Source organism: Taudactylus pleione, unplaced genomic scaffold (genome assembly GCF_031769625.1).
Source record: "Taudactylus pleione unplaced genomic scaffold, aTauple2 ptg000333l, whole genome shotgun sequence".
Taxonomy (NCBI): Eukaryota; Metazoa; Chordata; class Amphibia; order Anura; family Myobatrachidae; genus Taudactylus; species Taudactylus pleione.
In genome coordinates this window covers 4,176,421-4,248,509 of record NW_028284734.1, presented here as the reverse complement: position 1 = coordinate 4,248,509, position 72,089 = coordinate 4,176,421, and positions in this window count along the sequence as shown.

Genomic DNA, 72,089 nt, shown 5'->3' with positions numbered 1-72,089 from the left:
GCGATGCCCCCCTGTCCAGATATATGGAAATGAAAAGCTGGTAACCCTTATATGTGACTGATAAGTTCACTTTTACTCCTTTCTTGCAATTTAAATATTCCTATCCTCTCCCTTTTCTGCATAACTTTTAACCGTAAGTTGACGTGCCCTTTAATATGGTACAATAACTAGTGGTTACATTTGACATAAAGACCTTATATACATTTAACAAAAAAACACACCACAAATTGCAGACTAGATGGACCTCCAGGTTATTTTCTGCTGCCAGATTCCGTGGGGTAAATTTAGAATCGTGTCTGGCCAAGATTGCAGTCCCATGCGAGTTTTCCCTGATTTTGCAACTCGGAGATTTACTAAAGGCAGACACTCACACCAAACACGATTCTGCACTGAAATAGATGGCAAAAAACATAAATAGAAGTCAATAGACAATCGAACCATCATGCAAGTATTGTACTTCACATAGACAACTCACGGATTTACTAAATATCATGTTTTAAAGTTTTAAAAAGTCAATAATACATGGACCAGAATAGAAAAATTCTATAGAAATGCTTGTGAGCTGTGTGTTCTGCCACAAAACTGCACAGCATCAGCATCGGTCACTATAGCAGGGCAGCTGCTTGCTGGGCAGTCATCAAGGCTGTGACTGATCCGGATGACAGCTACACACAGAGGACATGGGATCACTGCAGTCGGCGCTGCATTACTGGGTAATCCGGTGAGTCTCTGCAGAGAAGTCAGAGAAACATGTGCTGAGCTTTGTTTGGAGGAGCCCATCATATACTCCTCTAATGCATGGAGATCAACAGCAGCAGAACCTCATGGGAGTGACTCAATGTGAGGCTGTGACTGTTGCTTTGCCAGCTGCCTCAGGCTTCTTGTGAGTACACTGGTGTAATGTGGGGCAGTACAGTGTGGCATAATGTGTGATCACAACAGTGTGGCATGTGGGTCACTGCAGTGTGGCATAATGTGGGCACTACAATGTGGCATAATATTTGGGTTGCTACAGTGTGGTATAATGTGTGGATACTACAGTGGCATAATGTGTGGGTACTATAGTGTGGCATATTGTGGGGGGCACTACAGTGTGGCATAATGTATAGGCACTACAGTGTGGTATAATGTGAGGGGCACTACATTGTGGTATAATGTGAATGCACTACAGTTTGGTATAATGTGTAGGCACTACAGTGTGGCATAATGTGAATGCCCAACAGTGGTATATTGTGTGGCATAATGTGTGGGCACTACAGAGCGGCATAATGTGGGGGTACTACAGTGTGGTATAATATGGGCACTACAGTGTGGAATAATGTGGGGGCACTATATTGTGGAATAGTGTGGTTGCACTACAGTGAGGCATAATGTGTGGGCACCACAGTGTGGGATAATGTGTGGGACTACAGTGTGGAATAGTGTGGTTGCACTACAGTGAGGCATAATGTGGATGCACTATAGTGTGGTATAATGTGTGAGCACTGCAGTGCTGCAAAATGTGTGGGACTACAGTGTGGAATAATGTGGTTTCACTAATGTTTGGCATTTTGTGAAAGGCACTACAGTGTGGCATAATGTGGATGTGCTACAGAGTGGTATAATGGGGGGGCACTATATTGTGGCATAACGTGAATGCACTACAGTGTGGCATAAAGTGTGGGCCCTACAGTGTGGCATAATGATGGGGGCTGTTTAGCCACCGGTTCAAATCCCAACACTATGAGCCCGACAGAAGAAAATCCAGACAGCATGAGGTAAGTCCCCTAGCCCTCCTATCTCCCCCTTAACCCTCCTTTAGGGGTGCCTAACCTCCCTCCCTAGTGCCTAACCCTAACTCCCCCAGGGGTGCCTAAACCTAACCCCCCCTTCCCCTAGCCTAACTCTAACCCTTCCTGGGGGGTGCCTAACCCTAAATCCCCCCAGGGTGCCCTAACCCCACTCCCACTGCTAAGAGGACTGGCGCATCATACTTACCTTGTTCAGACCTACCTCATCCTGGATTCCAGCATCGGGATTATGACAGGCATCGGTATCTTGACTCCTGTCATAAATTCCTAGCTGGCATTCTAGCATCGGGATTGTGACCAGCGGCCGCAAAACTACATACCGTGTGGGGCACTATATTGTGGCATAATGTGAATGCACTATAGTGTGGCATAATGTGTGGGCACTACAGTGTGGCATAATGTGGATGCACTAGTGTGGCATAATGTGTAAGGCATTATAGTGTGTCATAATGTGTGGGCACTACAGTGTAGCATAATGTGATGGGCACTATATTGTTGCATAATATAAATGCACTACAGTGTGGTATAATGTGGAAGGCACTACAGTGTGGCACAATGTAAATGCACTTCAGTGTGGCATAATGTGTGGGCACTACAGAGTGGCATAATGTGAATGCACTACATTGTTGTATAATGTGTTGGTACTACAGTGCGGCATAATGTGGAAGGCACTACAGTGTGGCATAATGTGGATGCACTACAGTGTGATATAATGTGTGGGCACTACAGTGTGGCATGTGTGGGGCACTACAGTGTGGTATAATGTGAGGAGCACTATATTGTGGCATAATGTGAATGCACTAGTGTGACATAATATGAATGCACTACAGTGTTGTATAATGTGTAGGTACTACAGTGTGGCATAATGTTAGGGGGGGACTACAGTGTAGCATAATGTAGATAGACTACAGTGTGATATAATGTCAGGAGCACTATATTGTGGCATAATGTGAATGCACTACAGTGTGGCATAATGTGAGGGGCACTATATTGTGGCATAATATGAATGCACTACAGTTTGGTATAATTTGTAGACACTACAGTGTGGCATAATGTGGAAAGTACTAAAGTGTGGCATAATATGTGGGCACTACAGTGTGGTATAATGTGGATGCACTACAGTGTGGTATAATGTGTAGTCACTACAGTGTGGCATGTGTGGGCACTACAGAGTGTCATTATGTGAGGAGCTCTACAGTGTGGCATGTGTGGGGCACTACAGTGTGGTATAATGTGAGGAGCACTATATTGTGGCATAATGTTAATGCAGTATAGTGTGGCATAATGTGAGGGCACTATATTGTGGCATAATGTGAATGCACTACAGTGTGGCATAATGTGTGGGCACTACAGTGTGGTATAATGTGGAATGAACTACAGTGTGGCATAATGTGGATGCAATACAGTGTAGTGTAATGTGAGGAGCACTATATTGTGGCATAGTGTGAATGCACTACAGTGTGGCATAATGTGAGGGCCACTATATTATGGCATAAAGTGAAAGCACTAAAGTGTGGTATAATGTGTAGGCACTACAGTGTGGCATAATGTGTAAAGCACTACAGTGTGGCATAATATGTGGGCACTACAGTGTGGTATAATGTGGAAAGCACTACAGTGTGGCATAATATGTGGGCACTACAGTGTGGTATAATGTGTGGGAACTACAGTGTGGCTTAATGTGGAAAGCACTACAGTGTGGCATGTGTGGGCACTACAGTGTAGTATAATGTGTGGGCACTACAGTGTGGCATAATGTGGGGGGCACTACAGTGCAATATAATATGTGGGAACTACAGTGTGGCATAATGTGGATGCACTATAGTGTGGTATAATGTGTGAGCACTACAGAGTGGTAAAATGAGTGAGCACTGCAGTGTGTTATAATTTGAGAAAGAAGTGATGGAGATGTGGGCAATATCGGTGGTGGTGCCGGGGGGGGGGTGTCAGCAGTTTTGCACATTTGTTCATAGCTACTATATGAAGTTCTCCATTTATTATATGTACAGGTTCCATGATCAGTACCTATTTATACTACTTCTCCTGCAAATTTACCTGCCAAAGTATTATGAACTAACCACTAGCCTAGGAAGATCATTTTAAACAGTTGTCTGTGACTTTTCAGGAGTGTATTCACGCAGGACATACACAGTGCAATTAATATGGCTGTGTATAGTAGATGAATATTCAGCTCCCTTTGAAAACTAGAGCAATTTTGTGTGGTGGAAAGATTTACAATAATATATAGTAAAAGGAGGGGTGGGGTAGGGAATATATATGAAGAAATGGCGGAGGAGAGAAATTTTGCACAAAATCAATAGAAAACAAAAATGGGTATATTTTAGGGATGAGAGGGTTCGGATTTCTGAGATCTGAGTCCCCCCGATCCGAGCCGGATCCGAGTCAGGTTCGAGTTTTCCCGCCTGGCTCGGATCTGAAATCGAGGCAAAACGTCATCATCCCGCTGTAGGATTCTTGCGGGTTTTCTATTCTATAAAAGGTCCCCGCAACGGCGCCATTTTTCACTCCTGCTGTGGACAGTGAAGAGGGAGGGTGGGGGTTTGCTGTGCTATTGCTGCTGTTGTCCATAGGGGCTATGGGCCTGATTCAGAGCCGCTCGTAAGCGGCCATTCGTTCCGAGCGATGTTTGCCCAACTGCGCATGCGTACGGATCGTAATACGCATGCGCGAACCAGTCTGTGCGGCCGAAAATCGTTTGTTCGCTAAATAGCGAATGCCTACTAATATGAGTGACAGGAGGAGGCGTATGTGGGTGGTAACAGGGGAAGGTGCTTGAAAACGGGGAGTGGAGATCAGAACGCAGGCGTGCTTAAAGGTCAAAATGGGCGTTTTATGGGTGTGCATAATTAATACAGCAGCGTCACTGACCACGTCACTGGGTTATTTTATAGTCAGAACTGCTCACAAATTTGTGGTAGGAAAAACCAACCACAAGCATAGCGAGCAGTTCATACGCTGGTCGATGTACTCAATTAATCTAATAAATAGCGGACATGACGTAGGATGCGAGTGGCCAGGGGGCGTAGTTTTCAAAAAAACGACCGCAAATTTTGTTCGCTCGTTCAGACCTAGAGGCGTGAACAGACCGCAAAGAGCGAACGGTTCATTTGAATAGCCACCCCTTTTTTCTGAACGAGCGAGCGCAAATAGCGTCCGGCTCTGAATCAGGCCCAATGTCCAAACTCCAAAGTCCATAGGGGCTGGCTGGGCTGTGGGCCTGATTCAGAGCCGCTCGTAAGCGGCCGCTCGTTCGCTCTGAGCGATGTTCGCACATCTGCGCATGGGTCGTAATGCGCATGCGCCAACCAGTCAGTGCGGTCGGAAATCGTGTGTTCGCAAAATTGCGAGTGCCTGCTAATTTGAGTGACAGGATGAGGCGTTTGTGGGTGGTAACAGGGGAAGGTGCTTGAAAACGGGGAGTGGAGATCCGAACGCAGGCGTACCAAACGTTCAAAACGAGCAGCATCATCGACCACGTCACTTAGTTGTCTCTTAGCCTGAACTGTTCGCATGATTGCGGTAGGAAAATCCAACCACAAGCACTGCGAGCAGTTCAGACGCCTTTCGATGTACTCGATTAATCTAATAAATAGCGGAGATGACGTATGATGCGAGCGGCCAGGGGGCGTCTTTACAAAATAGCGAGCGCATGTTTCGTTCGCTCGCTCAGACTTAGAGGCGTCAACAGACCGCAAAGAGCCAGCGCTCAATTTAAATAGCCGGCCCCTTTTTCTGAACGAGCAAGCGCAAATAGCGTCCGGCTCTACCTATCTGCACTACCCCCTGACCCCTCCTTACCAAACACTATCTCTCTACAATACCCCCTGACCCCTCCATACTCACCACTACCTATCTGCACTAAACCCTTACCCCTCCTTACCAAACACTATCTCTCTGTACTACCTTCCTGACCCCTCCATACTACCCACTACCTCTCTGCACTACCCCCTGACCCCTCCTTACCAAACACTATCTCTCTGCACTACCCCCTTACCACTCCATACTCACCTCTTCCTTTCTGTACTACCCCCTGTCTCCTCCTACCAAACAATATCTCTCTGCACTACCTCCCTGACCCCTTCATACTCACCACTACCTATCTGCACTACCCCCCTGACCCCTCCTTACCAAACACTATCTCTCTGCACTACCTCCCTTACCCCTTCATACTCACCACTACCTATCTGCAATACCCCCTGACCCCTCCTTACCAAACACTATCTCTCTGCACTACCTCCCTGACCCCTTCATACTCACCACTACCTATCTGTACTATCCCCTGAACCCTCCTTACCAAACACTATCTCTCTGCACTACCTCCCTGACCCCTTCATACTCACCACTACCTATCTGCAATACCCCCTGACCCCTCCTTACCAAACACTATCTCTCTGCACTACCTCCCTGATCCCTGCATACTCACCACTACCTATCTGCACTACCCCCTGACCGCTCCTTACCAAACACTATTTATCTGCACTACCACCCTGACCTTTCCATACTCACCACTACCTATCTGTACTACCCGCCTGACCCCTTTTTAACAAACGCTATTTCTCTGCACTACCACCCTGACCCCTCCATACTCACCACTACCTATCTGTACTACCCCCTGACCCCTCCTTACCAATCACTATCTCTCTGCACTACCTCCCTCATCCCTGCATACTCACCACTACCTATCTGCACTACCCCCTGACCCCTCCTTACCAAACACTATCTATCTGCACTACCTCCCAGACCCCTTCATACTCACCACTACCTATCTGTACTACCCCCTGACCCCTCCTTACCAAACACTATCTCTCTGCACTACCTCCCTGACCCCTCCATACTCACCACTACCTCTCTGCACTACCCCCTGACCCCTCCTTACCAAACACTATCTCCCTGCACTACCTTCCTGACTCCTCCATACTCACCTCTTCCTATCTGCACTGCCCCCTGACCCCTCCTTACCAAATACTATCTCTCTGCACTACCCCCTGACCCCTTCATACTCACCTCTTCCTTTCAGCACTACCCCCTGACACCTCCTTTACCAAACACTATCTCTCTGCACTACCTCCCTGACCCCTCCAAACTCACCACTACTTCTCTGCACTACCTTCCTAACCCCTCCATACTCACCTCTTCCTATCTGCACTACCCCCTGACCCCTCCTTACCAAATTCTAACTCTTTGCACTACCCCCTGACCCTTCATACTCATCTCTTCCTATGTGCACTACCCCCTGACCCCTCCTTACCAAACACTATCTCTCTGCACTACCAACCTGACCCCTCCATACCCACCACTACCTATCTGCACAACCCCCTGATCCCTCCTTACCAAACACTATCTCTCTACACTACCCCCTGACCCCTCCATACTCACCACTACCAATCTGCAATACCCCCTGACCCCTCCTTACCAAGCACTATCTCTCTGCACTACCCGCTGACCCCTCCATACTCACCACTACCTATCTGCAATACCCCGTCTCCTCCATACCAAACACTATCTCTCTGCACTACCTCCCTGACCCATTCATACTAACCTCTTCCTATCTGCACTAACCCCTGACCCCTCCTTACCAAACACTATTTATCTGCACTACCACTCTGACCCTTCCATACTCACCACTATCTATCTGTACTACCCCCCTGACCCCTTTTTACCAAACACTATTTCTCTGCACTACCACCCTGACCCCTCCATACTCACCACTACCAATCCGCACTACCCCATGACCCCTCCTTACCAAACACTGTCTCTCTGCACTACCTCCCTGATCCCTCCATACTCACCACCACCTATCTGCACTACACCCTAACCCCTCCTTACCAAACACTATCTCTCTGCACTACCCCCCTGACACCTTTTTACCAAACACTATTTCTCTGCACTACCACCTTGACCTCTCCATACTCACCACTACCTATCTGCACTACCCCCTGACCCCTCCTTACCAAACACTATCTCTCTGCACTACCCCCTGACCCCTCCATACTCACCACTACTTCTGTGCACTACCTCCTGACCCCTCCTTACCAAACACTATCTCTCTGCGCTACCTCCCTGACCCCTCCTTATACTCACCACTACCTCCTGACCCCTCCTTACCAAACACTATCTCTCTGCACTACCTTCCTGACCCCTCCATACTCACCACTACCTGTCTGCACTAACCCCTGACCCCTCCTTACCAAACACTATCTCTCTGCTCTACCCCCCTGTCCCATTCATACTCACCACTACCTATCTGTACTACACCCTGACCCCTCCTTACCAAACACTATCTCTCTGCACTACCTACCTGATCCCTCCATACTCACCACTACCTATCTGCACTACCCCCTGATCCCTCCTTACTAAACACTATCTCTCTGCACTACCTCCCTGATCCCTCCATACTCACCAGTACCTATCTGTACTACCCCCTGTCTCCTCCTTACCAAACACTATCTCTCTGCACTACCTCCCTGACCCCTTCATACTCACCACTACCTATCTGTACTACCCCCTGACCCCTCCATACCAAACACTATCTCTCTGCACTACCTTCCTGACTCCTCCATACTCACCACTACCTATTTGTACTACCCCCTGACCCCTCCTTACCAAACACTATCTCTCTGCTCTACCCCCTGACCCCTCCATTCTCACCACTACCTATCTGCACTACGTCCCTGACCGCTCCTTACCAAACACTATCTCTCTGCACTATCTTCCTGACCCTTCCATATACTCACCACTACCTATCTCTACTACCCCCTGATCCCTCCTTACCAAACACTATTTCTCTGCACTACCTTCCAGATCCCTGCATACTCACCACTACCTATCTGCACTACCTCCCTGACCCCTCCTTACTAAACACTATCTCTCTGCACTACCTTCCTGACCCCTCCATATACTCACCACTACCCCTCTGCACTACCCCCTGACCCCTCCTTACCAACCACTATCTCTCTGCACTACCCCGACCCCTACTTATCAAACACTATCTCTCTGCACTACTACCCTGACCCCTCCACACTCACCACTACCTATCTGTACTACCCCCTGACCCCTCCTTCCCAAACACTACCTCTCTGCACTACCTCCCTGATCCCTCCATACTCACCACTACCTAACTACACTACCCCCTGACCCCTCCTTACCAAACACTATCACTCTGCACTATCCCCTGACCCCTCCATACTCACCACTACCTATCTGCACTACTCCCTGACCCCTCCTTTCCAAACACTATCTCTCTGCACTACCCCCTGACCCCTCCTTACCAAACACTATCTCTCTGCACTACTACCCTGACCCCTCCATACTCACCACTACCTATCTGTACTACTCCCTGACCCCTCCTTCCCAAACACTAGGCTCTCTGCACATCCTCCTACCTCCCTGACCCCTCCACACTCTACACTACTGTACTACCCCCTGACCCCTCCTTTCCAAACACTATCTCTCTGCACTACCTTCCTGACCCCTCCATACTCACCACTACCTCTCTGCACTACCCCCTGACCCCTCCTTACCAAACACTATCTCTCTGCACTACCCCCTGACCCCTTCATACTCACCTCTTCCTTCCTGCACTACCCCCTGTCTCCTCCATACCAAACACTATATCTCTGCACTACCTCCCTGACCCCTTCATACTCACCACTACCAATCTCTACTACCCCCCTGACCCCTCCTTACCAAACACTATCTCTCTGCACTACCTCCCTGACCCCTTCATACTCACCACTACCTATCTGCAATACCCCCCTGACGCCTCCTTACCAAACACTATCTCTCTGCACTACCCCCTGACCCCTCCCAACCAAACACTATTTATCTGCACAACCCCCTGACCCCTCCATACTCACCACTACCTATCTGTACTACCCCCTGTTTCCTCTTTACCAAACACTATCTCTCTGCACTACCTCCCTGACTCCTTCATACTCACCACTACATATCTGTACTATCCCCTGACCCCTCCTTACCAAACACTATCTCTCTGCACTACCTCCCTGATCCTTCCATACTCACCACTACCTATCTGCACTACCGCCTGACCCCTCCTTACCAAACACTATCTCTCTGCACTACTACCCTGACCCCTCCTTACCAAACACTATCTCTCTGCACTACCTTCCTGACCCCTCCATACTCACCATTATCTATCTGCACTACCCCCTGACCCCTCCTTACCAAACACTATCTCTCTGCACTATCTACCTGACCCCTCCATATACTCACCCCTACCTCTCTGCACTACCCCCTGACTCCTCCTTACCAAACACTATCTCTCTGCACTACCTTCCTGACCCCTCCATACTCACCATTATCTATCTGCACTACCCCCTGACCCCTCCTTACCAAACACTATCTCTCTGCACTACCTTCCTGACCCCTCCATACTCACCATTATCTATCTGCACTACCCCCTGACCCCTCCTTACCAAACACTATCTCACTGCACTATCTACCTGACCCCTCCTTATACTCACCACTACCTCTCTGCACTACCCCCTGACTCCTCCTTACCAAACACTATCTCTCTGCACTGCCCCCTGACCCCTCCTTACCAAACACTATCTCTCTGCACTACTACCCTGACCCCTCCATACTCACCACTACCTATCTGTACTACCCCCTGACCCCTCCTTACCACACACTATCTCTCTGCACTACCCCCTGACCCCTCCATACTCACCACTACCTATCTGCAATACCCCCTGATCCCTCCTTACCAAACACTATCTCTCTGCACTACCTCCCTGACCCCTCCATACTCACCACTACCTATCTGTACTACACCTGACCCCTCCTTACCAAACACTATCTCTCTGCGCTACCCCCTGACCCCTCCATACTCACCACTACCTATCTGCACTACACCCTGACCCCTCCTTACCAAACACTATCTCTCTGCACTACCTTCCTGACCCCTCCATACTCACCACTACCTCTCTGCACTACCCCGACCCCTCCTTACCAAACACTATCTCCCTGCACTACCTCCCTGATCCCTCCATACTCACCACTACCTATCTGCACTACCCCTGACCCCTCCTTACCAAACACTATCTCTCTGCACTACCTCCCTGATCCCTCCATACTCACCACTACCTCTCTGCACTACCCCCTGACCCCTCCTTACCAAACACTATCTCTCTGCGCTACCTCCCTGACCCTTCCTTATACTCACCACTACCTATCTGCACTACCTCCTGACCCCTCCTTACCAAACACTATCTCTGTGCACTACCTTCCTGACCCCTCCATACTCACCACTACCTATCTGTACTACCCCCTGACCCCTCCTTACCAAACACTATCTCTCTGCACTACCTTCCTGACCCCTCCATACTCACCACTACCTATCTGTCCTACCCCCTGACCCCTCCTTACCAAACACTATCTCTCTGCACTACCTCCCTGACCCCTTCATACTCACCACTACCTATCTGTACTACCCCCTGACCCCTCCATACCAAACACTATCTCTCTGCACTACCTTCCTGACTCCTCCATACTCACCACTACCTATTTGTACTACCCCCTGACCCCTCCTTACCAAACACTATCTCTCTGCTCTACCCCCTGACCCCTCCATTCTCACCACTACCTATCTGCACTACGTCCCTGACCCCTCCTTACCAAACACTATCTCTCTGCACTATCTTCCTGACCCTTCCATATACTCACCACTACCTATCTCTACTACCCCCTGATCCCTCCTTACCAAACACTATTTCTCTGCACTACCTTCCAGATCCCTGCATACTCACCACTACCTATCTGCACTACCTCCCTGACCCCTCCTTACTAAACACTATCTCTCTGCACTACCTTCCTGACCCCTCCATATACTCACCACTACCCCTCTGCACTACCCCCTGACCCCTCCTTACCAACCACTATCTCTCTGCACTACCCCGACCCCTACTTATCAAACACTATCTCTCTGCACTACTACCCTGACCCCTCCACACTCACCACTACCTATCTGTACTACCCCCTGACCCCTCCTTCCCAAACACTACCTCTCTGCACTACCTCCCTGATCCCTCCATACTCACCACTACCTAACTACACTACCCCCTGACCCCTCCTTACCAAACACTATCACTCTGCACTATCCCCTGACCCCTCCATACTCACCACTACCTATCTGCACTACTCCCTGACCCCTCCTTTCCAAACACTATCTCTCTGCACTACCCCCTGACCCCTCCTTACCAAACACTATCTCTCTGCACTACTACCCTGACCCCTCCATACTCACCACTACCTATCTGTACTACTCCCTGACCCCTCCTTCCCAAACACTAGGCTCTCTGCACATCCTCCTACCTCCCTGACCCCTCCACACTCTACACTACTGTACTACCCCCTGACCCCTCCTTCCCAAACACTATCTCTCTGCACTACCTTCCTGACCCCTCCATACTCACCACTACCTCTCTGCACTACCCCCTGACCCCTCCTTACCAAACACTATCTCTCTGCACTACCCCCTGACCCCTTCATACTCACCACTTCCTTCCTGCACTACCCCCTGTCTCCTCCATACCAAACACTATATCTCTGCACTACCTCCCTGACCCCTTCATACTCACCACTACCAATCTCTACTACCCCCCTGACCCCTCCTTACCAAACACTATCTCTCTGCACTACCTCCCTGACCCCTTCATACTCACCACTACCTATCTGCAATACCCCCCTGACGCCTCCTTACCAAACACTATCTCTCTGCACTACCCCCTGACCCCTCCCAACCAAACACTATTTATCTGCACAACCCCCTGACCCCTCCATACTCACCACTACCTATCTGTACTACCCCCTGTTTCCTCCTTACCAAACACTATCTCTCTGCACTACCTCCCTGACTCATTCATACTCACCACTACATATCTGTACTATCCCCTGACCCCTCCTTACCAAACACTATCTCTCTGCACTACCTCCCTGATCCTTCCATACTCACCACTACCTATCTGCACTACCGCCTGACCCCTCCTTACCAAACACTATCTCTCTGCACTACTACCCTGACCCCTCCTTACCAAACACTATCTCTCTGCACTACCTTCCTGACCCCTCCATACTCACCATTATCTATCTGCACTACCCCCTGACCCCTCCTTACCAAACACTATCTCTCTGCACTATCTACCTGACCCCTCCATATACTCACCCCTACCTCTCTGCACTACCCCCTGACTCCTCCTTACCAAACACTATCTCTCTGCACTACCTTCCTGACCCCTCCATACTCACCATTATCTATCTGCACTACCCCCTGACCCCTCCTTACCAAACACTATCTCTCTGCACTACCTTCCTGACCCCTCCATACTCACCATTATCTATCTGCACAACCCCCTGACCCCTCCTTACCAAACACTATCTCACTGCACTATCTACCTGACCCCTCCTTATACTCACCACTACCTCTCTGCACTACCCCCTGACTCCTCCTTACCAAACACTATCTCTCTGCACTGCCCCCTGACCCCTCCTTACCAAACACTATCTCTCTGCACTACTACCCTGACCCCTCCATACTCACCACTACCTATCTGTACTACCCCCTGACCCCTCCTTACCACACACTATCTCTCTGCACTACCCCCTGACCCCTCCATACTCACCACTACCTATCTGCAATACCCCCTGATCCCTCCTTACCAAACACTATCTCTCTGCACTACCTCCCTGACCCCTCCATACTCACCACTACCTATCTGTACTACACCTGACCCCTCCTTACCAAACACTATCTCTCTGCGCTACCCCCTGACCCCTCCATACTCACCACTACCTATCTGCACTACACCCTGACCCCTCCTTACCAAACACTATCTCTCTGCACTACCTTCCTGACCCCTCCATACTCACCACTACCTCTCTGCACTACCCCGACCCCTCCTTACCAAACACTATCTCCCTGCACTACCTCCCTGATCCCTCCATACTCACCACTACCTATCTGCACTACCCCTGACCCCTCCTTACCAAACACTATCTCTCTGCACTACCTCCCTGATCCCTCCATACTCACCACTACCTCTCTGCACTACCCCCTGACCCCTCCTTACCAAACACTATCTATCTGCGCTACCTCCCTGACCCTTCCTTATACTCACCACTACCTATCTGCACTACCTCCTGACCCCTCCTTACCAAACACTATCTCTGTGCACTACCTTCCTGACCCCTCCATACTCACCACTACCTATCTGTACTACCCCCTGACCCCTCCTTACCAAACACTATCTCTCTGCACTACCTTCCTGACCCCTCCATACTCACCACTACCTATCTGTCCTACCCCCTGACCCCTCCTTACCAAACACTATCTCTCTGCACTACCTCCCTGACCCCTTCATACTCACCACTACCTATCTGTACTACCCCCTGACCCCTCCATACCAAACACTATCTCTCTGCACTACCTTCCTGACTCCTCCATACTCACCACTACCTATTTGTACTACCCCCTGACCCCTCCTTACCAAACACTATCTCTCTGCTCTACCCCCTGACCCCTCCATTCTCACCACTACCTATCTGCACTACGTCCCTGACCCCTCCTTACCAAACACTATCTCTCTGCACTATCTTCCTGACCCTTCCATATACTCACCACTACCTATCTCTACTACCCCCTGATCCCTCCTTACCAAACACTATTTCTCTGCACTACCTTCCAGATCCCTGCATACTCACCACTACCTATCTGCACTACCTCCCTGACCCCTCCTTACTAAACACTATCTCTCTGCACTACCTTCCTGACCCCTCCATATACTCACCACTACCCCTCTGCACTACCCCCTGACCCCTCCTTACCAACCACTATCTCTCTGCACTACCCCGACCCCTACTTATCAAACACTATCTCTCTGCACTACTACCCTGACCCCTCCACACTCACCACTACCTATCTGTACTACCCCCTGACCCCTCCTTCCCAAACACTACCTCTCTGCACTACCTCCCTGATCCCTCCATACTCACCACTACCTAACTACACTACCCCCTGACCCCTCCTTACCAAACACTATCACTCTGCACTATCCCCTGACCCCTCCATACTCACCACTACCTATCTGCACTACTCCCTGACCCCTCCTTTCCAAACACTATCTCTCTGCACTACCCCCTGACCCCTCCTTACCAAACACTATCTCTCTGCACTACTACCCTGACCCCTCCATACTCACCACTACCTATCTGTACTACTCCCTGACCCCTCCTTCCCAAACACTAGGCTCTCTGCACATCCTCCTACCTCCCTGACCCCTCCACACTCTACACTACTGTACTACCCCCTGACCCCTTCCCAAACACTATCTCTCTGCACTACCTTCCTGACCCCTCCATACTCACCACTACCTCTCTGCACTACCCCCTGACCCCTCCTTACCAAACACTATCTCTCTGCACTACCCCCTGACCCCTTCATACTCACCTCTTCCTTCCTGCACTACCCCCTGTCTCCTCCATACCAAACACTATATCTCTGCACTACCTCCCTGACCCCTTCATACTCACCACTACCAATCTCTACTACCCCCCTGACCCCTCCTTACCAAACACTATCTCTCTGCACTACCTCCCTGACCCCTTCATACTCACCACTACCTATCTGCAATACCCCCCTGACGCCTCCTTACCAAACACTATCTCTCTGCACTACCCCCTGACCCCTCCCAACCAAACACTATTTATCTGCACAACCCCCTGACCCCTCCATACTCACCACTACCTATCTGTACTACCCCCTGTTTCCTCCTTACCAAACACTATCTCTCTGCACTACCTCCCTGACTCCTTCATACTCACCACTACATATCTGTACTATCCCCTGACCCCTCCTTACCAAACACTATCTCTCTGCACTACCTCCCTGATCCTTCCATACTCACCACTACCTATCTGCACTACCGCCTGACCCCTCCTTACCAAACACTATCTCTCTGCACTACTACCCTGACCCCTCCTTACCAAACACTATCTCTCTGCACTACCTTCCTGACCCCTCCATACTCACCATTATCTATCTGCACTACCCCCTGACCCCTCCTTACCAAACACTATCTCTCTGCACTATCTACCTGACCCCTCCATATACTCACCCCTACCTCTCTGCACTACCCCCTGACTCCTCCTTACCAAACACTATCTCTCTGCACTACCTTCCTGACCCCTCCATACTCACCATTATCTATCTGCACTACTACCCTGACCCCTCCTTACCAAACACTATCTCTCTGCATTACCTTCCTGACCCCTCCATACTCACCATTATCTATCTGCACTACCCCCTGACCCCTCCTTACCAAACACTATCTCACTGCACTATCTACCTGACCCCTCCTTATACTCACCACTACCTCTCTGCACTACCCCCTGACTCCTCCTTACCAAACACTATCTCTCTGCACTGCCCCCTGACCCCTCCTTACCAAACACTATCTCTCTGCACTACTACCCTGACCCCTCCATACTCACCACTACCTATCTGTACTACCCCCTGACCCCTCCTTACCACACACTATCTCTCTGCACTACCCCCTGACCCCTCCATACTCACCACTACCTATCTGCAATACCCCCTGATCCCTCCTTACCAAACACTATCTCTCTGCACTACCTCCCTGACCCCTCCATACTCACCACTACCTATCTGTACTACACCTGACCCCTCATTACCAAACACTATCTCTCTGCGCTACCCCCTGACCCCTCCATACTCACCACTACCTATCTGCACTACACCCTGACCCCTCCTTACCAAACACTATCTCTCTGCACTACCTTCCTGACCCCTCCATACTCACCACTACCTCTCTGCACTACCCCGACCCCTCCTTACCAAACACTATCTCCCTGCACTACCTCCCTGATCCCTCCATACTCACCACTACCTATCTGCACTACCCCTGACCCCTCCTTACCAAACACTATCTCTCTGCACTACCTCCCTGATCCCTCCATACTCACCACTACCTCTCTGCACTACCCCCTGACCCCTCCTTACCAAACACTATCTCTCTGCGCTACCTCCCTGACCCTTCCTTATACTCACCACTATCTCTCTGCACTACCTCCTGACCCCTCCTTACCAAACACTATCTCTGTGCACTACCTTCCTGACCCCTCCATACTCACCACTACCTATCTGTACTACCCCCTGACCCCTCCTTACCAAACACTATCTCTCTGCACTACCTTCCTGACCCCTCCATACTCACCACTACCTATCTGTCCTACCCCCTGACCCCTCCTTACCAAACACTATCTCTCTGCACTACCCCCTGACCCCTTCATGCTCACCTCTTCCTATCTGCACTACCCCCTGACCCCTCCTTACCAAATACTGACCCTCATTCAGAGGCGGTCAGAGGATGGAAGCGGTCGCTCAGAAACTTGGCGGCCGCTTGCATCCTGACCGCCCACCTCTGTTTCGGTCGTTAGGCTGTGGGTTTACACCCACAGCTCTAACAACTGCTAGGGTGATGGTCGCGATGGTCCGCGTCCATCGGGGCTTACGACGAGACCCTATGGTAGGGTCTCACTTGTCGTAAGCCCCGGAGAGCTTCTGGCTCTGTCAGAGCCGGAAGCTCTCCACTGACATCACTAGTGATGTCAGTGGGGCCTCCCCCAAACGGTAGGCGTTCCCATAGGAACGCCTCCGTTTGGGCTTCCACCCCCCCCGGCCCGCCTTCCAAACGGGGCGAGCTGTCAATCAACATCGACAGCTCGCACCCTTTGGAAAGAGACCTGCTACGACCGGCGCTGTCGGACGTAGCAGGTCTCACACATGCGCACGAAGGAGCCGGCTCCCTCGTGCGCATGCGCACCAAACAAACATCGAGGCGACCGTGCGGTCGTAGACCGTATGGCCGTCTCTGAATAAAGCCCACTATCTCTCTGCACAACCTCCCTGATCCCTCCATACTCACCAGTACCTATCTGTACTACCCCCTGTCTCCTCCTTACCAAACACTATCTCTCTGCACTACCTCCCTGACCCCTTCATACTCACCACTAGTTATCTGTACTACCCCCTGTCTCCTCCTTACCAAACACTATCTCTCTGCACTACCTCCCTGATCCCTCCATACTCACCACTACCTATCTGTACTACCCCCCTGACCCCTCCTTACCAAACACTATCTCTGTGCACTACCCCCCTGATCCCTCCATACTCACCACTACCTATCTGCACTACCCCCTGACCCCTCCTTACCAAACACTATCTCTCTGCACTACCTCCCTGACCCCTCCATACTCACCACTATCTCTCTGCACTACCCCCTGACCACTCCTTACCAAACACTATCTCTCTGCACTACCTCCCTGACCCTTCCATACTCACCACTACTTATCTGCACTACCCCCTGACCCCTCCTTACCAAACACTATCTCTCTGTACTACCTCCCTGATCCCTGCATACTCACCACTACCTATCTGCAATACCCCCTGACCCCTCCTTACCAAACACTATCTCTCTGCACCAGTGGCATAACTAGGGCAGGGCGAGCGGGGTACGTGCCCTGGGCGCCGTTGGACCGACGGTGCGGGAGGGCGCCACCGGCCACGGTACCGGCCTACCCGCCCTAGTTAGCCAGTGTAGCGCCGACCGCAATGAGTGCGGTCAGCGCTACACATTTACACAGGACCGGAGCTAGGCTTCCAGCGCCGGTCCTGTGCTGCACGCCTGAGCCCGTTCCCTCCCCCTGAGCGCTTGCCCAATAGCGCCAGGAGGCGGGCTCAGGCTGTGCATAACACACGCATCGCCGCCAGCGCTGGCGGCGATGCGTGTGTTAAACAGCAGCCAATGAGAGTCAGATAGACTCTCATTGACTGCTGCAGCACCCACTGCAAGAGCCGGACTTCCGTCCGGCTCCTGCAGTGGGTAATGGGACTGACGTCATGACGTCATGACGTCTGTCCCATAATGCTGAGCGCGCCAGCCCGGGCAGGAGCGGCGTCGCGACCAGGACCAGGAGTAGAAATTCAGGTAAGTATATTTTTATATACATATTTTTTTTTATTTTTTTTAAACCTATCTGCACAACGGGGGAGGGGGCTGGCTCCTACTGGGGGGACCTCTACTGGTGGGACCTCTACTGGGGGAGGGGTGGCTACTACTGGGGGGACCTCTACTGGGGGAGGGGTGGCTACTACTGGGGGGACCTCTTCTGGGGGAGGGGTGGCTACTACTGGGGGGACCTCTACTGGGGGAGGGGTGGCTACTACTGGGGGCGCCATTGGGAGGACCTACTCTACTGGGGACTACTACTTGGGGGGGGAACTACCACTGGGGGCATTATAAAAGGGGCCTACTACAAGAGGCACTGCTCTCGGGGGACCACTACTGGGGGCAATAATAGGAAGGGCCACTACAGGGGGCACTGGATAGGGGGGATCACTACAGGGTGCCTGCATAAGGGGACCACTACTGGGAAAACTGCATGGGGGGGACTACTGCTGGGGGCACCATATAAAGGGCAATGCATAAGGGGATACCGCTACTGGGCGCACTGCATTGTGGGGACTGCTACTGGGGGCACTGCATAAGGGGGAACACTACGTGGGGCACTGCATTTGAGGGGACCACTACTGGGGGTACTGAGTAAGGGGAACTAATTGGGGGCTGTATAAGGGGGACCACTACTGGGGATACTGTATAAGAGGCACTACTATGGGCCTGCATAAGAGGGACCACAACTGCATACTGGGGGTACTGTATAAGGGGTACTACTGGGGTTAAGGTGCATATGGATAGGAATGTTCAGCGTGAAAATAAAGGGGTGTGTCATGTTGACACGCCCCATTTTTAAGTGAGCACGCCCATTTTTCCGGGCGTGCCTTCGGCGCACGCACAGCTCGGGATGTTGGGGTGGGGGGGGCTCCATTTTCAAATTTGCCCTGGGCTCCAAATACCCTAGTTACACCACTGCTCTGCACTACCCCCCTGTCCCCTCCATACTCACCACTACCTATCTGCACTACCCCCTGACCCCTCCTTACCAAACACTATCTCTCTGCACTACCTCCCTGATCCCTCCTTACCAAACACTATCTCTCTGCACTACCTCCCTGATCCCTCCTTATCAAACACTATCTCTCTGCACTACCTCCCTGATCCCTCCTTACCAAACACTATCTCTCTGCACTACCTCCCTGATCCCTCCTTAACAAACACTATCTCTCTGCACTACCTCCCTGATCCCTCCTTAACAAACACTATCTCTCTGCACTACCTCCCTGATCCCTCCTTACCAAACACTATCTCTCTGCACTACCCTCCTGATCCCTCCATACTCACCACTACCTCTCTGCACTTGAGCTTTATAGTACAGATGGGTCCTCATACATCTAGACTCCTTGCGCGTTAAACAGCCCTTCTACCCATGCCATGTCGTGGCTTAACTCAGTAGCGCCGATTGTCTTTTCGTGCAACTTTTTACGTTCAGATGCATTTTATTCGTACAGGGATGCAAATAGGACGCAAATGCAGCTTCTGTTGCTTAAAATGATATGCGTCATGCCTATATTCTCTGTGTGACTGCGGGTGTATCTGCATACGGAATGCTACATTACAGTGCAGATACACCAGCAGTCGCACACAGAATATAGGCATGCTACATGTTCGTCCTATTTGCATCACTGGGCGAAGAAGAGGCATCTGAAGGTAAATAGTCGCACAGGAATATGCTCGTCGCTACCAAGTCATACAACGCTCACGTATTATGTGTAATGCGACCTGTAGCGCACGGAGATGTATGTGGACACATCTTTATTCTATTTTTAGTATATATAAGGGCAGTGGTTGAAGTGGGAATTTTGAAGTGGGGGTATGGAAAATTTAAGGTTGTAGGGGGTGTGACCACTCAGAGGGGCGTCAATTTTATTCAATATAGTGCACCACACTCTAGTATCCCTTAAACACATTATACCATTCAGTACTCCTTATACATTATGCACATTGAATTCCCCTCATAGGATTCACATAAAAAAAACACACACATTAAAAGAAACAAACACATAGAACATAAAAAAATAAAACACATTGGCCCTCATTCAGACCCACTTGCAAGCGGGCGCACGTACGTTAGGCGTACGTACAAAATTATTTAAATTCAATGGCTCGCTCGTATTTTCGTTCGCATCTAAAATTCCTCCCTAAACTCAGGCGACCCCTCCTCTAACTAACGAGCGTGCGAAATAGCGAGCGTACATCCCCGAAATGGCTTGAAGGGAACGCACGCACAAGTGAAACCGGAAGTGGCCTTGTCAGATGTCGATTACCTGCTCCTTTATTCTGCCTACCTCCCTCAATCGTATCATGCCAATCAATGTATCAATTAGCTTAATTTTTTTGTTTTTTTCAACACAATGCAAGAAACTTTACTCTTGTCCGTGTTTGTGTTTACCCGCAGAATACGTACGGATAGAACATTCGGTTTTATTGTTCAAAAAACATGTGAACCACAATTAAACAATTGTTCTATTGCTGTGGATCCCGCATATTTTCCGGGGTTCATTTCTTTATTTAAATTTGCAAACGCATGTCACTGCATCAAGCCTATCATAACTCTCCAGAGATTTCTGGCCCTGTTGAACACATGACTCATACACTAACCAATAAAATTGCTCCTGTTAATTTCCAAAATACATTAGCCAATCAGAAATTTTTTGCACACTTTATCAAAAATGTTTTGTATGAAAAACTCCATTGCCATCATGAGAGCCTCCGCATTCACCAGGCGCGAGCTGCTGGTGCTTACGGAGGTGATGGATAGGCGGATCACCAGCCAGCCTCCACCCATCACCAACCGTCAGAAGCGCTCCGCATATGCGGAGGCACGGTCCCGCTTGCGGTCGTTGGGTTCACGCCGCAACATCGGGCAGCTGGAGCGCAGGTGGTCAGACCTGCAACGGCGAACGCCCCGCTTGCTGGCATGCTTTCGCATGCAGATCCTTGAAAGTAAGTGTTATGTATTGTGGTTTTCATGTTTGTGTTTGTGGGGCAAACTGCGTGTGCATGTTTTCCTGTCTGTCCTATTAATTATTTGTCCTCATATCTGCGTGTGCATGTTTTCCTGTCTGTCGTATTAATTATTTGTCCTCATATCTGCGTGTGCATGTTTTCCTGTCTGTCCTATTAATTATTTGTCCTCATATCTGCGTGTGCATGTTTTCCTGTCTGTCGTATTAATTATTTGTCCTCATATCTGCGTGTGCATGTTTTCCTGTCTGTCCTATTAATTATTTGTCCTCATATCTGCGTGTGCATGTTTTCCTGTCTGTCCTATTAATTATTTGTCCTCATATCTGCGTGTGCATGTTTTCCTGTCTGTCCTATTAATTATTTGTCCTCATATCTGCGTGTGCATGTTTTCCTGTCTGTCCTATTAATTATTTGTCCTCATATCTGCGTGTGCATGTTTTCCTGTCTGTCCTATTAATTATTTGTCCTCATATCTGCGTGTGCATGTTTTCCTGTCTGTCCTATTAATTATTTGTCCTCATATCAGCGTGTGCTTGTTTTCCCTCTATTTCTGTTTTTTTCATTCTACTCCTATTTGCATGTTTTTTGTTGCTGGTTTTTTTTTTTTTATTTGGGCCCCGGATTTGCCCAGAAACTAACCTCAATTTGTTTGACATATTTTAGGAGGACAGCCAAGACTACGCCGTCACCGTCCGGCCAGACGGCGTTCCCGGCCACTATCCCCAACCCCCAGCCAACACTCCACCCCAAATATTTCCCCTATACCCCACTCCTCCCCAGCCTTCCCAGACCCTCTCCCGGAACTGTCGGGCCTCCTTCCCCTCCGTCCCACTTCCCCCTCTCCTCCACCCACCCCTCTTCCAATTACCCCCTCCCCGGAGTCCATCATTACCCCTCCCCGTTCTTTGGGGAATGAAGGCTCCTCCGAGGAGGAACATGGAGGGACTTCCGGAGCTCCCATTTTGGCTCCCGGTATGTTTTTCTTTCTCATTTTTTTTAACCACAAACTGTTTGTATGTAATCATGTGTCGTGCCTTTATTCGTGCTTGTTTGGTTTACTTTTGGTGATTTAGCAGTTTGCCTTTACCTCTTCCTGCTGATTTCAACATACACATATCACACCTGTGTGAATTTGTACATAGGCCTTGTATTTTTGGCAGCACCCCCTTTTTGTTTTGGTTTTTTTTTTTTTGGTTTAGGAGTGATTTCGTTGTGTTTTTGTTTTTTTAATGTGGATTCCCTATTGTTTTATTAATCCACACACTTTTCTCACCCACAGAGGCGTCGACAAGAGGTGGACGATTGTGTTGGCCAGATGCGCCAACATGTCATTGGCATTCTTGTGGGCCTTGACCGGCTGTCTGGCATCCTTCGCCAGTAGTTTTTTTTGTTTATTTTCGTTTTGTAAATAAATTTTGTAGTTCTAATATATGTTCTGGCTCATTCTTTTTTTCAAAAACAAAAATAGTTTTCCCTGACATAAGTAGACTGTTCCTGCAAGGATTTCCCTTTTTTAAAAGTTAGATTGTATTTTGTATTTGTATGTTAAACAGCCACAAGAAACACATAACAGTAACAATGTCATTTCCCTTTTTGGGTGTAGTGTCAATTAGATATTTCGCCATTTTACAGGTTCCTAGTTGGTGTGCAAGCTGCTTAGGCCAATCTTCCAAATCCAAAGGTTTGGACAGGCTTCCTTTTGGTGTGGGTTGGGAACCTGAAAACATATTTCAGTTTACATCAACTGGTGTCCGTACTGGATTACCCCTTAGTCAAATGTAAGGTGTGTTAACCTGGTTACACTTGCTGTTAACGTCCAAAAAAAGGAAGACCATTTCACTCTCCAAACATTTATTCACAACATAAATGAGAAATCAAAGTGGTCAGTCCCAAAAAAAAAAAACAGTGATAATCTCAAATACAACACATACAAATAAAATATTTAATTAAAAAAAACAATCAAGAACTGGTTGACGAAGGACCATGCCAACATGATTCCACAAACATGGCGTTGCGATATGGGTTCCAGAATATATGGCCAAAATCACCAGATCCAGGTTTGGTAAGGGTAGCAGGAAGTAGTGAGCGTTGGAGTGGCAAAGATTATGTGAACAAACAGAAGATGGTGCAAAAAAAATAAATAAATTAGATGTTCGCAAACAAACACAAACACATTAGGTATAAACACTGTAGTTTGGGTCAAACTTACCTAAAAAATCTGGCCACCACATCATCGCGTATGGCCCCCCCACATACTGACCTCCGACCAACCTCGGGGGGGCCATCCTCAGGTAAGGCATCCTCTGGCTGCATTGGGACACCACTCCTTATGGCGATGTTGTGAAATATCCCACACAGGACCACAATTTTCAACACCATATCCGGCAAATACATGAGCTCGCCACCAGAGCAGTGGAGGCATCTGAATCGGCCTTTTAAAAGGCCGATACAGCGCTCCACCACTTGCCTGGTGGCTGTAAGTGCGGAATTATACTCACTTTGTGGGCCTGGTGTGGGAGCCAAATAAGGAGTGAGCAGCCAGGACATGCAAGGGTATCCACTGTCTCCTGTGAAAAATAAGAGACAACATCAGGAACACTGTGTATCAAGCTTAACATTGTTATGTACTAAAGGTCTCCACTTACCCAGAAGCCACGCATCACCAGCTTGTAGGTTGGTTAATTTCTGCCATATCCCTGATTGCCGGATGACGAAGGAGTCATGTGCACTTCCTGGTAACTTAGCATTCAGGGACAGGATCTGGAGGGAGGCATCACATACCACCATTACATTCAGGGAGTGATAGTGTTTTTCTGTTTCTAAATATTGCCTCCAGCCGTGCTGGAGGCTGAAGTGGTATGTGAGTACCATCCACAACCCCTATGATGTGTGGGAAGCCAGCTATTTGGTAAAAATTGGCCTTGGCCACACTAAGGGCACCCATATCCAAAGGCATTTGAATAAAATGATGGAGGTGCTTGAAAAGTGCCTCCATCACTGCCCTCAGGATCCGGGAAAAGGAGGATTGGGAGATGCCCGCCACTATTCCCACCGTTGTTTGAAACGATCCTGAGGCACAGAAATGTAACACCGCCATAAATTGCGTCAGTGGTGGTATTGCTGTTGGACTGTCAATTTGCCGCTCAAGATCACTTTCTATTAATGAGAGAGTGTCTATGATGATTTTGGGAGGTAGACGGTAGCGTCTTAAAACCTCATCATCGGGCATTCCAAAAAGGGTGACACGTGTTCGAAATATCTGGGGCCTTGCATGCCTACGATGCCTACGCCTGGGATGAGATTGAGGTTGGTCGGCTTCCGGGAGCATGGCCAGAACAATCCGCCCCAGATCAACCTGAAATTCAAAAATTTCAAAGTAAGGCTTTTGACCCACCCCAAAACTATATTAAAACAACTTAGCTTGATGATACCATCCATTGCTGCTTACATGCCGGGGTATTGTCATGATACGTCCAAACTGAAAATAAACAACAAAATTACTTGACACATTTCACTTTGTGCATTTTTGTTGATACATTTTGTGCTAGACCAAAGTTCAAATATGCCAAACACCCATTTAGCAAAACCGCAAAGCGACATTTAACACAGTACATCAAAACGGGTCGAAATGTTGGCTCAAAAAGCGAAAGCTAAACCACCAAAAAGTTAGAATGATTATTAAGCTGTTTAAAATGCGCTAATATGTTCGCTAATACAAGTCACAAGAGTAACTACTACAAATGCGCTAATTAGTTCGCTAATACAAGTCACAAGAGTAACTACTAAAAATGCGCTAATTAGTTCGCTAATACAAGTCACAAGAGTAACTACTAAAAATGTGCTAATTAGTTCGCTAATACAAGTCACAAGAGTAACTACTAAAAATGTGCTAATTAGTTTGCTAATACAAGTCACAAGAGTAACTACTAAAAATGCGCTAATTAGTTCGCTAATACAAGATAAAAAATGGACTTACCAAGAGCAATATCTAAGATGCAAAATCAAAAGGTCTTTGGGGTCGAAAATAAACAAAATCTAAAATAGAAGAAATTAGGTATCCAAAAATTACAAAATATACGAAACACAATGAAACAACAATTGAACAAAAGTTAGACTTCACAAAACTTACCAAATCAACAAACGAGGTCCCAAAAATATAAACCAACAAAGATAACGGAAAAAAAAACGCAAATCTAAACAACAAACGAATCTCCAACCTCCAACTCCTTTCTACGCAATCAATAAACTCCAGCCAAGATAACCTCCAACAATCCAAAAACGCCACCTCGACTTGAGACACACCAAGCCATAAATAGTGTTTCGTTTCCCGCACAAATTAAGGAGGGATCATAGGGCCGCACAATCAATGATGCGGCCGCAAAATAAGGACGCATGTATAAATACGTCACGAAAACACATTCAAATTCTGGTGTATTTCTTGTTTGGACCTCAGACATGGCGACAGACCAGTGAAAAAATGCACAAGAGTCAGGCGGTAAGTCTTTCATGCATTTTCTATCAACGATTAATTTGAAACATAAGATTAGGCAAGTTGTGATTTTGTGAATTCTGTAAATTTACACAAATAGGTGAGGAGGATGACATGGAAGAGGCTGCTGGGCCCAGTATTCCGGCCAAAGCGGGCAAAAAAAAAAGGCAGCCACATTTCACAAGAAAGGAGATGGAGGTTTTGATCCAGAAGTGTGTGGACATCCTGCCACAGGCAGACAGGAATATGAGTCTAAGCCAGAAGTGGAGAATGTGGGAAGAGGTAGCCGTTGCTGTCAATAGAGTGGGTGATTATGTCCGTCTAGCCCGGGATGTCAAACGGCGGTAAGTAAACCCTTGCCCCCCCTAAAAACAAACCCCATTTTAAACCAAAGGATAATGGCTTCCATTTTTCCCCACAGATGGGGCGACTTCAAATATCGCCTAAAGCAAAAACTCGCGGACAGGGCTAGGCATGCAAGGGGGACAGGTGGGGGTCCCACCCCTGTGTCATTGGAGTTGACGGATTTAGAAGAGCTGGCACAGGGGTGTGTGCAGCCTGTGGAGGTGTTTGGCGTGTCCAACATGGATACGGACATGCCAGACTTTGCGGCTCCTCATGTTGGCCCAGGTAAGTATTGTGATGTCACCAACTCTGAAATGCTATTGTGCCAATATGTAGATTCTAATGTGACTCTTTGCTCATTTTTCCAACAGAGACACAGGCGGATGAGTCTGCTCCAGAGGGAAGCCTTGGCCGCAGAATTTCTGCTGGCTCTGCAGGGGAGGAACCAGTACATCCGGCTGAGGACCCTGCAGAAGCCAGTCCAGGGCGTGCCCCCTCGCAGGCAGTGGGCCTCCTCACAGAACTCAATTTCAAATCGGATTTCCATACGGAGATTCTGCAGAGGATGGACGCCAGTCTGATACGGGTGGCTGAGGCCCTGAAGCAAAATGCTGCGGCCAACGTGACCATTGGTCAGGCCCTGGCGGAAAATACCAGGGCCAACATCCGCATCGCCGATGCCCTGGAGCAGCTCGTTTGCCAGCACATGGTGGAGCCGACCTCCCTTCCTGCCGGAACATCAGGATCCTCCACCTCTGGCACAACATCAGCCAATCCTCCAAATGTGCCTAGCCCTGTGCCTAGTCCAGAGGCCACAACATCTGCCTCTGGACAGGCCAGCCCGATGGCATCCCGGACCCGGTCTGGCGCCCACCCTCCCCCATCCAAACGGGCGAAAAAACGGTGACAGCAATGGCGACTTTTCCCACACTCCTTCTGTGCTTGGCTCATATTCCTTTCTGGTCAAAACTTCCCTCTCCTTTCTTGTGAAATGTTTTTAAGTTATTTTTGTACGTTTATGTTATCAGTTATTGATTATTTATTTTTGATAAAAAGTATCTTTGGCAGAAAAAAAAAAAAAAAATATTATGCCAATTGGTTTGTGTTTAAACAATAAATTTATGAAAAAAATCTGACATTGTATTGTGACATTATTGTACAAATGGGTTACATTTAATCCTGGCCCTAAAGGCAAAAAAGGACACAAAAAACCATTTCATTTGTATAAAAAAAAGGCCTCTTGAAGGAACGTTTAAAAAATCACATAACGATGCAAATTCCACATTAAAAAAAAAAAGGGGAGCTAATTAAAACATGATGACATTATTGTCACAATAGGCCATAAACAACAAATTGAGGCCAAAAAAACCCCCCAAAAATGTACGCCAATTGATTGTGTAATCCTGACATTAGCAGGTATGATTTCCACCTGCGTACGGTTTTGTGCTATCCCAATAAACTGCTTTCCAAACACATACCAAGCCGGTTTTCAATACAACACTAATTGCTTTTGTGACCACCCGCGATTAATCACTGCAACATCATGGAGTCCCGGCACGGAGGAGAAGGCCATCGCCAATGTGGTCGAGTAATCCAGACCCTAAACTGTGCGAGCATTTTGAAGGGAAAGAGGATGTTCCAGTGACGTATGTGACGGTCCGAACACATTTGACGTTCGCATCTGCTAATGTATGTACGCCCCAAAAACGCCTCGCCACGCCTGCGTTTTTCCATCTCCACCCCCGTCAACACCCAAAAACGCCCTGTTCTGTCAATCACATTTGACATGTCACTTCCTGTACGCTATTTTAGGAACGAGAGAAAAAAAGCTTGCAATCTGCCGTACGCACATGCGCAGTGTAACACCGACGCATGCGCGGTTAGTCAACATCGGAACGCAACGAGCGTACTGCTGTTTGCGAGTGGCCCTGAATGAGGGCCATTGGCCCTCATTCAGAGCCGTTCGCTATTTGCGTTCGTTCGTTCAAAAACAAGGGGTGGCTATGCAAATGATCCGTTCGCACATTGCAGTCTGTTCACACCTCTAAGTCTGAACGAGCGAGCGAAACATACGCTCGTTTATTTGATAAAAACGCCCCCTGGCCGCTCGCACCATACGTCATGTCCGCTATTTATTAGATTAATCGAGTACATCGAACAGGATATGAATTGCTCGCTATTCTTGTGGTTGGTTTTTTCATCCGCTATTTTGCGAGCAGTTCTGAGTTAAAAAAAACCAAGTGACGTGGTCATTGACGCTGCTGTATTAATTATGCACACCCATAAAACGCCCGTTTTGACCTTTTGGCACGCCTGCGTTCGGATCTCCACTCCCCGTTTTCAAGCACCTTCCCCTGTTACCACCCACATACGCCTCATTCTGTCACTCAAAATAGCAGGCACTCGCTATATTGCGTACAAATGATTTTCGGCCGCACTGACTGGTTCGCGCATGCGTACTAAAAACCGTACGCATGCGCAGATGTGCGAACATCGCTCGGAACGAGCGTACTGCCGCTAGCGAGTGGCTCTGAATGAGGGCCATAGGCTTTACATAAAAAAAACACACACGCACATACACATTGTCATCAACATAGGCCCCCACTGGAATAAACACACACAGGCCCCCACAGGAAAAACACACTCACAAATAGGCCCCCACAGGAAAAACACACACACATACATGCCCCCACAGGAAAACACACACACACACACACACACACACACATACACAGGCCCCCAACAAGAAAAACACCCACACATATAGGCCCCCCACAGGAAAAACCCACAGGAAAAACACACACACACACATATAAGCACCCCACAGGAAAAACACACACATAAGCACCCTGGTTGGTATTACTCACCAGGTGCTTCCAGGGGTGGATTGGGAACTAAAAGTGGCCCTGGAAAAAATTCTAGAAGGGGCCTCACATGGTCGGCACCAAATCAACTTTACGTGGAACCAACACCAAAGTTGGCAGGTTTAGTACAACACTACACCTGTGTGAAAGCTGTTGGTATCAATATGCTTGGTAGCCAAGTGGCCCCAACACTCACAGACCTGTCATGACGTCTGTCCCATAATGCTGAGCGCACCAGCCCGGGAGGACTGGCGGGCGGCGGCGGGAGCGGCGTCGCGGACTGGAGCAGCAGCAGCAGCGTGGATTCAGGTAAGTATGTTTTTATATATATATATATATATATACATATATTATTTTTTTTAACCTATCTGCAGAACGGGGGAGGGGGGTGGCTACTACTGGGAGGACCTCTACTGGGGGTGGGGGCACCATTATTGGGAGGACCTCTACTGGGGGCACTTAATCGGGAGGGTGAACCTCTACTGGGGACTACTACTTGGGGGGGAACTACCACTGGGGGCATTATAAAAGGGGCCTACTAGTAGAGGCACTGCACTCGGGGGACCACTACTGGGGGCAATAATAGGAAGGGCCACTACAGGGGGCACTGGATAGGGGGGATCACTACTGGGTGCCTGCATAAGGGGACCACTACTGGGAAAACTGCATGGGGGGGGACTACTGCTAGGGGGCACTATTTAAAGGGCACTGCATAGGGGGTGGACTACTACTGGGGGCACCATATAAAGGGTACTGCATAAGGGGATACCACTACTGGGCACACTGCATTGTGGGGACTGCTACTGGGGGCACTGCATAAGGGGGAACACTACATGGGGCACTGCATTTGGGGGGACCACTACTGGGGATACTGTATAAGGGGCACTACTATGGGCCTGCATAAGAGGGACCACAACTCCATACTGGGGGTACAAGTGGATGTCTGAAAGACAGGGATATACATTATGTTCTTCAGACTTCTTTCCCTACCTTCATTTTCCTCCTGTTTATTCTTACCCTCCTATTTACCCATTCCTATATCTCCTGTTCCCGATTACCCTCCTATCTACCCATTCCTCTCTCCTGTTCCCAATTACCCTCCAATCTACCCATTCCTCTCTCCTGTTCACCATTGCCCTCCTATCTACCCATTCCTCTCTCTCCTATTCACCATTATCCTCCAATCTACCCATTCCTCTCTCCTATTCACCATTACCCTCCAATCCACCAATTCCTCTCTCCTATTCACCATTACCCTCCAATCTACCCATTCCCCTCTCTCCTATTCACCATTACCCTCCAATCTACCCATTCCTCTCTCTCCTATTCACCATTACCCTCCAATCTACCCATTCCTATCTCTCCTGCTTACGATTATCCCCCTTCTCTCTTTCCATTTCTTCTCTTTTCATCTTTTTTCCTGCTCCTCGCCCTGATCCTTCCATCTCTCTGACATGTGAATTACTCTCCTCTTTAGCTATCCTCCTTTCGCTCACACTCCCATCCTTATCACTCTAATTGCTCTCTACATTTCCCTGGCCAGCCCCATGCTTACCCGCATTTCTGCTCAGTACTATAGACACACATGTTCTTATTTACACTATTATGTTGTTCATATCTTGACATTTTACCACTTTTGTAACTTTCGAAACCTGTTCTTTCTCATAATTTCAGCTCACCAACTGTACATTTCTGACATCAGTCATCCCATTCATTTCTTATTTTCTGCTTGCACCAATACACTTCTACTGCCATGTAAATAAATGTTCATGCCCCCATTTCTCCCACTCAGACTCCCTTCTGCACAATAGCCCCAGTGCCCTCTTTCCCCAAACAGTTGCCATCTGTCCTACTCCCACTGTATGACCCCTTGTACCACCCCCCTTTCCCAAATATCGACCCCTTCATGGTGTCCCATGCAGACTTCTTTCTACCCCACTTCTCAGCCCACCACCCCCCAAACTCCCCTCCACTGTCCTAATCCCTGGGCTGTACCTGGCTGCATTGATCCAGCTTGGAGCCCACTGACCAGGAGGAGGAGAGCACCATGAGGCTGATTCTCTTTAATATATATTAGGCAACCTATTGCAGCCTCAAGTGGACAGAACAGCACCTAGGGATATCTATCCTGCAGCAGGACTGCAACAGCAAGAGGTCCAGGCATAGCTCTGACTACAGCTCACCCCAGGGACTGATGCATGTAGCAGCAGGAGGACACATGTCAGCCCTCTTACTGTTGCTATAGCTATATGGGCATGCTGCAACTTGTAGCCCCACTGCAGCTTGCTGATCCCTGCTAGGACAGGGGGGAAGGTGGGGGGGAGTGCACAGACACAGGTCTCACCTCAACCGGTGCTCAGACTCCGGGTTAACTCCTCAGCCTGATGCTCGCACTGCTAGGGCTCTGGGCTGTCCGCATCTTCCGCCGCCATATTCAGGTCTGGACTCTGCGCAGCTGCTTGCCTCTCGAGTCCGCCCAGGATTCTCCAGCTTCCTCGGCAGCGTTATTGTGGCTGCCGCATTTCCGACTGCCATGTACTGCTGCTGCAGCAGTGCCGCTGCACAGAGGGAGTGGAGTTGTAGTCGGGAGCAGGGACTAACATCCAGCGGCAACCCGCACCCTCACGGGGGAGAGGAGCAGGGGGAGGCATAGGGGAGATGAGAAGGGAAGCGGGAGCAGTGTGCGCAATCTACAATTCAGCGGGAGTCGAGGAGCAGGAGCAGCAGCAGCCAATTGATGAGGAGGGGAGGGGACACACAGAGGGAGTGCTGATGACGAGGCTATCCAGCCGTAGCGGCAACCCAGGAGTATCAGTACAGTAGCGGTAGTCAAGGGCAATCCAGCCACCAGCCAGCAGAACTTCCGGTGGGACATGGCATTATAGGATTGCGGCACTGCAAGGGCTCCCGGAGTCAGCGTGTGGCTCTGTGAATCACATATGCAGCGTTAAAGCCTCTCACCCACTGTATGCAGGCGCCCGCTCACTGTACAGACACTTCTGGGTCAGTGCAAATCGAAGTGCCGGTATATCATACCGCCGCATACCGGCACACTTCGACCACTGTATAAGGGTCATAGACAGTGCAAGTGCTAGGTTGTCTAGCGCTCCCTGCAAACTATGCGGAGGGGCACTCTACTACAAATATGACCTTATTACGTCTTTTCACAATGTTTCAATGTTCAAGTGTGACAAATGGGGGATGGCTGGGGAGATAGAAAGATGTTCAGGCTAGGTATGAACATCTGCTTCCGATGTTTCACTACCATCCCTGTTTTCCTTTCTATGGTAGTGTTTTCACCATTTGATAGTGGCTTTCCGATGGTAGCCGCCATTGAATGGTGTGGAAGCGATGGTAAATCCAATGTTAAAATGCAGCGTTCAGCTGTTTAACATTGGATATGGCCGAGGGGTACTTATGCATAAATAGGGATTTTTTGTGCATGTGCTAATCATATTATTATATATATATATATATTGTTTCCTTTAAATTATTTTGATGCAATGGTTAGCTAACATCACCTTGAAAGTTTTGATGGCGGAAGAACAGCATTTGTTGGTGGACTTCCGATGTCCATCCCTAGTTTAGGCTTCCCTCCGACATAAGACGTGCATTGTGGGCAAGATCATTTGCATATATGAAAATTATCTTGTCAATAGTCCAATGTTTTTGCAATTAATATTGTGTTCATGCTCTTTTCCTGCATGGTTGACATATGGGAATCAGTGGGTGGTTATTGGCATGTGGTGGGTATTGTGGGAGAAGAGAGATATTGGAAAAACGTAAAAGAAAAATTATATAATCACTCTAATCCTAAACATTTATGATTTTCAGGAGCCTATTCATCAACACTAAAATAACATTTTCCTTATATAACGTTATTTTAGTATTCATGATGACACTTAGTACAGGCGATAACACTGATATCTGCTTACTAAGTCCCTCAGCATTAATTTCCACACTCCCCTTACATTAGTATGGGGATATGGAAATTACGGTATTCATCAAATTCTGAAAATTATGTATTTTAGGAATTTGATGGAGGTACTGTATGCCAATGTGAGGTGGCGAATAACAGGTAACACTTACCTGCGGTCAACTGGACAGGTCCCCGCAGCTCCCTCCGGTGCTCTGGTACCTCCTCTGGCTCCGGTGGTTGCTCGCACACTGTGTTCTGCCAGCAGAACACAATTAAGTTTAGAAAAAAAAAGTTTTTTTATTTTTTCTGAACAGTACTGTGATGTGCTGGGAGACCACGTGTCAGACCAGCAGGACGGACCTGGAGGCTGCTGGGAAGGCAGGTAAGTGCGGGACGGGGGAGAAGTAAGCGTAGGGGGGAGGGCACACAAACTTACCGCCGCAGTAGGTAGTGCTGCGCAAGTGCTGGGTTTACGAATGTAACAGCGCATGCGCAGCACTGTTTCCAGCTGCGGTAACTTAGAGTAGAGAGGGAAAAGTATCTATTTACCGAAAAGCGGTCAACGCAAAAATGACAGCTTTTCGGAATAGATACTGATGGAGAGGAGGAATGAGGAATTCCTCCGGTAATTAGGTAGAACTCCATACGAGTTCTAAACCTAATTACCTCCATCGATTTTTAAGATATGATGAATAGGCCCCAAAGTGACATATAAGAAGCCTAACATTTGTTAGAAAGCTTGTGAAGCAGAGAAGGCTGGGATGGAGCAGAGGAAGCAGCTGGCCAGCACGTACATATTAGGAAGGGATGCAGTCAATATCCCGACCGCAGGGATTCTGGCACTCAGAATGCTGGCGCAGAATCCTGACTCTTGCATCCTGACTGCTGGAATGCCAAAGGTAAGTAGCAGGGTTGGGATGAAGGGGAGGTTAGGGGTCAGGCCCTGGGGAGGGTTATACCGACCTACAAGTGTTAGTTTTCTAAGCCTGACACGTTGGGAGGGAGGAGGGACCTTTACAGTCTAAAGCAGGGGTGGGGCACCTTTTTTCTGCCGAGGGCCTTTTTGATATATATAACATTATTCACAGGCCACGCCCCCTCCGTGATGTCACACGGGTTGGGGCCACAATCCCCTCTGATTACAGCTATGCCCAGATCATCCTGAGGATGCTACAGGGAATTGTAAGGGCAACGGTTTGACAGCGTCCTAAGGACGCTCCTGGCGGCACTGCTGCATAGAATGGCACCCTGCTAGCCATATGAGGCTAGCAGGGAAAAGCTCCAAGGGCCAGACCAAATGACTCCGGAGGCCTGAGGTTCCCCATCCCTGGTCAAAAGCTAAGGGGAAGACATAAGGAGTGAGCCAGTGTTAGGGGAACTAAGGGCAGGAAGCGATAGACTACGTGGTGGAAGTGTCTATATAAAAGGTATGCTATTTTCAAGTAATACTACATAATCCAATTTTTAATTAACTAATGTGTAAGCATGGGTTCCTGTTTCCCTGTAATAATTTATAGCTGACCCTCTTTACCGACCAAGCTAACAAAATGAGATAATCCCCATGAATAACATTGCCTTCACCAGACTAACCAGTTGCACCAGACTAACCAGTTGCACCAGAAGATCCAGTTTGCACAAAAACAGTTGAACAGACAAAAAAAGTAACTTTGTTCCTGCAGTACCAGGGAACACAAATTGCTGCACAAGTAAACATGGGAGAAACTGCGGATTTTCCAAAGCAATATAAAGTTTCTTCTTAGAAAATGGTACAAGCTCTGTGACAAGTTTCTTCGAGCAATCATTAAATGTTAAACTTGTTTCAAAGGGTCTGATTCCGAGGCAATGCCGATGTTTGCGTTGTTGAGTGATTATTTTTGTATTGCTCATGCGTCGGAACCGCACTGCACATGCACCAAATTTCATTACCGATGATAGTTGCAATGAGGACTTGGGTGTAGAGTGAGCATTTGTGGGAGGTAAATTAGGGGGTAGCTACTCAAACACAAGTGTGTCGAGACCGTATCGAGGGAGTATCTGTGACTGCAAATTCATACGCAGTGGTTAAGGCGCCTGCAGCTTACTTTTGGCAGACATTCTGAGCGATCATAGGGTTGCTCAAAACATCAACGCTGTGACCACCTATGGTGTGTCTATGTACACAAGCAGCGAACTTGACATCTCAATAAAAATTCCAGCAGCTACGACATTTACATATTTTCGCACAACCACTGCTTACTGAATCGCAGCCGTGACAGGATTTTCATCCACTTCTGAATCAAGTCCAAAGATACAACAGTAACCAAACAAGACAGCAGATCCCTGTCATTTCTATAGGAATCAGTATGATATACCGATAGATGGGATACTGGTGATGAAAACACAGACGTTGGCATCCTGATTGTGAAGAATCCAGACAGGGGCCGGTGAGTACCCTAACCCTCCCCTCTCCTCCACTAACCCTCCCTTAGTGGTGCCTAACCCTAACCTCCCCCCGGTGGTGCCTAACCCTAACCTGCCCCCAGTGGTGCATAAGCCTAATCCCCCCCCTTCCCACACCCTAAACCTAACCCTCCCCAAGGGGTGCCTAACCCCAAGCTTCCCCTGGGGTGCCTAACCCTAAGCCCCCTCCCCGTAGCCTAACCCTCCCTGTGGGGTGCCTAGTAGCGTCACAATGGGGGTGCGGGCCGCACCCGGGTGTCACCCGCCGAGGGGTGACACCAAGGTGCAGGCTTCCCCTCAGTGACAGGAGCCGGGTGCTGCACTGTAGAATTAAGTACAGCACTTGGCTCCTGTCACAGTGAGGGAGCTGGCACTGCCTGCACCTCCGGCACCCCCCACCACTCCATAGAGATACACACGAGACCATGCCCCCTTTCTGAAGCCATGCCCCCTTTTTGGGGAGCGCGCAGCTTCGCCGCGCACAAGGCATCCCTCCCCGCACCAGGTGTCACCGCGGGGAGGGACGCCACTGGGGGTGCCTAACCCTAATCTCCCCCCAGGGTGCCTAAACCTAACCCCCCCCACGGCTAACACCTAACAGCATGCTTGCTTACCTTCATTAGGGATGGCGGCTGTCAGGATTTCAGGGTTGGGATTAAAATAGCTGTCAGCATTTCGATGCCTATCTTTAGTCCCATGTCGGGATTCAGGCAGCCGGCATCTCGACCGCCGGTAATGTGACTGCAATCCATTTCTATATTGATGTGCAATTATTATAGGATAAGATGGACACTGGAGAGTGAAACAGCACAGGTTAAGCAGCATGTATTAGTAATACCTGGTTTGAGAATTGCTGAGTTTAAGTAACACAGTGAACAACACACCCAGTAGATATCAGGCCTTATCTCAAGGCCGACAGCGGCATCACGATGCTGAGAATCCCGACAGGGGATACGTAAGTATGCTAACCCTCCCCTCTTCACCCTCTAAACCAAACCCTCCTTTTCTGCACCCTAACCCTCCTTACCACACAACCTAACCCTCCTGCTTAGTGCCTAAACCTATCCCTCCCCCTTAGTGCCTAAACCTAACCCTCCCCCCTTAGTGCCTAACACTAACCCCCCTGTCTGCAGCCTAACCCTAACCTCCCCCCTCCCGTGGCCTACCCCTAACCCCCGGGGTGTCTAATAATATCCCCCCCCCGTTCCCCGTGGCTAACAGCTAAGTGCACCCGCTATACTCATGATCGGGATGCCGGCTGTTGGGATGCCGGCTGTCGGGATCCCGGTGGGCATCTCCGCTCATGTCAGAATTTCGGCGCTGGTTTTCTGTCCGTGGCTCGAGATTCAGGCGCGGGGATTTGGTCAGCCGGTATCCAGATGGTAGATAATGTAACTTCATCCCCTGAAAAAGTAGTCTGTGAACAGAACACTGACAAGAGAATTGTTCCAAACAATAGATACTGATCAGTTTTTTTTAATTAAGTGAAACACTGTTATTTAATACAGTTATACTGGGTACACCCTGGCCAATATACTGTGGGTGCGTCGGCCAGTCTGTACAGCAAAGACGATGTCTGTGAACGATGTCGTCCACAGACATATTGTGTCGGCTCAGCCGGTGACAGACATATCTACACATTGTGCTGTGTGTACCACCCGTACACTTGCTGCAGAGGCCGCGGGAAGGGTGGCGAGACGGGACCCCCAGCCAGATGGCAGATGATGTTGTCAGTGTGTATGAACAACCTTTATATTATTGTGAGGACCTGCTTTAGCCCCTTTTATGGTAACCGCAGCCATAATGATCCTGCCATTCAGTCTGAGTGGTAAATTTACTAAAGTGAGAGTTTTTAGAAGTGTTTTAAAAGTGATGTTGCCTATAGCATCCAATCAGATTCTAGCTATTATCTTCTAGAAGGTGCTTGTTAAATGTTAAGTAGAATCTGATTGGTTGCTATGGGCAATATCACTTTTAAAACTCTCTTCTAAAACTCTCACTTTAGTAAATTTACCCCTGAGAGTCAGACAACAGGATCAGAGTTCAATTTGACCACACATAGGAAAGACAATCCGATCACTTGATAATATTCTTGAGCAGAACCGTAACTAGACTTTTTGGTGCCCTGGGCCAGAAAGAGCATTGGCGCCCCTCTCTTTCCATCCCCCCTCCCACCATTTTTTAAATAGGGGCATAATACATGCCCAAGAAAGTGGTGTGGCCACATGGGTGAGGGTGTCAGGACTGCGACTATTTCAGTACATAAAGATAGATTACTTTTTCCAAAGTTCTTTTGTGGTCGTTGGAGGAGCTATCCTGCTTGCTGGCGTTCTTCACATACAGGGAATAGAGAGTTAAAGTGATCATATGTTTCCAAGGTGTTGTCAGGTTTTGGGATTCCTAGATTGCTCATTATTTCAAACCTGATTCCATTTGGGTCACATGTTCTGAACTTCCTATGGATCACAGACCTCTAGTATAAAGCCTGTACTAACTGTGTCTCAGTGTCTGTGCAACGTTATGTTCAGGTCTTTCTTGAATTCCTGCCAGATCCTTGCTGTGCCTGTGGGTTGCTGTGGACTTTGCTATATCTCCGCTCATGTTCCAGCTAAACTTCTGATGTCAGTTACCAGCCGCACTACAGAGCTCAGCATAGCCATTAAGTATTGCTTTTGCTCCATTGCTGTGGTTTCACTTTTTGCTGCACTATTTACTTTGCATGTTGCTTCTCACTCCTGTGGACATCGAACCCATCTTTGTTACAGTTGTCAACTGCACCATTACAGTTATCATCACTGCATCACGGGGCTCAATCCCGTTCTGGATTCTAGTCACGCCGCAGGGCTCAACCCTGTTCCGGAACCACACCGCTCCACAGGGCTCAACCCTGCTTCAACCTTCATTGCATCGCGGGGCTCAACCCCACTCCGGATTCTAGTCACTCCGCAGGGCTCAATCCTGTTCCAGAACCACACCGCTTCACAGGGCTCAACCCTGCTTCAACCTCCGCATCACAGGGCTCAACCCTGCTCCGACCTCATCGCATCACAGGGCTCAACCCTGCTCCGACCCCATCGCATCACAGGGCTCAACCCTGCTCTGGCATCATCGTATCACAGGGCTCAACCCTGCTTTGTCTTTCACCACATCACAGGGCTCAACCCTGCTCCATCTTTCACTGCATCACAGGGCTCACTCTGCTCCGGATCCCCATCACTGCAGGGTTCCACCCAGGTGAAGCTCCTCTATACCATCCTGAGGTGTTAGCCTCATACTGGACTCAGGTTCCCTACCATATTACCTTTTCTGTGTTAAAGACTATCTGGGGGGTTTTCTCCTATACTCATTATTACTTATGTGAACCTCAGTGTTGTTGAGACTTTATGTGAGACGTTACTATTATATTTCTCCTGTGAATAATACTTTATTCTGTGCTATCGAGATTTCATGAAAAGGTAATTCCTAAAGCCACCCCAGTTTATTGTGCCTAGTAGGCCTGTCTCCTCCCAGGAGTATCAAGTGTCGGCAGCCGTGACAAAGGGCCATGACAAATCTGATTTATCCCATACGATGATAAAGGGGTACTGATCCCTTCATACCACTGTTATCCAGGTGTCACTGCCAAATACTGTGTAAATCCAATGGCTGCATTGATGATACACAATAATTATGCAGTATAACTCACCAACTCTAGATATAGCAGAGTGCTGGTGAAGCTGAACCTGCAGCAGGATTTGTCCTTCAGAACAGCCATGCATAAGTCTGGAGCTGGCAGTGTAGATGCAGCAAATATCAGTGACGGGGAGATCCGTGTATGTATCCTGGGCCTGCAGCTGAACTCACTGGCAAGGGTACTTGAGGTGTGCTGGTAACACCTGGTTTGGGAATTGGTGGCTGTGTTCAGGGATGTCATCATACATTGTGGGGCTGATAGCTGTGTGTGTTAAATAAAAGAGGATGTGACTGAAGGTGCTTGGGGAGGTGGTCAGATGTATGGCATAGGGATGGCCAGGAGATGCCATGGATAAAAGAAGGTAGGTGAGAATGAATATAAACGAAAATGTACAGGTCCGTACAGTGCCGTCTGACATGTCGCACCACCATATTTACGGCCCTGTTCTTGAGCAGCCAGGGGGCGCCGGTGGTGGGGCACCAGTTTCTGGGGGGCAGGCAAGAGTGATTTCAGCCTAGCTCAGCACAAAGGGTGATGGCAGCACTGTGCTGAGGAGAGAGGCTGCTCAAAGTACTGCATTGGGGTGGTCGCAGGGGGGCTGCAGGATGCAGAGTACCCTTCCCTCTCAGCACCCCTCTGCCACATAGATCTGTCCAACAACATGGGGTAAATTTGCAGCTCTTTTTCAAGCAGGCAATGTGGCCTCTTTGTGTGCAACTCTGACTCATAGAAAGATGATGGTATGATCTGCCATACAATCTAATGTCTGATGAGGATGGGGTCTATTCTTCAAAGGATAAACACCCTATCAATAGCAATAGCTTCTTCATGCAACTATCTTAGAGCTACAAGCAAGCCTTGTAGGTGTCAGTAGATGATAACTAGAGATGTGCGGTTTGGTTTTCCTGAGGTACGAACATACCCAAACCCACACCCAAGTCAAATCGAGTCCTAGTTCGGAATCACTTTGGGGTTCTTAGTCAAAACGAGTCCCGGTGGGGTTCTTAGTCCTGGTACAGTTCTACAGTCAGTTCGGAAATCGGATTTAAAAGCCGAACTTAGGTTTTGGATTGCATGTAAACATGTCCAAAACACTGTAGCTGTTTTATCGATTTTTTTCAGAATCTGAAACCAAATTAAAATCGAATCCAAACCAAAACAATTGATAACATAAAGAATTTTTTCATATGTGTAAAAATGATATATATATATATATATATATATATACAGGTTGAGTCTCCCATATCCAAAATGCTTGGGGTATTTTGGATATCGGAATATTCCGTATTTTGGAATAATTGCATATTATAATGAAATGTCTTGGAAATGGGACCCAAATATACACACAGAATGCATTTATGTGTTATATAAACCGTATACACACAGCCTGCAGGTCATTTTAGACAATATTTTTTATAATTTTGTGCATCAAAAAAAGTTTGTGTACATACATGAAATTCATTTATGTTTCATATACACCTTATACACACAGCCTGAAGGTTATTTTATACAATCTTTTTAATAATTTGTGCCTTAGACAAAGTTTATGTACATTAAACCATCAAAAATCAAAGGTTTCATTATCTCGGTCATGCTGAAAATATTCCGTATTTCGGAATATTTGGATATGGGAGACTCAACCTGTATATATATAATTATTTATACTTTTTATTTGCAGAAAATATTGTTATACACTAAGGTGTAAATTTACTAAAGGTCAATTTTAATGGATTTTAATCTATCTAAATCGATCTAAATCGATGTTGTGTTTCAGAGTCTAAATCGTAGATTTACTAACAGACAGATTTTTTATATTGATTTTTAAATGTTAATAAATGTGCAATATAGCCTCTGAAATTTAATATCGATTTAGATTGATATGAAATCATTCAAAGTCAATTTAGTATAATTACCCCTAAGAGTATACCTTATCTATTTATTATTTAATTAGGATGGGGGTTTTTATCGTGGTGATAGAAAATCAAAGTGTCATAATTTATCAATAAAATATCCCTCAGACAGATAGATCCGAGCAACATTTTCAGAACTATTTCATGGAGTATTCACATCATCCCACATATGGCAGAGGAATTTTGCAGGTTTCTCCAGAGGAATTTGGCTTTAAGTGTGTGCATGGAATTCCCATTATCATATATGTTTCACCTGGACCTTTCTGAGTACTAAAGTCAGCACCTCTTCTGCTGCGATTCATGTGCAGGATGTGCTACTTACTGGGTGTCACAGTTGAAGTTAGAGAGCATCTCCATGACCCTGCATCTACACACTACACTGTTCCTTCCCACAGTCACCATCAAAGCCAGCACGGAGACCACAATGGCTGAGAGGCATGGGAAGCAACGGAAGTGGTAAGATCATTCTCCTTCCAGCAGATGGACCAATGTGTGATGCCATGCATGTACACCATGACATTAATGGGTTTTTACATCCGGGCCCTGATGGGTGCCTGTGCGGGGGGTGATGTGTGATCACCCCCCCCCCACACATCCCCCGCAAAGGCAGAGGAAACCGCTTAGCCCCACTGAAATCCGGTGCTGAGGAAAGAATCTGCTGACAAGTAAGAGAGAGGGGAGTCGGTGGCGGACCCGGGCCCTTGCAACAAGGTCAGGTAATTACTACCCGCTCCCCCTCCCCTTTAGGTGGTCATGGTTACATCTGTGGCTAAGCATTGACCAAAGGTTGGGTGACAAACAGTACAGGATACACATGGATTTTATTTATGTACCAGATTGCCACGCTTATCCACTGGGGGCCTCTGCAAGCTTCTGAGCTGTCTTTGCCTGTTCCTAAAGGGCGTATTTATCAAAATACTTTTGCAAGATAAGTACCTGCTGGATATATGTACTGGGGGACTGTACATATATCTGGGACTGTGCCAGAGTTTTCTGCACATGCGCTGATCTCTGAGAAAATGGCGTGGGTACCATCAGGGCCGGCTCTAGGGGTGTTCGACCAGTGCGGTCGCACAAGGGCGCCACCCCTAGAGGGCGGCACCCTTCCCCAGCATCCCGATTTCAGCGGGACAGTACTGGGAGGTTGGGGACCCCCACCGCCGCAGCTGTGCGGCGGTGCCGGACCCCCGGAGTGTGAATGACGGAAGAGGGCTGGGGGGAAGCCCAGCCAGTGTCGGATTGCTGGGCTTTACCCCCAGCCTGACGTTATTTGGAGGCGTGCCATGCGGGCACGCCTCCAAATAACGTCACATAGGGGGTGTGGCCTGTGATAATTAGGCCACGTCCCCAAATTTGGTCGCGCGCGGATTTGCCACGCGCGATGAGAGGGCGCCGTATGATGGGCCGGCACAGGGTGCTCTGACCCCTGGAGCCGGCCCTAGGTACCATTTTCCCAGTGATTTCTGTAATGCACATACGCAGATCTTGGGAAAAATGATGTCTATAAAAAGGAAAGTATTGTGATTGGGATCGGGATATGAGCACCGCACACCCTGCACCAATTTTAAAAATTCCCATGCCCCAGTAGCTAACACCAGAGCCATATCAGGGCATGGTTGCACCCCGTGCCGGCCTCGCCCACTGAGCATGCAACATCATGACATTGTGCGCATGATGTCATTACGTCACGTGAAAGGGGGAGTGACCGGCTGCTCCGGTAAGCGCTGTGCACTGCTGCTTGGTGTATTTGCTCCAGAAATAGGGGAGACCATGGCATGTATATTTGAAGCGGCCGCTGAGGTGTATACAGCACCTGTTATCACTGGGTCCTTCTCTCCGTGTTCACTTGCCTCTGTAGGGGTATTGATATCCTCTCTGTTATTATGTAAATTATGCTGGCAGCTGTACAGGTATATATTGGACTCTCACAAGCGGTTAGTGGATAGTTAACCCTTTCGTTGACGTGTTTCGCACCGTACTTGGAGCTTTTTCAAGACCTTGAAATACACTTCAAACACACATGTTGTGGTCTCCCCTATAGAAAATACACCAGGCAGCAGTGCACTGTTCACACTAACAAGCCGGCCCGGGAAAACTGATGCGGTGCGTATAATACGGGCTGAGAAACCCCACCACGACAAAGACTTTGCCTCGATATAAATACATGCATGCAGATGGGTAAGAGAACTAAGCGTTCCGTTATAACCTGGTGAGCAGATTAGATTTTATACATACATCTCTTGAATGTATAAGAGATTTTTTCCTTTCCTAATGACTACATAAAGGCTAACTTGGACTATTACAAAACACAATTTATTTATGGAACATCGTAACCACAAGTAGTAATAGTAGAAGCTAGTATTTACTGGGTTTTTTTACAGATATTTTCAATACATTCATGTATTTGTATTACAGTATGTCATGTGTGTTTTAAGTATGATATGTGTTTTTACTACTACATTTTTATTGAGAGAAGCCTTGATCTAATATTTTATTTTCAGTCAAATAATACTGTTACTGTTATATATATTTATTACACCAGCTGGATCTGTGTATTTTTATCCTAGTGTAACAGACAGAGGGCCTGATTCAGACCAGCTCCAAAGCGCATTGCGCTCGCAAGCGGGTCGATGGTGGGCCAATGCGCACTTGTGGCATGCGCAAGCCCCGTAGCGAGTAAGAAATCACTTGCCCTGGGGCTCGCAACAAAACTGGGCGGCTGTTGATGTTGATCAACAGCTCGCCACGTTTTGCAGGCGGGGGGGGGCTGTGCCGTTTGTGGGCGTTTGTGTGTCAGTAGTGGACTTCCTGCTTTATTAGAGATGGAAGTCCACTTGGCATTGCGTTTGCTGAGACTCTAACACAAGGGTCTCCTCGCAATATCGATGGTCGCGATAATCGCGACCATCGCCAGGCCGCTCGCACAAGCTGTGGGTGGTCACCCACAGCTGTGCGAGCGGTCTGGAGGCCGGCATTTAAAAAAAAGGGACACCCTGATTCAGAGCGAGCGCACGCAAATAGCGTGCAACTCTGAATCAGATTCAGAGATCCCTAAAATGTCTCTCCATTAAGCCAAAAGAGTAAAAATTCTAAGGATATTCACATAATTAAAAAAATAACTTATTTATTATTTAATTAAATAAAAGACTCAGCAAAACTTCTTCTTTTGTTGTCTTAATACAAAAAATAACCCAGCTGCAGAGTAGCACTAACCAGTACTAAATATTCAATGTTTCTTTTAAGATTATACTTTTTTCTACATTTAACTCTTTATTATCCAAACATGCACTGCTCACAGAGCTGGTTTTTTTTTCCTAGAGAAAGAGCGCTTTTTTTTCTTTTATTGCTGTGTTGGCTCCCCTGGGGATTTCAGCACCATGCTTTTACAGGCTGGGCCTGTGACACTTTATGCCAGGGGGACACCACACTGTGGATTTCCCGGTTATAGTGTGGCCAGCCCAGCCTTTCATAGACTGGTGCTAGTGTCTGCTATTTATTATTTATTATCAGTTATTTATATAGCGCATACATATTCTGCAGCGCTTTACATAGAATATTATTTCCCATTCACATCAGTCCCTGCCCCAGTGGAGCTTCCATTCTATATTCCCTACCACATGCTCACACATATACACACTAGGGTTAATTTTTTTTTTTGTTGGGAGCCAATTAACCTTCCAGTATATTTTATGGAGTATGGGAGGAAACAGAAGTACCCGGAGGAAACCCACGCAAGCACAGGGAGAATATACGAACTCCACACAGTTAGGGCTGTAGCAGGATTTCCTCCTCATGTAGTTCATTCAACCTGCAACATCGATAACCAGCCATAGGGCGGGCCCTGGTACTGTGTGGGCGTGGCCACTAGAGCATTCATGCCATAGGTTGTGATCGTGCAAAGTGGGGCATGGTCACAGCATTGTACCCTCCCCCACACTCTTTACCCGCTAGGCCAGGATATCAGTGCTGGTGCTAAGATCAATTGTAGGAGCTGGGGGAAAATGCAATTGACTTTATTTATTTTTATTCTTTTATTCTGCCTGCTGATGAATGGTATCTCAGGTATGTGCCACACCATTATATTCTGTAAAGTGTATCATACACTAATACTTCACATCTCCACCACCAAAATGAGAGAGAGAGAAAGAAAGAGAGAGAGATCACTCATTTATATAACAAGTTCCATTTTCTTAGTAGTTTGAAATTTACCATATGGTTTTAAATTACTTTGTGTCCTCTCAGTTACAAAAAAAAAAAAAAACAGGAAACGATTATCATATTTGTTTATGAAAAACAGCTTTCCCCATTCATCTTGGCTGTGACTGTTCCGTATGTTGGCTGAGGCAATGTTTGCTCCAGTCCAGCAGCCCTGTGTACTGTGTGAGACATTTGGTGAAATGACCTCATCTGACTGCACACTCCTGAGGCTGGTGATACAGGCCTGGGTCTTAGCATGCATGGGAACAAGACTGTCAGGGAAAATTACATTCAAGTAGATCACAGCTTCCCAGCAGTCGCAGACAAATGGGATTTAGGTTTTCATGGCCCACTAGAGTCAGTTAAATGGTCAGAAATAAAAGGGCACTGACCTGTGGATTTCCTGGGGGCTGTATGGTTGCTCTGCCTTCAGTCTGGCTCTTCTCACCACAGGTCAGGGACCATAAAGAACTAAAGGTCACTGACCCCAGGGCGTATACATTCAGACAAAAAAGTAAACCATTTGGTGCATTTACCATGCCCTTTATTTGCATCATACGGAAGAGATAAATAGTGACCTCTGGTCAATTGTTTTATGTAATTGCTTTTTTTAAAATAAATAACATTTTGATATCTGTCACCCTAAAAATGTTAATAGCTTATTTATAATATATATATATTGGCATAGTCCATTGTTAATACAAACAATGGTAAATGAAACATCAATGCCTACAAGCTACAAACGATTATAGACCGTTATAACTGCTATGCTCTAAATGGTAAGCTCTCCCAAGCCTAATGTCAGTTAGATTGCTGCTCTATTATCCAACACAAGTTAACTGACATTAGTCAAGTACTTCAGAAAATACCAGTACTTGTAAAAGAATTATTCATTTGAATGATATTACTAGCATACAGTTGGTCATATACGGTAACCGGCAGTAAGTTTAAGGCTTATATAAGAAAATAGGGCATCACAGATTGTGTAATGGTTAGCATTACTGCCGTACAGCACTGAGGTTGTGGGTTTGTTTCCCACTTCGGTCCTAACTGTGTGGAGTTTGAATGTTCACCCTGTGATTGTGTGGATTTCCTCTGGGTGCTCCGGTTTCCTCCCATATACTGGTAGGTTAATCAGCTCTTAACACATGTGATAAGGAATATAGGACCACACTGAGACCCGCTTGCTAGGGCGCGATCGCTCACTCTGAGCGATTTTCGCCCATCTGCGCATGCATATAACTCGCAGTGTGCGTGCGCAAGCCATTCGTTGCGATCTGATTTTGGTTGCTCGTAAGCCATTATCAGGTCGCTGCTCTGAGTAACAGATAATGACGTTTGTGGGTGGTAACAGGGGAAGGTGCTTGGGAACGGGGGAGTGGTGCTGCAAACGCAGGCATGTCTGACCGTCAAAACGGAGTGCATAATTTAAAGGCAACGTCATTGTTCACGTCAGTTAGCAACCATTACGATGGAACTACTCGCAGTGCTAGTGTTAGCCCAGGGTCTACCAAAAGCACTGCGTGTGCAGGCGATGGTTTCTTCCTCTGCCGATGTGTGCAGTCAATTAATAGAGTAACAGGTGTTACTCATTGCATTGTTTAATAGCAAAGTGGTTGCGTAAATTAGCATTTTTTTGTTAATTTTTATTTGTTAATTGGATATTAAATAAGATACCAAACCCAAATAAATTTTAATTACTAAACAATAGTCCCTATATTTTTTAAGTTCACAAATACATGTTTTTTATATTTTTGTGATAGTGCTTTTTTGGTTGTGGAACTGCCCAACCCAGCATGCCATTCCAGAGTAAATACTTGTCTTTTTTGCAATACTGTTGCAGGCCAGGCCCGGATTTGTTCAGCCATACCATATTTTTCTAAATATTTTATTTTGGAAGAAGGTACAAAAAACATTCTACCAATGTAGATGAATTTTTTTTTTTTTTTTTTTTTTTTTTTTTTCAAAATACCAAAACCATCATATTTAGCCTATTTTTTAAACAAATGTATCATTTGAATAATTTTTGATCAACATAAAAGAAATAAACAATTTAATTAATTAAAAATACATGAATTTCTGGACGAATTTGGTTTTGGATTACCAACAGAAAATGAAGATGTGGACACACTTGCAGATGTGGGTGAGGAAAGTGTACCTGTGCCGCTACCAGATGATCCTCCTGCACCTCCTACAAACACATCACCTCAAAACATGGCAGGTCCATCACATGGAACAATACAAAATCAAGATAGTCCTTGTAGGCCTTCCGGGGGCACTAACCAGATTACATTTTTGGACATAATTTAGGAAAGTTCTGGGTGAAATAAATTAAAATCATCAAACAGATTTCTTCTTCTTTGCAGCCGTCTCCGGTAAGCTGAATTTACGGATCCGGGTGGACTGCTGTGGACCCTGCTGGGTGCTCGGTCCAGCCACAGCAGGGCACTGGTCCACCTCACCTTCTATTGGGCCTATTGTTCTTTCATCTCCCTGACATCTTGGCTTATGGACCTTAGATAGGAGGTTTGCTCCAGCATGCTGGCCTGGACAGCCTCCATGGCTGCTGCTTGCCTTAACACTGCCACCCTAAGCCCATCCAGGACTTTGGTAAGGGTGGCAGTGGAGGATGGGGGAGGCACAATTGATGAAGGTTGTGCTGTCACCCCATCCATCTGAGGGCTTTCAGCCATGTTACTTGAGAAAAAAAATGGGTGATAAAAACAAAATTAATAGAAAGTAAATAATAAAAAACAGATACCGAGCCAGGTGTATGCAAATTATTACCAGACTCAGCATGTGGGTTATCTTGTGGAGGCTCCTGATCGTCTGCTTTTGCCTCCACCACTATCCTCCTATCTAAGGGCCGAAAAAGTAGATGTTGGCTTTTTGTCAAAGCCAAGATATCAGGGAGGGGACCCCCTGGCCCATTATAGTGTTGGATCCGCAATTTCAGCTTCGTCTTGAGTCGACTGCAAAGGTCACTTCAACTTTTGATCAATTGTGCATCAATTATTTTTATGCAAAAACATTTTGGTATGAGTGATATAGATATATATAGACCATTTTACAAAAAATTTTTAGTTTTCTACTTATTTGTTTGGTTAACTAGGGAAAATTAAATTATATTTTAAACAGTACCCCAAATTACAAAAATTAAGGAGAATACTTACTTATTACGAAGAAAATAGGACTCAAAACGAGTGGAGTGCTTCCGATTGATGATCTTTGTAAATTTCACCCAGATTTTTTTCCTATCACGAAAATGAATGTTATGTCCAAAAGTGAATCTGGTTAGTGCCACCTGGATGAGTGTATCCAGGGCCGTAGCTAGGGTAGTGCGGCCGGTGCCATCGCACAGGGCACCACAGGTCAGGGGGGTCGCTGTTTGGGCCTGTCAATTTCTGTTTATCATTCTTGCTTGTAGCTTCCTCTTATTTCATCCCCAGCATCTCCTGGCCTCTCCTTTCTATTCCCTGGCCCTTCCCCATGAAGCCATGACCTTTTTTTGGGTGCATTATGTCCCTTTGAAAATGAGGGGGGCGCCAATGCTCTTTCTGGCACGGGGCACCAAAAAGTCTAGTTACGGCTCTGAGTGTATCTGAAAGCCGACAAGGTCTAACTTGACCTTGTATCGTTCCATGTGATGGGCCAGTCACATTTGGAGGTGATGTGTTTGTAGGTGCTGGAGGAGGATCATCTGGTGTGGGATCAGGCACACTTTTCTCAGCCTCATCTGGAAGTGTATCCACTACTTCAATTTCTGAAGCAACTCCAAAACCAAATTCGTCCAGAAATTCATGTATATCAAGCATGCAGTCCTCATTGGCCTCCTCAGAATCCATGACTGCAATTTTTTTTAAATCTGGCATTGCTATTTATAGCAATCTGTGTACACGCCTGCTACTGTGCGCCACTCCCACGCAAGTGTACTAAACAATGCAGAAGCAACCAACACACCCTTTAAAAGCGCCCCTCACAATTCCAAACACTTTCACAAGGAGATGCGTAGTGTTGGGAGTGCCCTACTGGCCGCACATGCATATCCTAGCTGTGGAATGAGGTGAGTCACATGATGTATGATAGGTGTTGTGTTGTTATAGATGTATTAAATCAACAAATGTCCTGTGTTTATCCACCATTTTTGAATGGCCAACCAATCAGACTGCACCCTAGTTTATAAAGTTTGCATACTGTATTATTTGTCATTGCCATCATGAGATCCTCCAGCTTTTGCAGGTGGGAGCTCCGCATATTGTCGGAGGTCATGGACCGACGCCTGGGACCCATAGGACCGCATGTGCCTAACCGCATCAAGATGCGGGCATACGCGGAGGTGCGAGGGAGGCTGCGCCGCCTTGGATTCCACCAGACGGTGGTCCAACTGGAATGGAGGTGGTCCGATCTACGGAGGCAGACCCCGGTCCCCCTGGAGCAACTGTGTGCAGGCAACCGCCAAAGTAATGCATTGTATATACATTGCGTGGTGTATGCTTTGTGTAGTGTATGCCTTTCTGTGTGTGTGTGTGTGCCCTAATTTCAATACTGTGTTTGAAAAATAAGCCCAACTGTTGTAGTCATTAGGTGTGTGTGTTGGTGTGTGTGAGTGGGTTTATTTGAAAAACAACATGGTTTCTGATTTATGAGTTTAAATGCAGAAGATGGCTGACAATTTGAGTGTCAGGCTACATTTTATGCAGTGTCTCTGGATAATTGTCACATGGGTGACACAGGTGTCTTTATGTAATCCATTTTTGTTTATTATTATTTTTTAGAATAAACTTGCTCATGCATTTGCTCTGCTATACCTGGGAGATCTGGATATGATGTTTATTATACACTGCCATTTTTTTACATTTTTTCGAAATATACTTTTTAATTCATAGGATTATGTCAAAGAAGAGAAAGGGCTAGGCAAGCTGATGCCTCACCAACCCCAGAAGATGCCTCCCCCACCCACTCCTCCTCACCCATCTCTGAACCTGCCTCCCCCACTTACTCCTCCCCACCCATCCCTGAAGCTGCCTCCCCCACCCACTCCTCCCCACTCACCCCAGAAGATGGCTCCCCCACCCACTCCTACTCTCCCACCAGAAGATGCCTCCCCCACCCACTCCTACTTGCCCACCCCAAAAAATGTCTCCCCCACCCACTCCTACTCGCCCACTCCTTGGGAAGTTCGAATTGGGCTGCTTCAGCCCAAGAAGTGCTGGCCCAAGGACCTGAAGGTACATATGTCACATATACCATTATGCAGTGTAGGAACTAGAAAAGAATGCAATGTGTAAGCAGCATTAACCTCAGTAGCCAATGTGAAACACTGTGCAGTACTATCTGGCGAAGGGATACAAACCAATTATTCAGGGCTATGGTGGGTGGTTTTTATGTCAAAATGTTTGGCTTTAATAACAAATATTTATTAATTTTATTTTTCCTTTACATTTCAGTTGAACAAGAGGAGCCACTGTGGGAGCTACAGTACTAAGGAGGGAGGTGGCCATAATATGTGGATCCTCCAAATCTATGAGGCCATTCGCAGGATCCAGAATGCCTTATAATAAGTTTGCTGTTCAAAAAAAAAAAATGTGTTTGCCAAAAAATTTGTGTTGTTTTTATTAAAAGGTCAAATATTCAAAAACTAAGATCTTAATATAGTTGAACTGTAGGAATAAATGTTTGGGTAGATATGTAAATTTTTAATGTTTACATATATATATACAGTATATATTTATATATATATTGTTTCAAAAAAATTAATCTATATATATATTTTTGGTTTTATTTTTAAAAAAACAAAGATATGTATAGATATATATAGGGATAAATATATATATATATATATAAATATTTAGCTAAAAATAAATATATATATATATATATATATATATATGTGCAGATATTAGATAGTTCCACATCTAGATATATGTATATACATATATGTATATTTCCAAATTTATATATATTCGTCTGGATATATATCTAGATCTCTCTCTCTTTCTCTCTCTATATATATATATATTGAGAGCGACAATATATAATTTGCAAAACAAAGTTGGGGGAAGTCCAATTTGCTAACTCCAGCCTATATAAATTAGAGAATAGAAAAAAAAACAGGTGCGAAATTACGCTGATTGCAAACACATCAGAAGCAATTAAAGGGTCCATCGAAAGCGCAGATGAGAAAACATGACTCAAGTAATCACATGACATGCCAAGTAATCACGATGACCGCGTAGGGTGACGGCTGCGTCCTTGAGGCTACTACGACTGTAGTCGTCGCTCGTTCTGTTACGTGGTCCGGTAAGTGTGCTTTCATTGTGGTGGGTGTTTACCCACTTGCGATGTGCGTTGCGAGCATTTCCTCACTCGCCGAAGATGCGAGCGATCGCGCCCTAGCGAGCGGCTCTGAATCAGGGCCATAGATTGGAAATTCTGCTGGGGCAGGGACTGATGTGAATGGCTAAATATTCTCTGCAAAGTGCTGCGGAAAATGTGTGTGCTATATAAATAACTGGTAATGGATAAATAAGTAAAATAGATCATTTAAAGCTTTCGCATATATATTTATGAATGACTGAAATTACAGAGTTTCTGCTCCTGACCCTGCTCACCATTTATCAAAACTAAATCTGCCAATCCCATTTCACCTATTTAGAATATATTAAACATATTTTCCAATTCAATAATTCAAATCATTAGCAAAATAAATCTGCCTAACACTTATTGACTCTTCAATGTTCTTTTGAATAGTATCAAGTTCTGGGGAATCCAGTGTTAGAGCACAAATCAGAATTGAAAAACAATACCTTCAGCAATAAAAAGAAAAAATGGCCAAAGGACAATATATTTATATATTTATTACAAACTCTAAAACATGATAGAATTCCTAAACAATTAAAAAGAATGCAAATTAATTTATGCTGTACATTCAAAATTGCTCCATTGACTTTAATTATACCTCTTTGTTGAGAGGTATAGCTGAAGAATATACTTTGATGTACTACTGTGAAACTAATAAACAGAGTTCAACCTGGTAATGTAATGTGTAATGTACTCCTGTAAATAAGCAAAAATGTATTTATATATAATCAGTAATTTGGAGTTGGACTGCCGCATTATAGCACATTATTTATTTTCTGCACAATTTTAACACTTTAATGTTTGTTTTTATTATATTTGTATTTTCACTTTTCTATGCAGCCATAGCTGCTCTTATCGTTCTTATTTCACATTTCACTTTTCTCCTTATAGTGATGCCCTGGAGTGGCTCGGCTGCCCCAATTTAGGGGTGTCCTGCGCTCTGGATTTGAACCCTAGTATGTTAGGGACCTACCCTACAGAGGTTACCTGCATATGGTGGGTAGGCCCATAACCTTGGCCATGATTATGCTAAAAACCTTTATTGATTGCAAAAATGTATTGCATAATGTATTTATATATAATCAGTAATTTGGAGTTGTGCACCTGTGATCTGTCTGTTTCTGTGCCTGCAATAAGTCTCAATAGGTAGCACCTCCCATTATATATAATCAGGGTGTGCAGTTCAGGAATATTTCCTATTCACTACATTTTTCTAACATAGCCAGCATTAACTTTTTCAGCTATTTGTGCTACAGTACCACTTCTATGGGATAGGACCAGATGCAGGGCCATCTCTTCCATTGGGCTTGTTGGGCAGTTGCCCAAGGGCCCGAAGCTTGTAGGGGCCTGCCAACCCACCCCCTGCAGCTGCGGCCAGTTGGTAAATTTGTAATATTTTTATAAGCCGGACGCCGGTGCACTGTATTCTGATCTAACCTCTCCCACCCCATCCCCCCAGTGACGAGTACTCTCCACAGTCCCAGTTTCACTTCATCCGCCGGCTTCAGACCAGTCAGACAGAGTCTCTCAGCATGTGTGGGAGGTCTGATGGGCATGCAGGAGGGTTTTTATTTTATTGACCATTTACATTTTTTTTCCTGTGAATGGGTGGGTAGGGGCCCCAGTGCATTGCTTTGCCCAGGGCCCACACTGCTGTTAAGACAACCCTACCCAGATTGGCTAGCCTACGCTCCCAGGTGCATCAATGAGCCTTAGGTGCCCATGACCCTGTCGCCAGTTCACTGGTTGTCCTTCCTTGGACCACTTTTAGTAGTTACTAACCAATGCAAACCTTTCAGATGTTCTGACCCAGTCGTCTAGCCATCACAATTTAGCCCTCAGATCCTTACGCTTGATCATTTTTCCTGCTTCCGACCCATCAACTTCAAGAACTGATTTCATTTGCCTCAAAATATATCCCACCCATTGACAAGTGCCATTGTATCAATAATCAATGTTATTCACTTCACCTGTCATTGGTTTTAATGTTATGACTGATCGGTGTATATAGGAAGTTCACATGCTGTGGTTTCAATGAAGCCTTTTGACCATGTCACTGATTATACAAAGGTCACCTACAGTATCTAGTGACCGGCCAACTAGTTCATCATCAGTTGCCCTTCCCACAACATGCAATCCCTTATTTATTTTCCTCTCCAAGCACTGCTGTACTTAACAATAACAATAAGAAACCAATTACCCCCATGTCCCCCTCCTGTGTATATCTGCCCTGTGTGAATGAAAATGTAGATGTTTATTTCTGTCTGCAGCATGAACCTGCAAATTCCCTGAAAGCCTGTCAGTCTCGCTCACTTAAGGGCTGTTTCAAACTTCTCTCTTTGCCTCACACGGCTCTTTAGTGTCACCAACTCAGGTGACTTTGCAGCAGCGCATATTGGTGCAGCGCCCCTGGCCTGTGCTTTACAACAAATTGGAATGGTTGCAATGCAAAGACCCACTGGGTCACTCTGGCATCAAGTTACTTGTTTGTATACATCCACTTTAATGGTGGTAAACTCCCTGCCCAATAGATAATGGAGAACTTCAACAGCCCACTTGATGGCTGTCCTGCGAGTAGATGATTATCTCAATCAGATATGTGAACGCATATGTTTTGTGGAACTGCAGGAGTTTATCCATAGCCCTTTGAAACATAGCAGGTGCTCCAAGTAGCACAAATGTAAGACTTTATACAGGAAAAAACCCTCAGGTACTTTGGGCTAAGTTATCCACTAGCTTGTCCACCCATGGCATAGGGTAAGTGTCAATTTACCCTATGCCATCTATCTAAAGATAGCTAAAGTCATTACAATACTGTATCATCTTGTTGTGCTTTGGTATCAACATGATGGGACTATTCCAGTCTTCTATCACATCTAGTTGGATCATATTCTCAACCTCCTGCTTCACTGCAGCCCATCTTAACTTGGGTATATGGTAGGGTCATTGATTAACAACTACACCATGAGGAGTAACAAAGTCATGTTCAACAAGGTTGGTATGCCCCTTAATGGAAAAAAGACATCCATATTTTGCACCACCTTGTCGGGTTTGACCTTCCTTTGTCTAACGACTGTACATATACTAGATATTTTGCCTCTCCCATCGCCAAGGGATCCTTTTCCAGATTGGAAGGAAGGTCATGTGTCCTCAAAGACTACCTCTACCTTGAGAAGGTGTGATCCCCAATCCTGCAAGTAGATGACTACTGTATGTCATCCAGCTATGCCAATACATATGCATTGTGGGATTTCAAGAGGTTATCCATAGCCCTTTGGAAAGTAGCAGGTGCTCCATGTAGCCCAAATGGCAATACATTATACTGAAAAAACCCTAAGTTGTCAAAAATGCAGACTTGGACTTAGCCAAGGATGCTAGAGGTATCTGCCAGTACTTCTTTGTAAGGACAAACATGCTCATGTACTTTTGGCTAAGTTCTCCACTTTGTTGGGTCCCGAGACCAACATGATGGGACCATTCCACTCAACCTCCTGCTTCACTGCAGCCCATCTAGCCTTGGATATATAGTAGGGCTACTGATTAACAACCTACACTATGAAGTGTAATAAAATCATGTTCAACAAGGTTGATATGCCCCTTAATAGGAAAAAGACATCCGTGGTTTGCATCACCATTTCTAACACATGCTGCCTTTGGGCTTGGTTTAAGAAAGATTCAGTGGGCATTTCACTATCCTCTGTATGAGAGGCTTACAGCAAAGATACAGGATTTTCCTCATGCCAAGGCTTTAGTAGATTTACATGACATTTTTGTACCTACTGCCTTCTCCCTACTGACAGACTTATAAGGTTCCTGCCAGGGTGAAAAGAACTTACTTTCTTCGATGAGCACAAGAACTAAAACTTTGCACTAGGGGACACGGTGATGTGTCAGTGTACTACGATGTATTCTTGAGCGGCACACCTGGCTGTCTCAGTGTTTCTGCCTCCTGACCCTGAGTCCCTCCTCCTACCTCAGCGCGCCGCACTCTGATGAACTGGAGTGAGACATTAGGATGTCTCATGCATAGAAGAACAGCTTGCAAGAGGAGCAAACACATTCCTCTCTGGCCAGCATGAGCCGATCCCCAGCACAGTGATCACAGGCAAGAAGACGAGTAGAGGAAGAAACGGAAGAACAGGTAAGTAAAAAAAGGAGACACAAGAGTATTAAACAGGTCACAGTTCACACATACTGTATAAGGGAAAGGGTGGAGGTGATCTTGGGGGAAAATAATCATAAATACATATATATTGTAAGGAGTGTGTGGGGGAAGGCACAAATGCAATACATATAAAAGTGATGGGGTGGGGCTTGGAACACAAAATCCTAAAATATATAAGAGAGGGAGTGGGGATGGGGAGTGTAAAAGAAAATGAGAGAGAAGAGAGGCTGGCTGGGGAGGCAGAGGGGGCTGGAGAGACAGAAGGGGTGCTTGCTGGAAAGACAGAATGGGGGTTGGAGAGACACTGCGGGGCTGAAGTTGCAGGAACATGGGGAGGGGGGCCCAGCTATTTTGTCAGTCCCGACCTCACCATTTCTGATGGCAGCCCTGCTCTTTGGACAAGTAGCCATCGTGGCATTGTGGCCATATCCCCAGATGACAGCTCTTGATTCATTTCCTGTGTCCATTAGGGCTTGTATAGGCTCCTTTAAGACTGGACTTTCAACCAGGGTGTCAATTGCCGACATGTCCGACCAGACCCGATCATTAAACACCTCATGGAGCAGGGGATAGTCTGATCCTAGAATCAGTGTTTAGGGTAATTTTGGGGCTATGGATTTATAAAGTAAGCAAAAGCCAACGGTGTCATACTCAGTGGTTCCATGGATGCATAGCACCATTACTTTAGGCAGTCCTGCTGTTACTTCTTTGGGAACACTAAACTGGATACCAATGTCAGCTCTCTTCCTGAGCTGACCAAATCCAAGACCACATGTCGCTATATCAAGAAGGAGCCAGTATATTTGCTGCAGTCTCTCCTACATAAAATGGGGTGACACTTAATATTTGCAGGTATCACCAGATAATGGGTGTTTTCGGGGAATATGCCACAAATATTTAATGATAAAGAAAGTCCTATATGGGAATATTTTGATTTCTGCACTTTAAAAGAGTAGAATAGTTACTCAAATTGTCCTTCAACGACAACTAATTGAAATTCAATATAATCCTTATCCAGATCTAAGTTTGTGTAAATTTTGTCACAACTGGTCTCCAGCCTTACAGCAAACAAAATATATCTGTTTAGTGTTATATGAGGAGATGGTAGCACTAATTATACATAATTAAGTTGTCACCATTAAACATTTGAGTTAATCATGGGATGTGTAAGGTCACAGATTGCCTATGGCCATTATGGTTAATTTAACCAGTTCTAAGTTCAGAACTATTATGCCATTGTATGCCCTCATTTGTAGCCTTGTCATTTACATACTCACTGTTGGTGGTTTAAGGCGGCATGTGTAATGGCAGTATCTTCACTGCGACATGTAAGTCAGCTCAGATTTATATATACACAGATCATTTTTAGCAGTATGTCTGATAATTCTCATTTATTGACATGTAAACATAACACAATGCATTTTATCTGGCAAATATTTTAGAAAAAGCCTCTTATAGATTATATATTGAATAATACTGCTCATTACTGTAAAAGACAAGGATATTAGGACTGAGGAGCTCGTTGTGGGGAATTTCCAACCAATAAGCCTTTTGGGGGGAGAGAAATTGACTTTTCATTCAGATATCCCCTTTTGGCAAGTTCAGAGGTTCCCAAACTCGGTTATCAAGACACCCTAGAGGTTCAGGTTTTAATCCATAATTGAGTACTGGTGAATTAATTACTACCCCAGTAATTTTGATTTAACCATCTGTACTTTGTCATGGATATCCTTAAATCCTGGACTTTTGCCTTGAGGACCGTGTTTGGGAACCACTGGGCAAGTTGTTGCTTATTATAATAGTTTAAAAGCTCCTAGCATTATTGCCATGTGCTCCCCTGTGTCATGTGGTAATCACTTATCATTAACCATTTAGGCTAATTATGCACTAAAATAACCCTGAAAAAGGATGCTGGTTTATATTTGGTTTCATGGAAAAAGTACAACAGCGCCACAAAGAGATGTGAGTTATATACTTCTACATGACTACAACACAATGTAATGATAAATATGGTGAAAATAATAAAATAATGATCAGTGAGTTTTTTAGAAAAAAGACTTTGTAGCAATAAAGTGAGCAAATATATGCACATAATGGCTTGCACATGCTTGTAACGCGGAATGAAATTTTATAGAAAGCCATTTGTCTTTGTTGAGGTAACCGCTGTGTTGTAATTCCTCTACAGCAAAGCCAACGCATGTATGCAATTCCTCCCAATTTTCAATAAATAAATGAGATAAACCACATCCCAGCATTGTATATATATCCACTCAAAATAGTCGGGTACTCCGTTGGTCCCTATGGACCTTTACCTTGTTCCAGACCAGCACAAGGAAAGAGGTGAGTTTAGCATCTTTTTTTCAGGTACCCCCATTGGATTCTACTAGAGAAGAGGACCAAGCACGTAAGTATGTGTGAGTGAGGTTACTGTATATAATAAAGTTATACTTTCTACAGTGTGTGTTGTGCTTTTTAACTATTTTAACTATTTTTTAACAGTGGGGGTACGAGTGCCAGCCACCTGCTGGCATTTGTAGTTCCTCAAGTGCCAAAGGGCAGGCATGCTGGCACACCTGTAGTTCCACGGTAAAAGACAATAGTTTCTAATATTTGAAAGAAAAATAAAAAAGACAGAAATGTCCCTTGGTTGGCGCACTAAAGTTAGTTAGTGCGCCAACCAAGGGACATTTCTGTCTTCTTTTTTATTTTTCTTCCATGTTGTATCTTGTCCTTGGCAGCACGCCTAAGACGTCGCATAAGTATTGAATTTATTACTCTTTATATTGGGGTTTCACACTTATTTTTAAATAAATATTTACTGGTGCAGAAGCTTTCCCAAGATTCCTTCCTTCTATTCTAACTTTCTAATATTTGACAATACTATTACCCCCATATGAACACAGCCCAGAGGTGCAGGAAAGATCCCCGGGCTTCAGAGTAAACCTGGGGTGTCAGGAGAGGGGGCACCACTTTATTAGGGGGGTCCCCACCTCCCCTGAGATCCCCAGTTTGGGCTGACCGGCTTGGGGTGCAAATGCTTTGGCTGGGGTGACCTGGTGATAGGGTCCCCTGGCTTTGGCATTACACCCTAGCCGGATTTGAGCCTGATGCTGGTTTTATAAATATAGAGGGACCCTTACGCAATTCCCTCCCTATTTTTACAACCAGGACTGGCTCAGCAGCCAGGTGCTGGTTTCTAAAATATGAAGAGACCCTATTCATTTTTTTCCCCGTATTTTTAGGAACCAAGACTGGCTGAGCAGCTTGGGGCTGGTTATGCTTTTGGGGGGGGACTCACCGTCATTTAAAAAAAAAATTACTCTTTTTTTACAGGTATAACACACAAGCAGCCTTCACATATCTCACTGATATGTGCAGGCTGCTTGTTCAGGAGAATTAGGCAGAGAGAAGACACAGCAAACTCTGGTGAGAAATCTCATTCAAAACTTGCAACTCGGGTGAGAAATCTCGATCTGCTTCACCATCGGCCAGCTCACTCTCAGCTAAACTCACTTCTTTGTAAATTTGTGAGTTTTAGAAGCATCAAATCACCTGAGTTTCAGCGATGCTAATTGAGTTGAAAAAAAAAAACTTGATCAGACTCGATCCTTAGTAAATTTAATCCTTCGAGTTCTATTTTCTTCTTGGCAACTATGTATAACCTTCTGAATAACAATCACAAAAGTGGCCCGTCAACTTCGACGTGTCCTATTATTCTTGTAAAAATATTTTGAACTCTTGCACTATTACATACGACCCCTAGAGTCCCTCTATAGAGGGTCTTATGCCTATAACAGCCAACCACTGTTACTTTAGTGTTAGACGCACACACTGGTATTTAGGCGCCCACCAGGTCTTGCACCTCCAACATTACCTGCTTATGAAAGAGACAGGATTTCACTAGGTATATTGACTGGGGTAGAATCAGATACTTAAAAGGTTCAGAGTAATAGCAGAATCAGAACCAGCATCCGCAGGGTCAATAGCAGGACTGTTAGCAAACAGGTGATTTAGCAGACAGCAACAATAATCCAAACAGCAAGACTTTCAAATGTAGTTGCAGCACATAATCCAACACAGCATATATATATATATATATGTGTATATATATATATATATATATATATATAGCATTCACAGGGTTAATAGCATGACAGCTAGTCCGTATAGCCACCAGGTGATTTAGCGGATGGCAATGATAATCCACACAGCAAAACTTGCAGATGTGGTAGCAGCACTTTTGTAAGGCAGATATTTAATATGCAGAAATACAACAGCAGATATTAAATTCACTTTGTAGGTTTAGTAATACTTGCAGTTGGTAGAAACAAAAATTAAGGTTCCACAAGAACATAGTAACTTGGAACAGACATGGCTGGGCATATGCAGAACAGAAGACCAGAACAACGATACACATGGAACGGACCAGGTAGCAAAGAAATGTATAAGCTTTTACCAGCAGAGAGTGATGGGAGTGAAAACAATATAACAGGAAGAGGAACCAATGCAACCATTTTCCTAATTGCAATACAGCTGAAATGCATACACACTGAGAGCTAGATTGCAGAATGGCTGCAGCTGAATGCTTCCACAATATGGACAGCTTACTTGCTGCCTAGCAATAGCCAGGACTAGAGACTGCTAAAGCTGTTAGAAATTCAGTTAGTGGATTGTAACAGTACCCCCCTTGAGGAGGGACCAATGGTCCCGGAGTACCTGGCTTACTAGGGAACTGCTGAAAAAATGCTCTTTTGAGTCTGGGGGCATGAACAAACCTCTCTGGAACCGACAACCTCTCCTCCAAGCTGTATCTCTTCCAGTGTACCAGGAACTGAAGTTGACCTCTCACCGACCTGTACTCTAAAACCTTATCCACTTCATATTCTTGATGACCCTGTATCAAGACTGGAGCTGGCATTTTAGGAGCACAGACCGGGAACCGGTCAGAGAGCATGACTGGCTGGAGCAGAGAATAGTGGAAAATACTGTTAGTCTAAAGAGAAGTTGGTAATTTCAAGCAGAATGCCACTGCATTAATCTGTTTTATTATTCTGAAAGGGCCAATGTACCTGGGGCCTAGTTTCTGCGATGGCTGATGGAGTTTGATGTTTTTTTGTCAACAACCAAACCAACGCAGACATGAGTAGCAGAAACACAGACATGATTAGATGCCCTTAAGAAAGCCTGATGAACTCCCTTTCAGATGGCCCGAAGTCTAACGATGGAAGGCAAGGATCTGGAAGCCTATTGTAGTGGCTCAATGGAATCAGCCCTCAGATGGATTCAGGTAACACAGAAGAATGAAGAGACTGATGTAGCAGAATGGCAGGCATTGTTGTACGCAAACTCGCCCAAAACAATTACTCAGTCCAGTTGTTGTGATACTTGGAGACATAACATTGGAGGTATTGCTCCAGTGATTGATGTACCTGCTCAGTCTGCCCATTGGATTGTGGGTGATACCCAGAAGATAGACTCACAGTAACCGTGAGAGCTGCACAAAATGATCTCCAAAATGCTGTCACAAATTGAGATCCATGGTCTTACAAAAAGTCCTGTGGGAGGCCATGCAGCCGGAATATATGCGGCAAAAATAATTTGGAAAGTGTTTTAGCTGAGGGTAATCCTGTCAGTGGAACAAAGTAGGCCATCTTACTGAAACGATCCATGACCACCCAGATGGTATCATACTGGCCTGATCTAGGAAGGTCCACAATAAAGTCCATGATAATGTGAGACCATGGTTTCTGAGGTAATGGCAGAGGCAGAAGATGTCCAGTAGGCGCTCTGAGGTTAACCTTGTTCCTGGCACAGATGTCACAACTCTGTACAAACTCCTGTGTATCCTGAGTCATTGATAGCCACCACACTGAATGAGACAAGAGTTCCAAGGTTTTGGCCACCCCAGGATGTCCCAAGGCACTGTTGGCATGGAACTGTGAGAGAACTGTTGCCCGAAGATTCTGTGGAATAAACAGATGCCCAGCCGGAGTCTCGGGCAGTTCTTGTTCCTGAAAAGCATGGATCTGGCTGCGAGGTCTTGGGCCAAACCAGCATGGATAATTGTGGATGGAATAATAGATTCCACTGGTGTCACTGCAGTTTGGACTGAAAGCTGTGTGACAGAGCACATCGAGAGCCATCGGAGATGCTCGCAGCCCTTGAGGTTGCCTTTCCATGCCGCAAGCACTGCGATCGGTGTGGGCTGAAATGCATGCAGGTGAGGTCTACAATGATGCTACTTTGCTAATTATGCACGCCCTTTAAACTGCGTTTTGGTGGCCTGACATGCCTGCGTTTGCAGCACCACTCCCCTGTTCACAAGCACCTTCCCCTGTTACCACCCACAAACGTCACTCTCTGTTACTCAAAGTAGTGACCTGATCATGGCTTACGAGCAACCAAAATCAGATCGCAAATACTGGCTTGCACACACACACTATGAATTATACGCATGCGCAGATGGGCGAAAATCGCTCACAGCATGCACAACTTAGCAAGCGGGTCTGAATCAGGTCCTTAGTCTTTTAGCTGACTCAATGTATGCAAGATTTTTGTGGTCCATCTAGACAGTGACAGGATGTCTAGCACCCTCCAACCAATGTCGCCATTCTTCAAAGTCCCATTTAACAGCTAAAAGCTCCCGATTGCCAACATCATAATTAGCCTCTGCTGGGGAAAACTTTCTGAATTAAAGTCAAAAGCATCTACCTCCACCACATATGGCAATGCTGGGACTTTTTATCGAAGAACAGATGCTGATGTGAAGGCCGCCTTGATGTTGTGGAAGGCTTGGATAGCTGCTGGAGACCAATGGACAGTATCTGCACCTTTGTTTGTCAACTGCACAATGGGATCTACAATGGTGCAAAATGACCAAATAAATCTGCAGTAATAGTTGGCAAACCCAAGAAAGCACTGAACGGCCTTCAGACCTCCAGCACCACCTTGATTTTAACGGGGTCCATGGCAAACCCACTGGGATTGATGACATACCCCAGGAATGATACTTCGGTCTTTTCAAATTCACACTTCTCCAGTTTGGAATAGAGGTGGTTTTTCTGTAAGTTTTGCAGTACCTGGCGAACATGTACACAGTGTGTCTGAAGAGAAGGTGAATAGGTCATGATGTCATCTAGGTAGACAATCATGAGAAGTCTCAGAGGAGGTCATTGATATAGTCTTGGAGACCGCAGGAGCATTGGCCAGACCAAACGGCATTACAAGTTACTCATAGTGTACTGAGTGTGTGTTAAATGCCGCCTTCCATTCATCTCCATCTTTGATCCGGGTGAGATTATAAGCACCGTGCAGATCAAAGCAACCCTTGGAGCAGTTTGGACCCAACCGTAGAAACTCGTCAGTCTCCCAATTAGATGACAGGATTGTGAGTCTTCAGCCAAGGTAGTCCAAGTATTATAATAGCCAAAGGACAGTGGATAAAGTAGAAAGACAGGTGCTCAGTATGCAGGGCCCCGATGGATAGCAGAAGAGGAGGTGTCTGCCTCTTCACCTGAACATTGAGCAGGGGTTGTCCATCTAGTCCACAGATGGAAATCGGAGACTCCAGTACATCTGCAGGAATGCCAACAGACTGTGCGTAGGCAAGGTCCAAGTAATGTTCTGCTGCTCCACTGTCCAGGAAGGCCAAGGACTTCACCTGTTTACCTCTGACTAATATGCGCACTGAATTGAGGATGGAATTTGCTTTTGACATAGCTGACAGACCTAAGTGGATGTCTCCAACACCACTTAGACTCTGTTTCCCAACTTTTGAGGCAGGAATGTGCTTAGTGCCCCTTACCTCCAAAATAGAGACACAGACCCAGGGTCCATCTACATGTCTTCTCTTAGGCTGGCAAGCGGAAAGCTCCTATCTGCATGGGCTCTGGACCTTCCTGAGGTCACGTGATGGCAAAAGTATGGGAAAGTGGGGATGGACCCTCCTTCTCCATCCTTTGTTCTCTGATGCATCGATCTATCCATATGGTCAACTGCATCAAGGCATCCAAGGAGCTCGGCGATGACTACTGCACTAGATGATCCTTTATTTGTTCCGTTAGGCCTAAACAGAACTGACTGCGTAATGCTGGGTCATTCCAACCGCAATCACTGGGCCAGTGCCGGAATTCTGAGCAGTATGCTACAGCAGTACTCCTTCTTTAAGGTTCCACAAGAATGTAAAAACTGGAAACAGACACAGCAGGGCATATGTAGAGCAGGAGACCAGAATAACAATAAACATGGAGAATCTAGGTAGCAAAACAAGGTAATCTATAACCAGCAGGGAATGCTTGGAGTGAATGCAATATAACGGGAAGAGGAACCAATGCAACCATCCTCCTAATTGCAATACAGTTGAACTGCATACACACTAAGAGCTAAATTGCAGAATGGCTGCAGCTGAATGGTTCCACAATACTGACAGCTTCCCTGCTGCCTAGCAACAGCCAGGACTAGAAACTGCTATGGCTGTCAGAAATCCTGGTAGCGGATCTTAAAAAAATTAGCTGGTGGTGATTCCCTCCAACAGAATGAACTTACAGGGTGCCAGCACCATTGGATAAGATTATGGGTGCTGGATTCCTCCACTACAGGCACCACGCAAAGGTGTAAAAGAGTGCTGCCTTGGCAGCAATAGTTTCGCTCCTAATCCTTGTGCCCTGTGCAGTGGTACTGGTCACATTACCTTTGTTATGGCACTGATTGGGAGACTTTAATGCAAACTAGTGCAAAGGGAAATGGTGGTGGTGTGGGCCGTAACTAGGGTGGTATGACATGTGCCATGGCACAGGGCACCGCAGAGCAGAGGGCGCTGTTTGGGCCTGTCAATTTTATGTTTATAATCATTTTCACTTGTAGCTTCCTCTACTTTCATCCTCTGCATCTCCTGACCACCACTATCTCCTTCTTGGTCAACTCCCCCTCCATCTGGCTACCTCCTCAAGCCAAGCACCTTCAGTCACATCATCTTTTATTTAACATACACATTTCAAAATACAGTCATACCCAGGACTCAAACCTATCACCGCTCACAAAGCTGTAAGACACCTTACAGAGCCACCTATTGCTGACCCAAGTGTTACCAGCACACCAAGAGTACCCTTGCCGGTGAGCTCAACTGCTGACTCATGTTACATACATGGATCGCTGCGTTGCTGATATTTGCTGCATATACACTACATGTAACACTCAGTGAGTGATCTACTGCTGGCTCAAGGCTTGTGCACGGCTGTTCTGATAGACAAATCCTGGTGCAGCTTCACCAGCGCTCTCCTACATCTAGAACTGGTGAGTTATACTGCATAACTATTGTGTATTCATCAATGCAGCTATTTGATTTACACTATATTTGGCAGTGACACCTAGATAACAATAGTACAATGGGATGGGTACTCTTTTATCATCGTACGGGACAAAACAGATTTGTCATGGCCCTTCCCCATGAGGTCACACTCCTTTTTCGGGGGGGACCAATGCTCATTCTGGCCCAGGGCACCAAAAAGTCTAGTTACGGCTCAGGTGGTGGTGTCAATAGCAGCATATTACATTGTCATGGATTTACGGGACAAAATTGTGGCATATTTGGGCATGCAACATTTTCACATTTTCATATAAAGACCAGGTAGCCAGTTTTTGACAGTAGAGGGAGTAAATATGGAGAAAAAAAAGCAACCTATGCCACTAACATTATTTCTCCTTTTACCTCCATACTTATGTAGCCCCCTCTGCACTGGGGGACACTATTGGACATAAAGAGAAAACTACAAGTCATGGCTGCTTAGGAAAAGCTATGCAGAAGGGACTAGTGTTGGCCAGACATGAGGCAGAGAAAAGTGCATGCACATCTTGATTGATGGTGCCAAAGAGGAGAGCAAAAGCCACCTTGGAATGCCTGTGTGCAGTGTGAGACAAGTGCAGGAGTCCTATCAGAGGTAGCCACTGTGATAGAGAAAGAGGATGCAGTTGTGTGCAGGGCAATTTTAGGTCTGAGGGGAAGTGGCAGCAATACACTCCTTCAGGATTGCTGTGAAGAGCTCAGAGTGAAATCAGCTCTGTTAGGTCAGGGTGTAGGGTTAGGTAGTGTGATTAGATAGGATTTGGGGACTAGAACACAGTAGTGTGTCATTGCAATAATAACAGTAACCCCACAGTACTGTAATGGGTACAAATTGGTGGAGAGGGATCTTGTTGAACGTACACCCAGGGCTGGCTCCAGGAGGAGCCACGCCCTGTGCAAAATAGAAAGGGTTCACCCCTAATCCCGTGTGCACCAAAGCCAAGTACGTCTGAAAAGGAGTGTGGTCTAAGTACCATAGACCACACCTCTAAATTACATTATTTGGGGCATGCAGACCTCCCTTTTAACATCAGGCTGAGCTCGAGTCCAGCCCTTTCCCTGCACTGAATGGATGTATGCACGCGGCATCCATTCAGCTTCTCCGGAGTCCGGCAGCACCACGAATGTGATGAGCTCCTCCAATCAGAACACAGCACATGTTCCTCTGAGACTCATGTGCTGAGTCATGGGAGTAACTAGCCGTGTGAGAGCTGCAGAGACCTTCCTTTCTGCCCCCTGTGATCCACTGCAATGTATCAGTTTATTAATGGCATAAAAAAACTGCCACGCCACTGTCCGGACCTGTGCATAGGTGCTGGTGTCTATAGTTTTATAGCAGCACCCTGGCTAGATTGGGGGCATTGATAAGTACATGTCGGCCAAGCTCGTATGTCTATGAATTACATTCCATTTTACAGAACATGATTTTTAAATAAATTCAACAGCTGCAAGCCATGTGACTTTTTCATTTATACATCCTTAGAGATTGGCAATTTAGGCCTTGGCCTATATAATTAAGTTTCCTATAGTTTCATTGGGATGTCATTATACCTCCAGGCTTTCTTTAAATGGAAAGTCTAATTCTGGAGCATTTTCATAAAAGTAACAAAATCATTAAACAGTATGTTAGTGACACATATAATAAAGGCAGTATAATAAAGCAAGCTTTTAAAAGATAAATATACCGTAATGACTCTAAACTTTATTTAAACTCTATTTTTAAGAGAATAATGGAAAAGCCTTGTTCTGAATCCAGGAAAGTGGGTGCGTTCCTAGAGCTATACACTCTTCACATCCACGGCAGTAGGGAGGGCAGTGTGGCTGCTGACATGACCCAGGGCACAGTGCCCAGGGGGGGCATGGCCACTGCCTCATTCTGCCATGCTCACCTGCCGCCCTCCGCCACAATCCATAGTGCCAGACACCTGCTATGATGAATTTTACACTAGCAGTGCTCCCATCTCCTCCCAATTCTCCAGTTTTGTTTTCTTGACTGTGTGCAGGAACTGGCTGCGCTGCTGAAACACTGACTGTGCCAACCACAGACAACACGCTGCAGGGACCGACCAGTAGCATCCACAGCCAGCAAATACAAAGACGATTTGTAGTAAGTTGAGTGTGATGGCAGCAAAATGTAAGTGGGTTGATGGGCAATGAAGGGGGAGGGGTGATGGGCAGCCAAATATAAAATACGTTGATGGAGGTATGATGTACAGCAAAATATAAACGGGATGATGGGCAAAACATAAATATATATAAGGAAGATTATGGGCAAAGGGTTTGATGGACATAGGAAGAAGGGCATAAAAAATATGAGTGGGATGATTGACATAAATATATATGGGGGTGATTGCCATTATATGGGGTGGGGGAAGCATAGGCATGGGTGTAACTACCATAGGTGCAAGGGGTGCAGCTGCTATGAGCCCAGAGCTGAGGGGGATCCATCTTTCTTGTCAAAGCTACATGTGTTATATAAATTTTTCACCTTTGGGTGGTACATGGGTGCCCTTACAAATTTTTGCTATGGGGCCTTCAAACACCTAGTTACACCTGGGCATGGGCATAAATATATATAAAGGGAGAGGGTGATGGGCATAAAATATATAAGGGCCAGGTAAGAGGGTAGGGCCAGGTGTCACAGGGGTTTGAATACCAGACTATTCTGGCATTGGACTACCCCCAGTCCTGTTATCTTCCCTTGGAATGTTGCGCACTCTATGGAAGGAGATTACGGGATTCCTTTAACACTGCTCTGCTGTACTATGCAGAGCAGCAGTGAACAGAACATACCTACAAAGTGCCGCCTCAGGCGGAATTAGGACAGTTATATACCTCCCAATCATCCAGATTTTAATGCGATAGTTACCATTTGAAGGTCCTGTCCCACTGTCATGATTGGAAGTCCATTGTCCAGATCTGCCAAGAAGTTGAGGTATAACCCATTAGCGGTGTACCAGGCGATGCCGCCTCCGTGATGAGGACATGCCAGTGTAGACCCAATCAGTGTACCCCTCAATGTTTGAATGTATGCAACGGCATAGCCACAATATGATGTGAGGGGGAGCAAAGGGTAATGGTAGACAACAATAGGCAGTGGGCAAAACTGAATCAACAGTAGGAATAATATTTATGAAACACTAAATTAAGATCAATTTTAATTGCTATATTGACCTGAATCATCAGTTACTTGCTGTAAGCTAAAAAGGAAGTTTGAGTGCTGACCACCTAGCTGCAGTTCCCCAGTGAAGACCAAAGACAATGAAATGCCGACCGCCGGCTTCCCGACTGCGAAATCCCGGCAAGAGACTAATGATCCCGACGCCTATCACCAGCCGATCGTAGGTAAGCCGGGCATTGGGAGCGTATAACCGTGGGGAGGGGGAAGGGTTAGGAGCTCTCCGGGGGGACTTAGGGTTAGGCTAGGGGAAGGGGGTTAGGGTCCGGCACTCCCGGGGGGAGGTTAGGGTTAGGCACCCCCGCCGGGAGAGTTAGGTTTGGGTGAGTGGAGGAGGGGTTAGATTTAGGCAACCCAGGGGGAGGTCAGGGTTAGGCACTAGGGGGGGAGGTTAGGGTTAGGCACCCCTAAAAGAGGGTTATGGGGTGGAGAAGGCTGCCGGCCTACCGGCGTCGGTATTTCATCCGCCAGGCTTAGGTCCGGCAGTATGACATACCGATTCCGCTCACAGCACATCTACTCACATTTCATATTGATAGCTACAATAATCCTAACAGGTTGTGTCACCCAGTATCACCACTAACTCTGCTAATATGTGCAACTTATCTCGCTCTAATGCTCCCCTTCTCTCTGAAATCAATGAGGTCTATCAGACATTCTGGGAGACTACAAAAAAGAATTACAGATGCACAACTCCAACATTATTCAGTATATATTAATAATAGAATTTGCAATAGAATTTTGCAAATAATAAAAGAGGTTTTGGCATAATCATGGCCATGGTTATGGGCCTACCCACCACACCCAGGTAACATCTGAGGGTAGGTCCCTAACATACTGGGGTTGAAATCCAGAGCGCAGGACACCCCCAAACCAGCCCAGCTGAGCCACCCCAGGGCATCACTCCAATAAGGAAAGGTGAAGTGTAAAAAGGTGCAGGATAGATAAGAGCAGTGCGGCTTAGGGTTGATTTTTGGGGCGTGGGTCCCCTGGATTGCTTTGGTTGGGCTGCTTCAGGGCATCACATTATATACACATTTTTCCTTTCTTGCACTTTTAGCACTTTCATTGTTTGTTTAATATATGTGTATTATTTTCACATCTTTATTTTTCACCTCTCTACATGCAGCAGCAGCAGCAGCTGCTCTTATCTATCCTACACCTTTTTTATGGATCATGTACGTGAAACTTGGCTGACTGGATGACCATGGGGTTACGCAAGCCGACCACCACAGATACACAAAAGAGGCCAGGAAATTTCCATGAGCCGATGCCTGGTCTCTTCCATCCCCCTTCAACAGCAGCGACACACCTACGTTTGGGGAAACATCGCCGCCCCCTTCCCGCCAAGAAACGGCAGCAGACTGTTAACCACTAAAAATCTGCTGCCGCTCTGCGTACGGGATCGCAGACCCGTACTGCACATGCGAAGTACAGGTCATGTGCCTTGCCACTGGAAATGGCCGCTATTGGGTTAGCGTGCATCTCTAAATCACCCCCAGAGTTCCAGATTGTAAACTAGTGACCAAAAAGCGGACTGCAAGGGATAATGGTTCCCATTATGATACCCCACTGTGTACTGGCCACCAATGAGGGGACTTTCCTGTACAGTTCCCAACAGAAATGTGTTTGGTTCTTAACCTACCTGGCACCACAGAAAGTATTGTTATCTATATTGTAAGTAACCAGCACCAGTTTATTAGTAGAGATGAATGGTTTGGTTTTACTGAACACATCCGAACTTTGGGGTCTGGAGCCAAACCAAGTCCCAGTTCGTAATCACTTTGAGGTTCCAAGTAGAACTGAGTCCCGAATAGGGGCTTCTTGCAAGTTCAGAACTCAGATTTAAAAACAATGGCCCTCATTCAGACCCGGACGCAAGTGACCGTTCGTACGTTCGGCGTACGTAAAAAAATATTTAAATTCAAGCACGCGCTCGTATTTTCGCTTGCAGCCAAACATCCTCCCCAAACTCAGGCGACCCCTCCTCTAACTAACGAGCGTGCCAAATAGCGAGCGTACATCCCCGCAGTGGCTTGAAGGGAACGCACGCACTAGTACTACCCGGAAGTTGGACTGTCAGATTTCGATTAACTGCTCATTTATTCTGCCTACCTCCCTCAATCGTAACATGCCAATCAATATATCAATTAGCTTAGTTGGTTTTTTTTTGTTTGTTTTTTACACAATGCAATAAACTTTACGTGTTTGTGTTTACCCGCAGAATACGTACGGCTTAAACATTCGCTTTTAATTGTCAAAATACATGTTAGCCCCAATTAAATAATTGTTCTATTTGTTTTTCTATCCGCATATTTCCCGGAGTTCATTTCTTTATGTAAATTTGCTTACGCATGTCACTGCATCAAGCCTATCATAAGTCTCAACAGATTTCTGGCCATGTCGAACACATGACTCATACACTAACCAATAGAATTGCTCCTGTTAATTTCCCAAATACATTAGCCAATCATAAAATTTGGGTGCACTTTATCAAAAATGATTTTTAAGAAAAACACCATTGCCATCATGAGAGCCTCCGCATACACCAGGCGCGAGCTGCTGGTGCTTACGGAGGTGATGGATAGGCGGATCACCAGCCAGCCTCCACCCATCACCAACCGCGAGAAGCGTTCCGCATATGCGGAGGTACGGACCCGCCTGCGCTCCTTCGGCTCACGCCGCCATATCGGGCAGCTGGAGCGCAGGTGGTCGGACCTGCAATGGCGGACGCCCCGCTTGCTGGCATGCTTTCGCATGCAGATCGCAGAAAGTAAGTTTTATGGATTGTGGTTTTCATGTTTGTCTTTGTGGCCCTAACTGCGTGTGCATGTTTTCCCTGTATTTCATATTTATTCATTCTCCTCATATCTGCATGGCCATGTTTTCCCTGTATTTCATATTTATTCATTCTCCTCATATCTGCTTTTTTTTTTTTTTTTTGGGGTCGATTTGAAATTGTTTTGTGGCGCGGATTTGTGTTGAAACTAACCACAATTTGTTTCACATCTTTTAGGGGCCCAGTGAAGACAACGCCGTCAGCATCCGGCCAGACGTCGATCACGGCCAATCTCCCCAACCCCCAGCCAACACTCCAACTCCAGTCATTCCCCTATTCCCCACTCCTCCCCAGCCTTCCAAGACCCTCAGCCTGAAATTTCGGGCCTCCATCCCAATTCCCCCTCTCCTCCAACCACCCCTCTTAGAATGACCCCCTCCCCGGAGTCGGTCATTACCCCGCCCCGATCTTTGGGGAATGGAGCCACCTCCAAGGAGGACGATGGAGGGCCTTCCGTAGCTGGCGTTGGGTCTTCCGGTATGTTTTTCTTTGCGGTTTTTTATCGACACAAACTGTTTGTATGTAATCATGGGTGGTTCCTT